The 72,089-nt window shown below is 40.1% G+C and overlaps 1 long non-coding RNA gene across 2 annotated transcripts; it reads left to right on the forward strand.

The window, feature by feature from the left end:
• Positions 1 to 38,774: 38,774 nt before the first annotated feature.
• On the forward strand, positions 38,775 to 40,810 carry LOC122024605. Of its 2 annotated transcripts, XR_006123472.1 has the most exons (4): positions 38,776 to 39,358; positions 39,821 to 40,034; positions 40,130 to 40,203; positions 40,433 to 40,810. It is a non-coding gene; the product is annotated as an uncharacterized LOC122024605 (long non-coding RNA). The 2 variants fall into 2 exon arrangements; XR_006123471.1 differs by having other exon boundaries at positions 38,775 to 40,034.
• The last annotated feature ends 31,279 nt before the right edge of the window (positions 40,811 to 72,089 follow it).

Here is a 72,089-nt window from a genome sequence, read left to right on the forward strand (position 1 = left end):
GGTTTTTAAGGTTTTAAGTTAGTTTTTCAAGTTTGCATTTAGTTGCTCTAACTTAACCACCTAACCCTCCCCCTTTGGCATTCATCCAAAAAAATAAGGGTAAACAATCATAGTGTAGAGTTACTGTAACAAGTAATCAAATTAAAAAACAGCTAATTTTGAAAAATATCTACAATTTTTTAACACAAAGTTAAAAATAGTCAAGTTGACTTGGGGAAGACATGTTGAGTAAATCAAATTTTTAAATCTACTTTTCAAGTTTAAGTAACATTTACATTTTTCAACAACGTAAATTTTCAACTTCAATTTTTCAAAACAAAGCAAAAATTAAACAAGTAAGATTAAATTTTGCCAAAAATTTTTTTAAGGCTAATTTGGTAAAAGCTCAATTTGGGAAGTTTAATTTTCAAGCATATGTTACAAAACTGAATAAATTTAAATTTGCAACAGTCAACTTTTTAAATCAGGTTTAAAAACTAGGTGGGATTAAACTTCCAAGTTTTTCAAACACTTAGTTAACTTTAACTTTTTGAAAATTGGTGTTTTAAAAAAGTTAGTTTTATAATAGATGTACAAAAGCATTTTTCAAACACACAAAATTTTAATTAATTTCTCCCCCTAAACTTGATACTTAAATTTAAACAGCTGTCTAACCAATTAGATACTAACTAGCTATCAGAAGATAGTAGCTTTCACTTGGTTAGTCAGATTAAGGTGATTATAAACAGTCAGTGTTTGACTTGACTGATGATCTTAATCTGATTACTGTCTGATTTGTATTTAACGTCCAGACTTATGCTGATGCACTAAAATAAGCATCTTAAGTCCAGACAGTTGGCCTATGCATCTCACCCCTTTCTATGTTTGTCAAACACAAGCAAGGTAAACCTAAGGTGTTGGTGAGATGCTCAAAAACTAGTCCTATGGGTACATGCTTTCTAAGGATTCAAAACTAGTCTAAGGCCAAAACTGTTTTTGAAAATCTAAAAATGGAAGGTTTTGAAAACACACAATTTTAACTTAGAATTTGAAAGAATTATTTTTGAAAACAATTTTGAAATTTAAAATTCCTAGGCTACCAAGATAGAACATAATCAATGCAGGTCTGAAATATCACTAGATAAATCCAAAATATTTTACAGGTAGGTAGTGTAGCTACAGAAGTGAGTAATAACTAGAGCTACTGAGATGATGAAGGGGGTGGTCCAAATCCCAAGGATTGGAGAAGCGCCATCAGCTTAGTGTGTCGGGTGTCCCCGGCAGCTCGTAACTCGGCAACCTCTCGTCGTATGTCCCGATGAAAATCAGAGTTCTCCTGCTGGAGACTCGCCATAGCTCTCTCTAGTCCGGTCATACGGTTGGCCAGAGTGCGGGGAGCGTGACGTGGTGCTCGAGCTGGGGGCGGTGGTGGAGCCGGTGCGGCTTCCTCTGGAAACAGTGCGAGCATGAACTCGTCCCCCTGTGCGTCTGGATCGGCCTGGTGCTGTGCCCCCCTCCGCCAAGACATAGTCCCGTCATCCCTATCTATCTGGACACCAGCTAGGGAGAAGTTCCGAGCTGCTATAACATCGAACTCGGTCATATGGGCAATGTCTCCTCTGGTGACATCAATGTGCAACGAGGACATATAGGCTGTCAGAATGTGACAAAATGGCATGTGGACTCATCTATCAGTCACGAATCCAGCCGAGTAGATAATGGTGGAGACGATATGTAGGCTGATGTCAATATCTAACCTATGACTAAGGGCATAGAGTAAGAACGAATGGAATGGGCGCATCACAACGATGTCCCGAGTAGTCAGTGGTAAAATGCAAAGGACTAAAACCCTATAAAGAGCGTAGTCCTGGACCCGAAGTTCTACCGACCTAAACTGTGTCACAGTGGGATCTCTCTCTCCCCCAAAAAAATATGAATAAATCGTATCGAGAGTAATATGTGAGTAGGGATCTCCGAATGGTAGATCCCTCGGAGGATAGCACAAAAAGGAACAAGTAGATGGACGCAACTCTAAAAACTCTCGGATAGTCGAAGGGGAAAATGTGATATCAGTGCCCGCTGCCCTAGTGGTATAGGTGAGATCGTCTACTTTCACTAGGTTATTGCAAAATTCGGCACACAGACTTATGTTTATTGGACTGGTACATTCGACAAAGTTCCTTAAGCTATAGTGGTCTATAACCTCTAAAACGGAGGGACATGACCCTAGAAAGAACGATCTATCTATGCAGCTAGTCCTAATGGCCTTATAAATGGTTGACTCAAACTTAATCCTTAGTTCTTCTGTGGGAAACCTAGGGTCAGTGCTAGCATTAGAGGGTCCAGCACCAGTATTTGTTCGTTTCCTACTGTTTTAAAAAAAGATATTCTAAGAAAGGTTTCAAAGATAACTTTAAATAAATTTTCAGATAGGGGAAGAAGATTTACCGAGGAGCCATCGATAAGATATAGATCTGACGACCTCGGTTGAATCGCAACAGCGTCTTCACCGTAAGAAAATTTGATTTAAAATACTCTCGCACTTAGGTTCGGAGTGAACCTTGGCAAAAGTGAAGTTGTTGTGGGGCAAGGATTGGGGGCGCCTGCTGCCCCCTATTTATAGGGAACTCCGGGCGCCCGGAGTTGATTTAGGGCGGGGCGCCCGGATCCCCTTCCGGGAGCCCCGGAGGGGAATACCAGGGGCGCCCGCCCCAGGTTTTTGACCTTTTTTTTTTTTTTTATAGAGATTAGGTTTGAAGTTAAATTTTAAAATTAAATTTTTGAAATTAAAATTTTGAGTTAAATAATTTTTGAAATTAAATTTTGAAAAAAAAAATTTAGGTTTAACATTAGAATTTTGAAATTAATTTTTAAGTTTAAAATTAGAATTTTGAAATTAATTTTAAAATTAAAATTTTGAAATTAGTTTTTAAGTTTACAATTAAAATTTTGAAATTAATTTTTAAGTTTTTAAAATTTTGAAATTAATTTTTAAGTTTAAAGTTCAAATTTTGAAATTAATTTTTAAATTTAAAATTAGAATTTTGAAATTAATTTTTAAGTTTAAAATTAAAATCTTGAAATTAATTTTTAAGTTTAAAAATTCAAATTTTAAAATTAATTTTTAAGTTTAAAATTTTGAAATTAAGTTTAAAATTAAAGTTTTGAAATTAATTTTTAAGTTTTTAAAATTTTGAAATTAAGTTTAAAGTTCAAATTTTGATATTAATTTTTAAGTTTAAAATTTAAATTAATTTTTAAGTTTAAAATTCAAATTTTGAAATTAATTTTTAAGTTTAAAATTAAAATTTTGAAATTAATTTTTAAGTTTAACATTAAATTTTTGAAATTAATTTTTAAGTTTTTAAAATTTTGAAATTAAGTTTAAAGTTCAAATTTTGAAATTAATTTTTAAATTTAAAATTAGAATTTTGAAATTAATTTTTAAGTTTAAAATTAAAATTTTGAAATTAATTTTTAAGTTTAAAATTAAAGTTTTGAAATTAATTTTTAAGTTTAAAATTAAAGTTTTGAAATTAATTTTTAAGTTTAAAGTTCAAATTTTTAAATTAATTTTTAAATTTAAAATTAGAATTTTGAAATTAATTTTTAAGTTTAAAATTGAAATTAATTTTTAAGTTTAAAATTCAAATTTTGAAATTTATTTTTAAGTTTTAAATTTCAAATTTTGAAATTAATTTTTAAGTTTAAAATTAAAGTCTTGAAATTAATTTTTAAGTTTAAAAATTCAAATTTTGAAATTAATTTTTAAGTTTAAAATTAAAATTTTGAAATTAATTTTTAAGTTTAAAATTAAAGTTTTGAAATTAATTTTTAAGTTTAAAATTAAAATTTTGAAATTAATTTTTAAGTTTAAAATTAAAATTGAAATTTAAAAATTGAAATTTGGAAATTAATTTTTAAGTTTAAAAATTTTAGCCTTATTCATCTCACCCGATCTATATTATCAATCAGGGAATCCTATGATTTTGTGAGATGAAATTGGATTGTTAATTGTGGAGTTTTGGTTTAACTTGTGTTAGATTCAGATTTAGCTTTGGTTTCCACAAATAGGCAATCTTCGGATAAACTTCTAAGTTTGGTGAGCCATATGGACGTCATTAGAAGTAACCAATCTTTCGAGATTTTCCGAATAGTCCTATCCACGGAGCTTAGTACTAAATCTTGGTCTAACTGATTAGGATCCATTTAAGGGTAGCTTCGGTCAGTTCCACTTGGCCAAATGCACCAGATCGAAGCCATATCTTTCTAGACATGCGATGCCCAAGCTTCCCTAACGTACTATCATCCAAAAATTTCACCAGTACCATGATTCAAGTTAAACTTGGTCTCTAATCCTAATTACCCTGCCGGGTTAGTTTGTTTTGGGTTACCCTGTCGGGTAAGTTAGTTTTGGAGGTGTCAGCTATTCTGGAGCCTCCCCCTGAATTATTGGCCATTAATTTAAATTTTGGTTTTAGGTTTGTGTCGATTCTTTTTAAAGTTATGGTTAACTTGGTGATAATTTTGTTGATTTTTAAAGTGTTTAGATTTTGAATTTGATTTAGGTTTGTATTTTGGATTTTGGTTTGGTTTATTCGATTTTATATAATGTATTTTTTATTTAGGTATATAATATTGATTAAGTCCTATTTGCGTGGTTAAGCACGCTTTCGGAACCCAAGCTAGATTGGTTGATTTGTGTTGGGTTATTAATGATTTGAAGGTTTTATTTGAATTCGACTTATATCCTAGTCCGATTTTATTATAGCATGCTTTTTGATTATTTAGGATTAAGTCTAGATTTTTTGATCTTGTTGTGAATTTTTCTAACATTTCTTTTAAATTGTTAATCTCATTTTTTAGTGATAAATTCTCCTCCTCAAGTGTTAGATCTTGAGTTGGATTTGAATTTTTGATTTGTTCCTTGAGGTTTTGATTTTCCTCAAGAAGTGATTTGTTTTCATTTTCTATTTTAGTTAATTTACTATTTAAACAGGAAATAATTCTAAAAAAAATTTTGTTTAAATTAAAATATACCTCATTCGGGCCTTCGGAAACGAGTACGGACTCGTGGCTTGTTTCGGGTTCAGACCCGTCTTCATCTTCCGACTCGTCTTCTGTTTCATCTTCGCGGGCCATCAGTGCGAGGTGGCTCTGATGTTTCTGCTCTTCTTCCTCCGATTCGTCCGAGGAGTCGTCCCACGTTGCTTTGAGTGCCTTCTTTTTGGTTGGCTTTGGTTTGTTGAACTTCAGTTTTGGGCATTTGTTCTTGTAGTGTCCCTTTTTATTGCAGGCGTAGCAAGTCACGTTCTTTTGTTCTGAGGGAGAACTGATCTTTTGAAGGTCCTTTTTGCTAAAGCTCCTTTTTCTCCTGGTGAACATTTTTCTTACCAAGTTCACCAGGTGTTCTTCGTCTTCAGAATCTTGGTCGGAATCTTCTTCAAATTCAGGCTTGCTTTTCTTTTCTTTGGTGGAACCTGCAAATAAAGCTATACCTTTCTCGGCTCCAGCATTAGTTTGTTCATGTAATTCTAATTCACAGAAAAGCTCATCTAACTTTAACTTAGAAAGATTTTTAGAAATTTTGTAGGCATCCACTATTGATGCCCACAAACTATTACGTGGAAAAGCATTTAATGCGTACCTTATTAAGTCTCTATTTTCCATCTGGTGGCCTATCGCATGAAGCCCGTTGAGGATGTCCTTGATCCTCGCGTGGAACTGATTCGCCGTTTCACCTTCCTGCATTTTTATATTAAAAATTTTATTTAAGAGCAAGTCTCGTTTGGTTACCTTGGCGTCGCTCGTTCCCTCGTGCAGCTCGATCAATTTGTCCCACAGCTCTTTAGCGTTTTTGTGTGGACCGACTCTGTTTAGTTCTTCTCTTGTTAATCCGCACTGTAGAGTGTTGATTGCTTTATTTTCTGTTGATGCCTTCTTCTTCAAATCAGCTGTCCAGTCTTCAGGATCCAGTATATTCCCGGAAGTGTCTGTTGGAATTTTATAGGGTCTCGTAACGCTCATCCACTGGTCGAAGTCTGTTTTGAGGTAAACCTCCATGCGCTTCTTCCAGTACGGAAAATCGTCCCCGTTGAAGAGTGGAGGTTGTACTGTGCTGAAGCCTTCTTGTTGGGACATCCTGTACACAGGTAAATAACTGAAAAAATATCCCAAGACTTGGTCTTGGATTAGTAGTGCGGGAAGAGAAAATAGTAGAAAAATCTAGATTGGTGTTGCACCAATTTAGATTTAATTGCAAAAAAAATATTAAAAAAAATGATAAACCAGTTTTGAGTTTAAGGGTAAAACTGAAGACCGGAAAAAAAAGAAAAAAAATTTCACCCCCAGTCTGATTGGTGGTTGCATCAAATCAGAGCGGTACCTGCTCTGATACCACTTGTAGGACCGTTAGATTCGATAGAGGGGGGGGTGAATATCGATTCAAAAAAGTCGAGTAAAAATACGCAGCGGAAAAGTAAATGAACACAGTTGTTTTTACTTCGTTCGGAGCCTGTGACGACTCCTACTCGAAGGCCCATGGTCCTTGACCACTTTCGTTGGGCAATCACTAACAATTCGAATATAATTACAAAATGAATACAGGGAATGCTAGTGAAACAAAGTAATACCGACAAGAAAATTAACTAAAAACCGAAGGAGCACTTTGTCGGAGCTTTGTTGGCGTCACAGTAGAGCAGCAGGACCAGCAGTAGAAGAGTTCTCAGATTGATGATTCTGAAGCTCCTACCTGGGGCTTCTTTTATATGTTGCTCCGGGCGCCTGGAATGTGACGTAGCTGCTCAAACCGAGATGCTCCACGTGGCGACGACTTGGCTGGATATAATTTGCCTTCCGGGCGCCCGGATCCCTTCCGGGCGCCCGAATCCCCTCCGGGCGCCCTGTAACGACCCAATTTTCCCTATTTTGAGTTCTGAATATCTTTAAAAATATTTAAAAATGCTTTTGAAATATTCTAGAGATTTTTAGGAATTTTTAGAGTATTTTTATGCAATTTTTGGAGGTCGTTTAGTAGGGTTACAAAAAGAAAGAAGTTTTGATAAAAAACGTTGAAGGTAAGACTCGAACCCGAGACCTTGACCCGAGCCGAATCTCAGCCGAACCCAGCCAACCAACTGAGCTAGCTATTTGTATGGAGTCCAGTGCAGAATCTTCACAGACCATCAGAGTCTTAAGTACTTCTTCACTCAGAAGGACTTAAACATGAGGCAGCATAGGTGGCTAGAGTTGGTCAAAGATTATGACTGTGAAATCCTCTACCACCCAGGTAAAGCTAATAAAGTGGCAGATGCACTAAGCAGAAAATCCAGTGCATCCTTGATGTCCTTATCATCATTAGCCCTGCCACTACAGAAGGAGTTGTCAGATTTCGGACTTGAAATTATTTATAGGCAACTTTCTGCATTGACCCTAGAGTCAACCCTGCTTGAGGATATACAGAAAAAGCAAAGCGAAGATCCAGATATTCAAAAGATCAAGCAAGGGATACAAGAAGAAGGAAGTTCAGAATTTCGAGTATCAGACAGTGGAATTCTTTATCAGGGAAATCGCCTTTGTGTTCCCAATGATGAAGAGCTGAGAAAGAAAATTTTAGAAGAAGCCCATAGTACACCATACTCCATGCATCCTGGTTCTACCAAGATGTACCAAGACGTGAAACAGAAGTTCTGGTGGTCTGGACTCAAAAGAGATGTAGCTAAATATGTCAGTACCTGCCTGACATGTCAGAGGGTCAAAGCAGAACACCAGAGACCAGGAGGAGTTTTACAACCTCTTCCAATACCAGAGTGGAAGTGGGAAGACATATCCATGGATTTCATAACAGGTCTCCCAAGAACCACAAATGGATATGATGCGATATGGGTGATAGTGGACAGATTGACCAAGTCTGCTCATTTTCTAGCCATCAAAGTGTCTCACTCTATAGAGCAGTTAGCACAGCTGTATGTAAAAGAGGTGATCAGACTTCATGGAGTTCCCAAATCTATTGTTTCTGATAGAGATGGGCGCTTCACCTCTCACTTCTGGGAGTGTGTTCAGACTGCACTAGGCACCAAACTCAAGTTCAGCACAGCCTTCCATCCTCAGACCGATAGACAGACAGAGCGAGTAAATCAGATCCTGGAAGATATGCTCAGGGCTTGTGCACTAGATTTTAAAGGCAGTTGGTGCAAGTATCTGTGCTTAGTTGAGTTTGCCTACAACAACAGCTACCAAGCCACCATCAGGATGACACCATATGAGGCGTTGTATGGCAGAAAGTGCAGATCACCTATATGCTGGCAAGAAGCAGGTGAAAGAAAGGAAATGGAAGTAGAGCTGGGCATTCAGACAGAGCTGATAGAAAAAACCACTCAGGCTATTCAGAAAATCAGACAGAGGATTGAGACTGCCCAGAGTAGACAGAAAAGCTATGCTGACACACGCCGTAGGCCACTGGAATTTCAAGTAGGTGATTCAGTTTTTCTCAAAGTTGCTCCTATGAAGGGAGTGATGAGATTTGGCAAGAAGGGTAAATTAAGTCCTCGCTATGTAGGACCTTACCTGGTCACGGACAGGATTGGGAAGGTAGCTTACAAGCTAGAATTATCACAAGACATGTCAGCAATACACAATGTGTTTCATGTCTCCATGTTAAAGAAGTGCCTCCATGACCCTAGCCAAGTAATTGAGCCTCAGTCAGTGCAGATCCAAGCGGATCTTAGTTTTGAGAGTAGACCTACACAGATAGTGGACAGAGCAGTCAAGAGACTAAGAAGCAAAGAAGTACCACTAGTGAAGGTCGTCTGGCAGAACCAGGAACACGAGGAAGTCACTTGGGAGCGGGAGGACAGTATGAGACAGAAATATCCAGAACTATTCTAAGTTCGAGGACGAACTTTTTATAAGGTATGGGGAATTGTAACGACCCAATTTTCCCTATTTTGAGTTCTGAATATCTTTAAAAATATTTAAAAATGCTTTTGAAATATTCTAGAGATTTTTAGGAATTTTTAGAGTATTTTTATGCAATTTTTGGAGGTCGTTTAGTAGGGTTACAAAAAGAAAGAAGTTTTGATAAAAAACGTTGAAGGTAAGACTCGAACCCGAGACCTTGACCCGAGCCGAATCTCAGCCGAACCCAGCCAACCAGCTGAGCTACACGGTGTTATTAACCTAGTATGGAGAGAAATAGATTTAAGCATAGTTGGAATCGAATTAAAACTAAGTTATAAAGGGGTTAAGTGTTTTACCGTGACCTAAACCTAAGTTTTTTTTCCTCTTTTTTTCTCTCCCGACGGCACGATTCTTCTCTCGGGCGAAAATCGCAGCCAAGGTTAGGGTTTCCTTCCTCCGGCGTTGGCGAGGTGTTTTCCGGCCGGTCTCCACTCGTGGGTGACAATTCCGGCAAGGAGAGCTCGGGAAATACAAGGAAAAAGGTGGAATCGAAGCTCCACCGAAACCCTAGGGCGCTTCTCTTCGGTTGTAAGTCCAAGAACCCGAAGTAAGTGCTTCTCACCTGCGGTAGGAGTAGCTCTCGGGGTTTTGTTTTGCGTTTTGGTTGTAAAATGAACAATAGTAGCCTTTTCATTCTAGAATATGGAATTTATTTCAATCTTTGTTTTTAACAATCCGGGTTAAAATTTGGGATAAGTTCTTTTGGTTATTTTGATGCACGGCAGAGCCTTGATGTTTCCCTTGTTTGTCACAGCATGTTGTTGATGTGTTTTTAGTGCACGGACAGAATGTTTAAGGGTTTTCCTTGAGTGTTATAACATGTTAATTTAGATGTGTTTACCTCACAATTCAAGCATGTTTAAATAGATATAAATTACTTCAAGCTACAGCATGACGAAAGATTGTTAGGTTCATGAATAAGTTAGTTGTTACAAGCTTGATGTGTGGAAACTTTTACTGCTGTGAGCCTAACTAAGGTTACCATCTATGACCATGTAGTTTTGTTATTGGTTGTTGAATTCGGTTTGAACATATCATGTTATATTCCAGTGGTATAGTTGTTTTTTTCTTAAATTACTGTGGAATTTAGTTGGAATATGTACTGGTTTATATTTTTATATCAGTGACATATGGTTTAGAATCTTTTGTTTAAAGTATATATGAGAGAAGTACAAGTAAAGCAAGACTAAAGTCACAAGTTGATTCTGAATTCCAGAATTTAGAATCAAAGCACACTAAGTGCTTAAATAAATGCCAAGGCATTTTATTATAAGAAGTATTTTAAAAAAAGAAGTATTTTACTTTTAAAGGGCATGTACCGGACACAAAGTCCAAGGGATGGGCTCCAAGTTGCCCCTAGACATAAGGTCTAGAAGTGTCTTAATGGTTTTGGGATTAGCTACCTCAATTCTCATTAAGAAAGGCGCGCAAAGTGGTACAATGCCGGGCCCAAGTAAAGTTGAATATTATTTTAAAGTATAAAAGTAGTAATTTGGAAACAAACAGAACAAGTTCTTTTATCTAAGTTGCAAATTTTAGCAAATTAAATTGTTGTTTCCTTTAGAGATGCATGATGTAGTTCTATTTGCTATTTTCAGGTTGAGCATGTATTCCCTGCTTTCTTTTTATGTTTATGCATTCCGTATCGGATTTTGTGAGTAGAAAGCACTTACTAAGCTTTTAGCTTATAGATACTACTTTCCTCCTACTGCAGATAAAGGAAAGGAAAAGATATAGTGAAGGAAGACGACAAGGAGATGCAAAAAGGAGTGTGTGATGTCTGAACTATGGAGGCCTCGGGGCTCTGCTGAAAAGTTGTTAAGAGTCATTGTTTAACTTGTTAGGGATTAAAGGATCGATTCTCTTGTTATTGATTGAATTATCTTATTTAGTATTGCTAGAACAATTTCTTATTCCTTGCTGCTGAATCAGTTTTCTTAGCATTTGGTTTATTATGTTTGCCACATAAGCTATTCCGTTGATTGTTGTTGGATGTAAGATTGGTAGAAGTATATGCTAAATGCTAGCCGGTATTTACAGATTTAACATGTTTAAGTTGCTTAAAATTATTAATATGAGTAGGTGATGAAATTTGCTGTTAGCTGGTTTGTAATCTGTTCTCCTACAACCATTGGGATGTTAGCATCGTTACAGAATGTTAGAGTTTAGCCTTGTTGTAGAAAAATGGTATGCTCAGTTGCTTTAGATTCTATTATAGCATGAAATTTCTGCAGTAGGATCAGTTTCTGTGATCAGCAAGTTTTATTGCAGTAAAATGATTGGTTACCTAGTATTGCAGAAACGTTTCTTGGTACTGCTTGATTTAATTCGGACTGGTAATTATTGAAGTTGAGTCTCTTTGAAATTCTATTATAAATGCATGCGAATTTTGGTATAGCAGAAATCTTATGCGTAACCAGTAGTATGCAAGTAGGAAATTTGAAAGTTGCTGGAATTTTCATCCCATTACAATTGCAGCCTGCAATACAGATTTTTTTTTTTCCTTTTTAGGTTGCTGCCTTGAAACTTAAGTACCGTATATTTAAAATCTCAGAATGAATCACTACATTCTTTTAATAGACATAGAGGCATGTTGTACAGGTGATCAGTAGTCAAGTAGCTATGCTTATTTAGGTACAGTAGGCATGTTCTACTCGATTGGGCAGTAGAAGTATATAAGCTACACATGTCCGTATATGTTGTCTCACTTAATTGCATGTTTGACAAAAAAAATAATAATAAAATAAAAAAATAAAAAATAAAAAAATTAGTGGTTAAGTAACGTTCTCCTTAAAGAGTAGTAGTAAAGAAATTGGGTGGTCGTTACACGCCTGGACCACCTTGTTCCAGAAAACTCCCTTTTCCTGCAAAACAAAGTTAGTCCGAGGCAATATATATCCTGCAACATAGATTGTTAGAACATTTTATAATAGTATGAATTAGCACAAATAGTATGACTTAGATTCCGTCTTTCCGAGACCGGAATCTAGTCACGATCTCGACTTAGACATCCGAAATGGATCTAAGCCGGATCGACGCCTAATGTTCCCTTCCCGGGAACGCGTCCTCGCAATCACTCCCCTCCAGTGACTTACCTCACTTACCTGCCAGACGTCCGGTCAGCCCTTCGACCCGTCTGGACTTCTTGCCAGCTATCCGGTCAGCCCGTCGACCTAGCTGGACTTCTTGCCAAGCGTCCGGTCTGCCCGTCGACCCGCTTGGACTTCTCGCCAGCTATCCGGTCAGCCCGTCGACTCCGGGCACCTGGATTCCTTCCGGGCGCCTGGAATGTGACGTAGCTGCTCAAACCGAGATGCTCCACGTGGCGATGACTTGGCTGGATATAATTTGCCTTCTGGGCGCCCGGATCCCCTCCGGGCGCCCGGACCACCTTGTTCCAGAAAACTCCCTTTTCCTGCAAAACAAAGTTAGTCCGAGACAATATATATCCTGCAACATAGATTGTTAGCACATTTTATAATAGTATGAATTAGCACAAATAGTATGACTTAGATTCCGTCTTTTCGAGACCGGAATCTAGTCACGATCTCGACTTAGACATCCGAAATGGATCTAAGCCGGATCGACGCCTAATGTTCCCTTCTCGGGAACGCGTCCTCGCAGTCACTCCCCTCCAGTGACTTACCTCACTTACCTGCCAGACGTCCGGTCAGCCCTTCGACCCGTCTGGACTTCTTGCCAGCTATCCGGTCAGCCCGTCGACCTAGCTGGACTTCTTGCCAAGCGTCCGGTCAGCCCGTCGACCCGCTTGGACTTCTCGCCAGCTATCTGGTCAGCCCGTCGACCTAGCTGGACTTCGTGCCAGACATCCGGTCAGCCCGTCGACCTGTCTGGACTTATCCTGCACACTCGATCAGAGTGTTAGATAACGACGAACCTAACTTAACCTGATTTGTCATTCATCAAAACCTGAGTTAGACCGTTAGTGCTAACCGCACCAACAGTATACACTTAGGCGTATTTAATAGTATCATCCCCATCGGAGTCACTACTATTATTTTGTGTGACCGAAGACAAACCAACTATTAGTTTTATTTGTCATAAAGTTAGGTTGACAAGATAATAAAATTAATGGGTAAAACCTCCTCTTACAAATGTTTGAATTAGTATACGTCCACACTATCGTGGCATACTAAATTCACGGTGTTTTGAGGTGTTGATGAATTTAAATTATATTGTTTGAGGGATAAATATTATTTTAAATTCTAAAGTTTTGACCAAATATCTTATTTTGTGATTCTCAGGATTTCAAAATGATTTTCAATCCTCTCGTTGTTATTTTAAAAGAAAACAAACTTACTGGTCCCAATTATATTGATTGGAAACGAAACTTGGACATTATCTTAACTGCTGAAGAATACAAGTTCGTCCTTCTTAAGGTCTGTCCTAGCATGCTTGATAAGGATTCTAGTGAAGAGGAGATAGAGAGACATAGGAAATGTGTTAAGGCAGATGAGATGGCGCGGTGTTACATTTTGGCTACTATGTCAAATGTGCTGCAACATTAGCATCAAGCCTTACCCACTGCTTATGATATGATACTCAATCTCAAAGAACTCTTCGAACACCAGAATCGGGCTGCCAAGCAGGAGGCCATGAGAAACTTAATGACGACCACTATGACTGAGGGGACACCCGTGAGGGATCATATCCTCAAGATGATGGCTCATTTGATAAACTGTCCTCGCATAAACGAGAACAATAAAGGTATATCTTATTAATTAGTCGTCGAAACATGTTTAGCGGTGTTATCTACCAGTACCTGGTGTGTAGATACAGGAGCCACTGTCATGTCTACAATTTATTGCAGGGGTTCCAGGAAACTCGACGACTACATGAAGGGGAGATCACCGTCTAGATGGGCAATGCTACGAAAGTGGCGGCTGTTGTAGTGGGAGATGTTTATTTATCTTTTGATAGGAATAAAACATTGATTTTGAGAAATTATCTTTACGTACCATGTTTTAGAAAGAACTTGATTTCAGTTTCTAAATTATTTATGGATGAATATTCTGTTTCTTTTGATGACAAAGTAGTTGTCAAGAAAAATAGGGTGGTTATCTGTTCTAGTACGTTGGTTGACAATTTATACACTCTTAATCCAATAACTCCCACGATGCAACAAATGGAAATTAATAACATATTTTCTAATTCTAATAAGAGAAAGCATCCTTCGAAAATGAACCAAACATATCTTTGGCATCTAAGGCTAGGCCATATTAACTTGAGTAGGATTCAAAGGTTAATAGCCGATGGATCTTTGGGTTCATTGGTGGTGGAAAACTTTCCAACTTGCGAATCTTGCTTGGAAGGAAAAATGATCAAGAGCCTTTTAAGGCACAAGGGTATAGAGCCAAAGAAGTGTTGGAATTGGTTCATTCTGATTTGTGTGGACATATGACTATCCAGGCGAGAGGTGGTTTTGAATATTTTATCTCGTTTATAGACGACTATTCGAGATATGGGTGTATTTACTTGATGCACCGCAAGTCTGAGTGCTTTGATAAGTTCAAAGAGTACAAGGTTGATGTGGAGAAACGTCATGGTAAAAGTATCAAGATACTACGGTCTGATCATGGCGGAGAGTACCTCTTAGGAGAGTTTAGGAATTACTTATCAAAGGCCGGGATTCAATCCCAACTATCTGCACCTGGTACACCCCAACAGAATGGTGTGGTGGAACGAAGGAATAGGACTCTTATGGAAATGGTTAATCGATGATGAGTTATTCAGAATTACCAAATTCATTTTGGGGATATGCTCTAAAAACAGCGGCGAACATTCTGAACTTTGTACCTTCTAAGTCAGTACCCTTTACTCTCATAGAATTGTGGAATGAGTGTAAGCCTAGTCTAAAACACATTCAGATTTAGGGTAGTCCAACACATGTGTTGAAGGGAGACGCTGATAAGTTGGAAACACGTACAGAAGTTCGCTTATTTGTGGGTTATCATAGAGGAACGAAAGGTGATTTGTTTTATAGTCCTAAATATCATAATGTCGTTATTAGCACTAATGCAAGATTTTTAGAAGAGGACTATGAAATGAACCACAAGCCATGAGTAAAATTGTTCTTAAGGAAATAAGAGAGAACACGTCTAATTTAGTACAAACGATACAAGATAAGATATCACAAGAAACTGCAACACGTGTCACAAATGATGCACAATTACAGGTAGTGTCTCGTCGTAGTGGGAGGGTTGTTCTGCAACCTGCGAGATTCATGTTTTTGGGAGAGTCTTCAGACTTGATCCCTGGTGAACATGAACCTAATCCCTGGATATATGATGAAGCACTCCAAGATAAAGATGTAGCATCTTGGCAAAGTGCAATGAACTCTAAAATAGAATCCATGTATTCTAATCAAGTCTGGGAGCTTGTAGAACCACCAAATGGTGTAAAAGCCATTGGATGTAAATGGGTCTACAAAAGGAAAAGAGGGATAGACGGGAAAGTGAAAACCATTAAAGCGAGGCTTGTTGCGAAGGGGTATACTCAGAAAGAGGGAATCGATTATGAGGAAACCTTTTAGCCGGTAGCCATGCTTAAGTCTATCTGGATTCTTTTATCTATTGCTGCTCATATGGATTATGAGATTTGGAAAATGGATGTCAAGACATCTTTCCTTAACAGAAGTCTTGAAGAAAACATCTATATGAAGCAACCAGAGGGATTTATTGCAAAGGGCAAAGAGCATCTTGTTTGTAAGCTCAATCGATCCTTTTATGGACTGAAGCAAGCTTCGAGATCTTGGAACATCTTATTTGATGAAGTAATCCAGTCTTATGGATTCATTCAGTTTCCGGATGAGTCTTGTGTATATAAGAAAAGTGGCGGAAATGTGGTGGTATTTCTTGTACTATACTTAGATGACATTTTGCTCATTGACAACAATGTCAAAGTGTTGTCAGACGTAAGAGTATGGTTGTCCAATCAGTTTGATATGAAGGACTTGGGAGAATGTGGACATATTCTTGGGATCAAAGTAATAAGGGATCGTAAGAAAATGATGTTGTGCTTATCCCAAGCTTCATACATCGATACTATCCTAGCTCGTTTTAGCATGCAAAACTCCAAGAAAGGTTTTCTACCTTTTCGGCATGGAATACCTTTATCTAAAGAGATGTGTCCTAAGACATCAAAGGAGATAGAGGAGATGAAGGCAGTTCATTATGCTTCGGCTGTAGGAAGCCTAATGTATGCGATGCTATGTACGAGACCGGATATCTATTTTACCATGGGCATGATTAGCAGATATCAAAGTAACCCAGGACCAGGGCATTGGACTACCGTAAAGCATATATTAAAGTACCTGAAAAGGGCTAGAGATTATATGCTAGTTTATCAGGCAGATGATTTGCTCCCTATGGGTTACACGGATTCGGATTTCCAATCAGATAGGGACAGCAGTAAATCAACCTTGGGGTATGTGTTTACTTTGGGAGGTGGAGCCATAGCATGGAGGAGTGTTAAGCAGAAATGTGTTTCAGACTCCACCATGGAAGCTGAGTATGTGGCAGCCTCTGAGGCAGCCAAAGAAGTTGTATGGTTCAGAAACTTCTTAATGGACTTAGATGTAATTTCTGGTTTGCCCAAAGTTATCATAATTTATTGTGATAACAGTGGTGCAGTAGCAAATTCGAAGGAACCACCACTACAACAAAATCGCTCATAGACATCGGTGGAACAACAACGATTTTAAGCAAAAACCGATGTCTTTGAGTATTTTACACCGATTTTTCTAAAAACTGATGTCTATGAGCACAGATTTTCGCTCATAGACATCGGTTTTTTAGCTGGTGTCTATGAGCGCCCTTTTTTTTGTTAATAGACACCGATTTTAACATCGGTTTTTAAAATCCGATGTTAATGAACCAAAAAAAAATAATTTAATTTTTTTACCGGCCAAAATTTACAACATTTCAGAAAATTCCCTCCAAACCTAAACCAATATCCCTTCTCTCAGCCTAAACCTAAACCTCAGTCTCATCTCCCTCTTCCCCTTCCGCCGCCTCGCCCTCGGAGATCTCGCCGTCGCCGTCCCCTTCGTCTGCAAGTCCTGGTACCGCGCCTCCCTCGACCCTAGCTGCTGGCGCCGCCTCAACTTCCGCTCCCTCGATTTCACGCCCTGGAGCCCTTTCTCCCGCACCTTTGCGCTCCACTACCGCCTCCAGAATGGCAACGCAGCCTGGGTGCTTTTTCTGCCAGAAACTCCTGTTTGCCTTCCCCCACCAAATCTTATGTCTTTTGTGCTGTGGCCCTCTCCTCTTCCTTCCTAACTCCTGTGATCGCCGGAAAACAGACTTACAGCTCCGATGAAGGCCTGGTTTTGGACATAGGGCGTGGTCTCATGGAGCTGCAGTCTCCTGGCTTTGCAACGCCCAGGACTGAGAGCAAACTGAGCGTTTGTTGATGTAGGCGTACAGTGTTTCTCCTTGGCACCGACGATCGCCTATGGAGCAGCGCCGGGGCACCACAGCTCGCCTTTGGGTCTTTGCTCTTTGCTTAGTGTTGCTTCCCAGATGTGGCTCCGGTGGTATGGGCACCACCTCCACTCCCTCCGGCAAGTCTTCGTCCTCCGGTTGGTTGTCCAGCAGCTGCACAGCAGGCTGAGCAGCTCTTGGAGATGGTCTCGTCGTGCATTCGGTGCAACTCCTCCACTCCTTCACTGAGGTCTAGCTCACCTTCTCTGGCCTTGTTATTATGAGTTGTGCAGTAATGAAGGCCATTTGTTATTGTTGTGCAATGTTCTGTTTGGGACAAATTGGAGGCTGGAAGTGCTACATGATTAAGCTGAGATTTTGTGTTAAATGGTTATTAAGCGCAACATGGAATTGGAAATGCATCCACAGAGTCTCTATGCGGAGGATGCTGAAAAAATAGTAACAACAGAAAACCAACACAGCTGAAAAGAAAAGGGAGGAAATGACAAGAAAAAATAACCACTGTGCAGAGTTAAAAGAGAGGATTTGTTGGGTTTCTGCATCTACTTGAATACTTGGGTATGTTAACTGAATATTGAGGGATTAGAGTAAGAATCTTGCCTACTTATTGTTACTGATGTGTTGCCCTTGGTTCTGGTTGGGATAATTTGGAAGTAGGGAAGTTGGATTGGCTGGAAAAAAAATGATAAGTTGGGAATTTCAGAACTGATGTAATGGGGAACTGAATTCCTCACGTTGTTTATGGTTTGGGAAGCCTCTTGTGATGTTTTTACGATGATGTTCTTGATGGATCGCACTCTTGAATGAAACTTAGAGCTTCCACCAAGCACAATACCAGATGCTACTCTGCATATTAACTTTTTTACAACATTTGTTTTTGGATAAACATTCTCATCTCATAATAACAGGCTTACATGGCGAGGCATGCCAAGATGATCCCAAGCACCATTGCCCAGACATGGTGTCTCTTAGAACAAGGGAGTTCTTTCTTTTGCTTCCTTTTGACTTACTGTCCTTTAGAACATGGTGTCTATTAGCATTGGAATACTTCTGTTAACTACTGCTATAATTTACTGTCCTTTTGACTTTATTCCAGTGGTTTCTTGACAAAGCATCAATTTTTAGAAGAGCTGCTGAGGATGACTTTCTCAATATATGGGATTATGAAGGTATTTGTTTATCTATAATGAAGGTTTTGGAAAGTCATTTTCCCATATATTTTTTTGAAGCGAGTCTTTAAAGACAATAGAGGACCACACTCGTCTTCTGTCCATGTGATGATGCCATTCATGCTCAACACTAAAGGCATTTTTTTTGGTGAAATAAGCATCACTGCAATCTTCCATCGCCTCTATTGTCGGGGGTTGTTAATTTTAATATAATTAACGTGATGTGTTTGTCTTAATTATTTGGGCTTAACTATATGGATCTTATCTTTCCATTGAACTATATGCAATATTTTATCACTAGGAATATTGAAATTAATTGATATTAGCTCTGAGTGTACAACCTACATTAACTTTTTTGGATTTTTCAGGTTAAATTATTTATATCCTATCAAAAAAAATTATGAGGAGATAAATAAATAAATTTTACATTCCAACTTTTGCCAAAATCTATACTGACAATTTTATTTCCACAAATGGAATTAGGGCAGTATATTTCACTATATGCCCACATCAGGCTACATCAAAAGTTCATAAGTACTTTTTTGTGTTCTTGATTCAATGGGGGTTTCAATGCATTAGTGAATACAGTTTTTTTCCATTAGATATTGTCCTTTATGATACTTTGGCTTTCATATGCCTTCTCTACACCTGTCAACATCCACACTTCCAATCAAAACTTGACACTCTTAATTTGATAGCATGTAAACGTTTACAAAAAGCATTAGATGTTTTGTTTCACAAGAGTGAAAACTAGTTGCTTCTACTTAATATGTACATGGTTTATGCATATGGCTTAGGTGAAAAGGAGAAAAGAACCCACACAAATTGGGACGAATTTAGCTCTGACATAGCATGTACAGTAGCTTAGGGATGACCTTAAGCAATTCACACAACATAAAACACATGAATTAAACAACCCATATTAATTGACCTACATCCCATTAAAGAAAATTTATATGTTGACTTAAGCAATCCTTATGCAACCATTAATGAGTGTAGCATTCTCTCATTTCATAAGCTTATATGGTTGCTTTATTTGCCTAAAATAAGTTACAAACCGGATGCTATGCTTTTGTTACAAACCAGATACTAGTTGGAGACTAAATGATTGCCTAAGAAGAAAGAAATTAGAGATTAGGAGCTGCAGTGAGTAGAGTGGCTGGATAAGCTATCTTAAATGGTAACCTTAGGATTAAAGTATTGATTACATTTTTTTAACCTGCTCAACTTCCTCTAAATATCTAACACATTGATACTCGAATTTAACCTAACCTATTAAGATAAATGGGTAATCAAACCTAAAGGGTACCCATTACCATATTTAGCTATACCAATAAATTTCAAGTTCAACTAGAAGTAAGAGTGAGTGTCAATATGTCTGTGGGCACCTCAAGAATAGGGAACTCTTTGTTTTTATGATTTAACCTCTCTTCATTATTTTACTCACCTCTTTTGTTTTCACCTATATTCATGTTTTTCATTAATCAGATAGAGACCCCTAACTACATTATTTAGGCTACAAGCTCGACCTCTACCATCAAGTATGACCCTACTTTATTAGATGCTATCATGTTTCTTTATTAGAGAAAGTTTTTTTTGTAAGTGTGATATGTTAGGATCTTTATGTTCTTGAATTTGGGATATGTTCTTTATGTTCCAGTTGATCTAGTTTGTTATCTTTCACCCAACTGTCAAATTCAAGAAATATGATCACTGAAAAAGAAAAAGAGGAGGATTAAACTATCTAGTCATGTAGGTAATAGAACAGTGGAAATACTTGTCAAGTATTTGGAGTTCTTCCTGATATCTACGCTGAGAAGTTTCAAAGGAACCCAATGCCAATTCCACTAGATCCCTATCCTTTATGCTATAACGCCTATTTACAGGTTCAAAAAAATCAGGAGCATAATATGCAGAAAGTTGAAGATATCATTATTGCCACACATTATATTGGAATCTTACTCGTATGAAGTTTTGAGAACTTGCAAGTTGCCAAGAGTGAAGTTCTCAATGGTATTTTTATGCTCTAAACGTTCCACATTGGACCAAATCGGAAAATTTAGAGCATAATCCACCTGAACAAAACTCTAAATTTATGAATGTTCAGACATGATTTTTCTTTGCAAGTAATATCCATTTACCTCTTGTAAACGCATCTGGTACTGTTCGTGATTTCGGTTGGTGGTTAATGCTTCTTTCAAAAACATTCTTGACCAGGAGGCTAATTTGTCTAAACCTTGATCGTAGGGAAATATTTTGATTTGTGATGCCTTGTACAATTCTAATACAGTGTTCACATCCTTCAGATATCCTTGCAATGTATTGTTAAAATAGTGCTCAGACTTGAGTCATGATTTGCTGCAGTTCCACTTAATTAACACTTTCACTGCATATCAACCCACCTTGTGTTTGCCTGCTTCATTGATTGTGTGGTGATGGTGACTTTTATAGCTTTTGCTCCTTATTGTATTATGTCTATTAGCCATGTGTATACAAAGGGCACAGTTGCATTCTTGCTTATGAGATTTGGAAGATGGCATCAGAGGTAGTACAATAAATAGTATATCTCTTCATTTGCTTGTTAACTATGAACATTTTCTTTGTTCTTCTATGCTTCCTTCACTGTTATATTCGTTATCTTCCACAGCAGCTTTTAAAAACTCAGTATTCTATTTTATTTGATACATGCACACATTTGTTTTAGTTATTTGACATATGGTGAATTTATGTGTTTTTACAGTTTACAAATCTCAAGTACTCCAGAGTTGAAATTGATGAAGTGCGGTTCGAGTGGGCTGAATGCATGCTAGATTACATTTGAGACAGTTGTACCTTGATGTGTTAACAGAATATTATACTTTGATTTTGATATCTATTAGCTAGCTTTTGATGTAAAAAGAATGTTTGGGTATTTTATGGATATTGTTGTAAGAAGATTATTTATATAATTTGTGAATATTTGTGTATTTTATGGATATTATTGAATGAAGAATATTTGTACAATTTGTGAATATTTGTGTATTTTTTTTTTGTTATTGTCGGTTTTAAAATCAAATCTGTGCTGTTAAAAAAAATACATATTACATCGGTTTTCCACCGATGTAAAACCGGTGTTATAAAGTAATATTACATCGGTCATTTACCGCTGCCAAAACTGGTGTTATTAACATACAATATTACATCGGTTTTACACCGTGTATGAAACGGTGTCGTTAAGTGATACTACACCGGTTAATAACCGATTCGAAAACCGGTGTCATTAAGTGATACTACACCGGTTTTAACCTGATGTCTAAAATGACAGACTTTTAACATCGGCTTCATAGACATCGGTCGAAAATCAAATAGACACCGGTGGAAAACCGATGTCTATGAGCGATTTTGTTGTAGTGCACAAGCCTATAAGGCAAGTAAACACATTGAGCGCAAGTACCACCTAATACGAGACATTGTGAAACAAGGAGAGGTTGTTGTTGTTAGGATCGATGATCGCGGCTAGAGAGGGGGGGTGTGAATAGCCGCCCCAAATTGTTCGTTTCTTTCTACAAATCAAGGTTAGCGCAGCGGAAATAAACAATAGAAACGACAACGGAGAATAGCAAACCTCAAACTCGAACTCGACGATGTAACGAGGTTCGGAGATGAAACTCCTACTCCTCGGCGTGTCCGTAAGGTGGACGAAGCCTATCAATCCGTCGGTGGATGACTCCCAGGAAAACCGGCTAATAAGAACTCCTTATGGGAGGAGAAACCTCGCCACAAAAACTTACAACAGCAAGAAGGAGTACAAGTACAGCAAGAAGCAAAATACAATACAATTGTAAAACCTTCGCTTACTTGCCTTCTCTTTGACTGGATGAAGCAGCAGCTTCAAGCGACGCCTACAACAGCAGGAACCCAGCCGATGAAGCTCACACGAAGCTTCAAGCAGAAGCGAGCTCACCAAAGCTCAAATCACAGCAGTGAAGAAGAAGAAGAAGAAGCAGAAGCTTTGGACCAGAAGAAGAGTAAGAGAGAGTAACCATCTGTAGAAGCCCTCAGCCTCTTTTATTCCTGCATCCATCTGCGAAGAAGAAGCCAGAAGACAGCAGAAGACAGAAGACCGTTGTGAGCCAACGGATAGTTCTGGACCGATCAGGCTGAAGCATGATCGGTCCAGGGACCGATCAAGTTTATGCTGATCGGTCCCGCATCGATCGAAGCTTTCGCAGAGTTGCCCAACTTGCATGCGGCTGATCGATCCCGGACCGATCGCTTCTGATCGGTCCCCAGATCGATCAGGAAGCCACACTATCGTCGATCGGTCTCCAGACCGATCCAGGTCTTAGTTTTTGCCCAAACCAAGTCCAAACCAATATCCGGTCAACCTTGACCTCTTGGTACATCATGCTTAGCATCCGGTCACTCCCTTGACCTGTTAAGACTCCCCACCAAGTGTCCGGTCAATCCCTTTGACCCACTTGGACTTTTCTCTTCGTGTCAAGTATCCGGTCACTCCCTTGACCTACTTGACCTTCTCAATACCAGATGTCCGATCACCCTTGATCCATCTGGATTTTCCCTTGCCCAGCTTCACTCACCAGGACTTTCACCTAGCTTTACTCACTAGGGTTTTCACCTGGCTTCACTCACCAGGATTTCCAATCTGCCCGGCTTCACTCACCAGGACTTTCCAACTGCCTGGCTTCACTCACCAGGACTTTCCCACTGCTTGGCTTCACTCACCAGGACTTTCACCTACCTTCACTCACTAGGGTTTTCACAACTGCCTGGCTTCACTCACCAGGACTTATCCGTCTGCCTGGCTTCACTCACCAGGACTTTCCACATCCGGTCCAGAGAACGAGCTACCGAGCCCTCTCTGACCACAGTTTGGAGAACGAGCTACCGAGCCCTCTCCGACTTCCATCCGGTCCAGAGAACGAGCTCCCGAGCCCTCTCTGACCACAGTCCGGAGAACGAGCTACCGAGCCCTCTCCGACTTCCCATGTGCCAAGCTTCCATACTTGGACTTCTCCGTGCCAAGTCTCCATACTTGGACTTTCTCCCGTGCCAAGCTCCCTGCTTGGACTTTTCCCGTGCCAAGCTCCCTGCTTGGACTTTTCCGTGCCAAGTCAACTCACCTCGGGTCAACCAGGTCAACCTTGACCACGGGTTGCACCCACAATCTCCCAAGCTTGTATCCTTGTAAAACATCAAGATACAACTTTTCTGTTCACGTCAAACATTGTCAAACATAACTCGTCAAACATCAAAACACAACTCGAGTCAAGTCAACTCGAGTCTGGTCAACCAGGTCAACCTTGACCTAAGGTTGCACCAACAGTTGTCACCAAGATTACATTAGCAGATAACCTGGCAGATCCTTTCACTAAGACTCTTCCGGCGGGAACTTTTGATAGGCATGTTGAAGGGATGAGAATCAGATGTATGGCAGCATTAATGGCAACATAGTCTTTTAGTATAAGTGGGAGATTGTTGGGATGTATACTATAAGCCTTGCTTTGTATGAACATCTGTTTTGAAATATTTTGAAATGAGAATCACTTTGGTCAAATGTCTGCATTTTATATTTCTATATATGTCAATGCAGTTGTCCATTTAATTTATATTGTAGATAACATGGTGTGTGGTGTCACACAGAAGATCATGTTATCAATTTCTTATAAATTATAAATAGTAGCTCACAACCAAGATGGATTGGGAAAAACCATTGGGGAATGGTTGTAGTGTAATTTGGTATTAGTCTGTCTTGATTATAAAATTACACTAGTACACTATGTGTGTATTGAGCAGGACCATTTGAGGTTGTTCGATTTATACTGACTATATAAAAGAACAGAACCTCTGTTATTATGGATGCGCGTCCTCTTAATCCCTATATAATAACAAGCACGTATACTTAGTATTTGTTTCTTTGACTTATCAATGGGTGAAATTTATCCGTTAAATCAATAGGCCCGATGAGTTAGGCGATAGTATTATTTATATGGTGTGTTGTTGATTATAGAAGGAATCTGTGTCTTAATTATTTAGGCTGATGATGTCCCCTTGAGGAGCTCATAAGGATTATCATGTAAACCCTACAGGTGGACTTAGTCCGGCATGATAATAAAGTTGAGTGGTACTACTCTTGGATCAGATGTTAATTAAGTGAGTTATCAGTAACTCATTTAATTAACGGACATACAATATTTTAAACACAGAGAGGTTAACACACTCATGATAAGTAGGAGCCCATATTGTAATATGAGATTGGTGTGGTAGTTCAATAAAAACTCTTTAGTGGTATGAGTTATTATTGATGAACTTGAGTTGGGTGTTCAGGTCGAACACATGAAGCTCCAGTCCATCAGGAGGCGAAAGCCAATTCCTCTTCTTGGTCCCTGTTGTAGCCTCTGCATAGCCTCGCATTCACTCGTTTGATTTTGTTTCCTACCCAAGAAAGGGGTAGACCCAAGCCTTGCTTGGTGCCCAAGCAAGGGGTTGACCAAACCAAAAGAAAAGAAAAGGAAGAGAAAAGAAAAGAAAAAAAAGAAGAGTTTTCTAAAAAGAATTATGTTGATTCTTTCTTAGAAATTTTCTAAAAAGAATTATATTAATTCTTTCTTAAGAAATATTTCTAAAAAGAATTATGTTAATTCTTGCCTAGAGATTTTTTCTAAGCAAAAATTCTGTTAATATTTCTCCTCTTTTATCTGGTGCCGAAGGTTATAAAAAGGGAAGAGGCTATGCAACCAAAACCTAATCTCTCTTGAGTTGTTTTCCATTGCTTGTGGTCGGCACCTCATCTCTTATTTTCTCTCTTTTCTTTTCCCCTAGAGCAAGCACCCACCTCCTCTCTTCCTCCTAGGGTCGGCGCTCCACCTTCTCATCTCTTCCTCCCTTTCCTCCCTCTAAGGCTGGTGCATATCTCCTTTAGTGGTCGGAGCTTAGAGGAGAAGAAGAAGAAGAGAAGAACCACCCTAGGTGGTCGGCGGTTTGGAGGAGAAGAAGAAGAAGGAGGCACCCCTTTTCTTTGCATCTTTTGGTGATAGGCGGCTTGGAAACAAAAGAAGGTTCGGGTGGTTTGTCTTGGTAGATCGTCGCCCACACGACGTCCAAGAAGAGGAGAGAAATACGGCAGAAGATCTTGAGGTCTTTAGCTATGAAGAAAGGTACAACTAGTTCTTTTATTCCACAGTGCAATTAGTTCATTTTTCTTTGCATCGATTTTGCGTATCGATTTTGAATACCAACACAAGAGGCCAGCGATTTTGTGCTTCGATCAAGGTGCATTTTTGTCACGCCCCGGAGGAGTCTCTGTCCGAAGAAATTTCGGCAGCATCTCCCCTGTACGGCGGACAATCTGAAACTTTTCTACAAGCACTATATACCTCAGCCACATGCGGCTGGAATAATAACAATAAAAGAAAACAAACACCACGCAGTTAATATCAAATTCAGCCTCTGGCTGCCACAACCACGCAGTTAAAAATAAAGCAGCCCACCCGGCTGTACCAAAACCAAAACACAACAAAAACTGACAGAAACCAAATACAACCAAACACAAAACTGCTAGCCGGCTAGGCTTACACAACCAATAACAAATACAAAATACCACATAACAACATCAACACTCCAAAAAAAAAACCAGAGTATAGAGCTAAACAAACTGATACATAAAACAAAACAAAACATACGTGAAACCGATAAGTCTTCTGATGTGACGTGGGGACCAGCAGACAGGATGCTCCAAGCGACACCATAAATAACCTGGTACCTGAAAAAGATAATGTCAACGGGGGTGAGTTCAACAACTCAGCGAATACCAATGGACATGAGTAGTAAGATATATCTAACAGCAACAAACATGGAATACAGTTTCCTAATCATATATAGGGAATATGCAAAACTGAAAGGTAACTGAGGAAGCTGTACTCACCAGGAACTCCTATCCAGACAAAAGGGTCGTCAAACCGAAAGTGTCAATAATCCTGTATGCAGGTCAAAGGTATGCATCCAACCAAAATGCAGCAACCAAATGCAGCAAACACAATCACAATAATATAAATACATCAATGCATATGATGCTAATGATGCGTCCTGGTCACCCCTGACGCCAGTCAGTCATCTCACACACAAATGGTGAGACCGAGTGGGTAGGGCTATGACAACCGTGCACTCTGTCGTCACTGCTCCTGATGAGTGACCGAGTGGACGGGATGCTGTCGGAGTACTCCTGTCCTGTGACCCCAAATCATAAATGGGGGAGCTCAATGCTCTCAACTCCCGGTACACGATGACGGGAAGGTATCTCTGCCGGCTACCACGCTGAGTCACCTGACCAACGGAGCCAAACAGAGTCCACCGTCTGCCGGCTACTACGCTGCTACACTAAATGCCAGCGGAGCCAAACAGAGCGGAACTGACTGCCGGCTACCACGCTGGGTCATATGACCAACGGAGCCAAACAGCAGAACCGCCACACACCTGCCTGATATACCACTAAACCATGAGTGGGGGTGTGTGCAGTACATGTAACTGGCGATGGGCTCAACCATAGTGGAGCCGACAATCGCACAGCATGCAATCATGATGCATGTCACTATGCATAACAAAAACTGATCAACATAACCATATCCATATATACAAAATGGGTACTGTAAAAGCGATGGTCACATACCAAAATCTATAGTACACAGGTCATATAGAATATCAAAAATCTATGTCCTGAACATAATAAGTATGAAATATCCTGAACAGCATAGAAAAATCCATATATACATAATATGGGTACCACAGTATCAGTAGGTCAATCCACGGATCTAGGGCATACAGGTCCTCTATGGTATAGCAACCTAGATCCTAAACATATCTCCTTCCATAACATATGTACCAACAATATGCACATATCAAGAATCAAGGTCTAGGTACACGAATCATATATGAATACAAATAGAGGTACACAAGCCAGTCATGGCATAAAACCTAAGTATCAGACAGTCTCGATACACATGACTGAAACCAAAAGTCCATAACCTAGTCCTAACCTCAGTAAAACATGGTATGTCACTTATTCTAGAAACTAAGATACTCATGGTAATACAGTACTCATGGCAATAAATCACATGATATAAGCACGGATACGTCACAGGCGATAAACCTAACATGCTATGGATATCAAACAGTGACATACCAAAGACAAACATGTTCATTGCTTGTAGTTATAAAATACTATGCATATCCAAAGACAATATCATAAAAGATAAGTCAAGAGGTACCCGCCTCAAAATAACAAGATCCAAATCGGTCCCAATTCACCGTCAAGATGCTCGTCTCGCGTCAAAGTCCTGTGGTATCAATGTATATATTATTTCTTTTATTTTGCTACAATCCAAATAAATGGCTAATTAAAATCTTTAAGGCTAAATTAGGGTAAACCCTAATCAACCTAACCATCCAGTATAATTCACCTACAACCAAAATAATCATACCTAAAACAACATGTATCAAGAACGTGCCAAATCAACCACACTCCAAACCCTTACCTTAGGGTTGCTGGACCAAAGATTTTGCTGGAGACAGAGGTTGCTGCTCAAGCAGGAAACTCCACCAACTGTCCAAGCAAGAATCAAGAACTGAGATCAACCACAGGAATCAAACCACAACCCTAATTTCCAACATAACCTGAGCACTTTACCTCTTCCTTTACTGCCTGCAACGACCAAGGACCGGACAAGGCTGCTGCTGGAAACCCTAGTGCCAGACACTCAAGCCGATAACAAGGTGGCTACTGGCACTCGACGGCTAGCCGACCAGCACTAGATCATAAGGGCGGTGGCGAGCGAAGCACACTGCAAGAGGGCAGTGTCGGAGATAACTAGGGCAGAGTGGGTCGGCGGCGCTGCAAATCTAGGGCACAGTGTTGCTCTGGTCCGTCGGCATCGGCTGTGGCGACCGGAAAACGCAATAGGGCAAGGGAGGCAGCGGCACTAGGGCACAACCCAATCAACGCTGGCGTTGTTGAACGGTGTCGGCCGAGAGCAGTGGGGAAGGTCGGCTGCCGGCGCTCGAAAGAGGAGGAGAATCGGGTGGTGGCTCGACCGGCTCGGCAGAGAAGGAGAGAAAGATGAGAAGAGGGAAGAAATGAAGATCGGCTCGGGAGAGGAGAGGGGATGAAGAATCGCCTCGAGCGGTTAGGGCTCGGAGGCGTCGGGCACGCGAAGAGGAAGAAGTCGGCACGCGGGTTCAGCGTCGGAGAAAACCAGAGAAAAAGAAGAAAAAAAAGAAAAAGAAAAGGAAAAGGAAAAATTAAAACTTTTCCTCATTAAAACAGGGTAGCCTAAACAGGCTTTTCCAGACCCCGTTTTCATCCCCGTTAACTCGTCTATACGAACTCCGAAAAATTCCCGAAAAATTTCTAAAAATTTCGGAAAATTCCCTTATTAATATTCGCTTATTTCCGGTATTTTACATTCTCCCCCACTAATAAAAATTTGGTCCCCAAATTTCGTTTCTACCATCAGCAAGTACTAACAACAGATATAAAGTATAAATGCCGAACGGTAAACAAATCACATACCTCAAGTGAAAAGATGGGGATATCGAGCTCGGATAGTAGCCTCGAGCTCCCAAGTAGCCTCCTCGTCCGAATGATGCTGCCATCCGACTTTAACCAGCCGGATAGTCTTGTTCCGCAACTGACGCTCTTTCCGGTCGAGAATCCGTACCGGAACCTCCTCATAAGAAATGTCAGGCAGAAGGGGAATTGGGATATCTGTCAACACATGCGTCGGACCAGGTACGTATCTTCTCAGCATAGATACGTGGAATACATCGTGAACGCCTGCCAAAGACGACGATAGTGCCAACCAGTAAATTACTGCTCCAATCCTTTCCGAGATCTGGAAAGGTCCAATGTATCATGGAGCTGGCTTACCTCTGAGGTCAAATCTCGTCACCCCTTTCGTGGGTGCAACTTGCAGAAATACATGGTCGCCAACAGAGAACTCTAGTGGTCTGCGTCTCCGATCAGCATAACTCTTCTGGCGATACTGTGCCTCTGACATCCTCCGTCTGATAGTACGGACCAACTCTGCATCCTGCTGAACTCTATGAGGTCCTAACAACTGGGCCTCTCCAACCTCATCCCAGAGGACGGGTGTCCGACAAGGTCTACCATACAACGCCTCAAACGGTGTCATCTGGATAGCCGAATGAAAGCTGTTGTTGAAAGCAAACTCTACTAACGGCAGATGGTCCTCCCAACTGCCTCCGAAATCCATAACACATGACCTCAGCAGGTCCTCTAAAGTCTGAATGGTCCGCTCTGACTGTCCATCTGTCTATGGATAGAAGGCTGTACTGAAACAGAGCTGTGTACCCAAGGTCTGCTGCAGACTCTGCCAATCGATCCAGAGGATCAGTCCTCCGGATCGCTAAGAAGTGCGCGGATTTGGTTAATCGATCAATAATTACCCAAATCGCGTCATGTCCTCGTCGTGTCCTCGGCAACCCTACCACAAAGTCCATGGTAATGTGATCCCACTTCCACTCGTGAATAGGAATCCGCTGAATTAATCCTGCAGGTCTCTGATGCTCAGCCTTCACCTGCTGACAGACAAGACATCTAGCTACGAAATTCGCGATGTCTTTCTTCATGCCGTTCCACCAATAGGAACGCCTCAAATCTCGGTACATGTGGTTCCACCTGAATGGATCGCAAATCGAGAGCGATGAGTCTCATGAAGTAGCTCCTGCAAGACCAGATAAGACTGGGGTACGCATAATCTGCCTCGGAAGTATATAATATCCTCCTCGTCTCGTGTGAACTCGGTATACTGCCCGGAAGCTATCTGACTGCAAATAAACTGCAAATACTGATCAACAGCCTAAGGCTCTCGGATCCTCGTCCTGATCGACGACTGAGCAACCATGGTAACCAGAATACCCTGCTTATCCGTCCCCGCTCCTCAAGGCACAATTCGGAGAATCCCTAAATCAAGTCTGCGACCACCACTCGGTGGCAAGCTAAAGTCCCTCTGGACTTCTTGCTAAGTGCATCAGCAACCACATTAGCTCTCCTCGGGTGATAGCTAATGGTACAATCATAATCCTTCAGGAACTCCATCCATCTCCTCTGTCGGAGATTAAGTTCCTTCTATGAAAACAGATATTTGATACTCTTATGGTCAGTGAGAATCTCAAATGTAACGCCATATAAAATAATGTCGCCAAATCTTCATGGCAAAAATAATGGCGACTAGCTCCAGATCATGTACAGGGTAGTTCTTCTCATGCTCCTTCAACCGACGAGAAACATAGGAGACTACTCTATCGTGCTGCATCAGAACAGCGCTCAAACCCTGAATAGATGCGTCGGTGTAGAGGACATATCCGTCCTCTCCAGAAGGTAAAACCAAAATCAGAGCCGACACTAGTCTCCGCTTCAGCTCCTAGAAGCTAGTCTTGCAATCCTCAGTCCAAGTGAACTTTACGCCTTTCCTGTTCAGGCGGTAAGTAGCATAGCAATCCGTTAAAAACCTTCAACGTATTTCCGGAAATATCGAGCCAAGCAAAGGAAGTTGCGAGCCTCTTCTATAGACTCCGTCTACTCCCAACGGTAACAACCTCGATCTCCTATGGAACCACGGTATACTCCTACTGGTCACCATGTGTCCCACAAAATCTCACAGAAGACAATCCCAAAACGCACTACTGAACTTCGCATATAGATGTTCCCATCGAAACATCTCTAGAACTATGTAAAATGGTGTGCGTGACTTACCGCGGATCCGAAATAGATCACAACGTCGTCAACAAAGACAATGGAAACCGATCCAAACATCCTCGAACTACCAGAGTCATCGAGTCCCTGAAAACATCTAAGGCACTGTAAGCCTATATGGCAAAAACCAAGACACATGACATCCGTATCACAGACATCCCTATCCATAAGATCTCTGATAATAAGTCGGAAATCTAATCACCAACAACATAAATCACCAAGGAAAAGATCCTCTAGTGTGAGAGCAACGCTCCATCACACGAAATACCACAAATGTGGAAGCAACGCTCTACCACAAGAAATCCTCCATATGTGGGAGCAACGCTCCACCACAAATAATCCGAAAATGTATCTGCAATAGATATGGGAGCAATGCTCCGCTATAAGCAATCTGCAATAGGTGGGAGTAACTCTCCACCACAGACAATCCATAACATGTATGGAAGCAACGCTCCACCACTAACAATACATAAGTGTCCAAGGCACCTAACTATCTAGTTAGAGACTGCACAAGATCTCTCTACCACAGATCACTGTGGTTAGCCTAGGGTATCACAATCCAGTAATCAAATCAAATCCATAGTCAACTATATCATCATCCTAGTGGGTCGGTCACCCACTAATAGGAGAATTAGTTGACAGGGTAATACAACTAATGTCATAATATAGACATTTAACATTCTACATTCCACATAAGTAGACTCATCATGATGCTACCAACCATACATCTGACACACATGCACACACAACATATGTATGATCGACATAATCCTCCAATTGCTACACACCAAAAATACTCACATCATAGGTACAAATCACCGTGATACCTCCAACAATGTATACCGAACCCGTGTGCATATATCATCGTAGGTAAAATCAACAATACCCCTCAAACAACACTCACATGACAAATATACACATATGCCAAGAGTATAATCAACATATACTTCCAATAAGGCATACTAAAACCCAAGTGCATTCACAAATCACACATAATCAACAAGATGCCTCAGATACCACACCAAACACATATGTACATATCACAACACCGATGTAGTCGACAAGATACTTCCAACATGACATTCACACCCATGTGCACATACCACTATACAGATTTAAATCAATAAGATAGCTCCAATATGTCAATCAGACACGTACAGCTAACTAAAAAGCTATAATCCACAAGGAACATACAATAACCATATCTAGATGTGAATACTCACACTTCCTGCAAATGAACCAACCATCAGAGAACTCCTACAACTCATTACAATCATATGTACACGCCACATAAATATGCATAATCAACATATTTTAAATCCAATCTACCACACAAACCCTACGCCACCTTCTAAGTTATCCTACAAGGTACATACAGTCTAAATTTAAGGTACCCACGGAACAGGATAAATCAATCCTCTAAAGACTGACCAAAATCGACAATGATATACGATCAACTCAGTCTTTTCCACGTTAGTACAAAACATGTACTCAAATGTGCTCTAGATACCAAACTAAGCACAAACAACCCAAAGATCAGCATCTCCATAAAATAGGGTATGATTGTCCTCTACTGATCGGTCCAACAAAACTAAATCGGTCACCTATCAACTGATCAAGATTACATTAATCCTCCATAAGCATTTAAGGTAAATACATTCACGACCACTAAATCAACATGTGTAAATCAGTTTTCTATTGACCGATCTAACCAGAGTACATTAATCATCTACCGACGAAAACTAATTAAAGTATATCTGTATTCTACTGGCTGGGTCATCTAGAATATATAATTACTAGTCACTACCTAGCTAATAATAGCAGAGGCTGGTATGTGCCTCAATCTGCTAACCAACTAGTAATAACAGAAACTAAAACTACTGGTGTATGATATGAAAATCCTCAATCTCTATTAAGGTCAATCAAGATCAGTGGCTAACCCATCACATATAATATATGCTACAACAACCAGACAGGTACTAGTAAAGAGTGCTAATACATGTTATAGACTGTAATAATGAACAGGGCATAAACTAATCAAAAAGGTAGGATAACAGTATACCAACATACCTCCTATAGCTTGGAGATGTCCTGCTGCTGCCAGGTCCCAAAACCCGAAAAGTCACATCGAGAAGACCAAAACAGAAAATCCGAAACACCGGGAAAATAAGACTCGTAAGCCGATCTCTGATACCAAATAAATTGATATCAGATAAATCTCGAAAATCCAAAACACATAGCAAGTATCGTATACCTGCTCTGATACCACTAAATTGTCACGCCCCGGAGGAGTCTCTGTCCGAAGAAATTTCGGCAGCATCTCCCCTGTACGGCGGACAATCTGAAACTTTTCTACAAGCACTATATACCTCAGCCACATGCGGCTGGAATAATAACAATAAAAGAAAACAAACACCACGCAGTTAATATCAAATTCAGCCTCTGGCTGACACAACCACGCAGTTAAAAATAAAGCAGCCCACTCGGCTGTACCAAAACCAAAACACAAAACTGCTAGCCGGCTAGGCATACACAACCAATAACAAATACAAAATACCACATAACAACATCAACACTCCAAAAATAAAACCAGAGTACAGAGCTAAACAAACTGATACATAAAATAAACAAAACATACGTGAAACCGATAAGTCTTCTGATGTGACGTGGGGACCAGCAGACAGGATGCTCCAAGCGACACCATAAGTAACCTGGTACCTGAAAAAGATAGTGTCAACGGGGGTGAGTTCAACAACTCAGCGAATACCAATGGACATGAGTAGTAAGATATATCTAATAAAGAACAAACATGGAATGCGCTTCCTAATCATATATAGGAATATGCAAAACGAAAGGTAATCGAGGAAGTCAGATCACCAGAACTCCTATCCGCATAAAAGGGTCACAAAAAGTGTTAATAATCCCATGCAGTCAAAGGTATGCATCCAAACAAAATGCAGCAACCAAATACAGCAAACACAATCACAATAATATAAATACATCAATGCATATGATGCTAATGATGCGTCCTGGTAACCCCTGACGCAGTCAGTCCTCTCACACACAAATGGCGAGACCGAGTGGGTAGGGCTATGACAACCGTGCACTCTATCGTCACTGCTCCTGATGAGTGACCGAGTGGACGGGATGCTATCGGAGTACTCCTGTCCGGTGACCCCAAATCATAAATGGGGGATGCTCTCAACTCCCGGTACACGATGACGGGGAGGTATCTCTGTCGGCTACCACGGTGAGTCACCTGACCAACGGAGCCAAACAGAGTCCACCGTCTGCCGGCTACTACGCTACTACACTAAATGCCAGCGGAGCCAAACAGAGCGGAACTGACTGCCGGCTACCACGCTGGGTCATATGACCAACGGAGCCAAACAGCAGAACCGCCACACACCTGCCTGATATACCACTAAACCATGAGTGGGGTGTGTGCAGTGGTAATGGGCTCAACCATAGTGGAGCCGATAATCGCAAAGATGCAATCATGATGCATGTCACTATGCATAACAAAATCGATCAACATAACCATATCCATATATACAAAATGGGTCAAAAGCGATGGTCACATACCAAAATCTATAGTACATCAGATAGAATATCAAAAATCTATGTCCCGAACATAATAAGTATGAAATATCCCGAGCATAGAAAATCCATATATACATAATATGGGTACCACAAGATCGTAGGTCAATCCACGGATCTAGGGCATACAGGTCCTCTATGGTATAGCAACCTAGATCCTAAACATATCTCCTTCCATAACATATGTACCAACAATATGCACATATCAAGAATCAAGGTCTAGGTACACGAATCATATATGATATACAAATAGAGGTACACAAGCCAGTCATGGCATAAAACCTAAGTATCAGACAGTCTCGATACACATGACTGAAACCAAAAGTCCATAACCTAGTCCTAACCTCAGTAAAACATGGTATGTCACTTATTCTAGAAACTAAGATACTCATGGTAATACAGTACTCATGGCAATAAATCACATGATATAAGCACGGATACGTCACAGGCGATAAACCTAACATGCTATGGATATCAAACAGTGACATACCAAAGACAAACATGTTCATTGCTTGTAGTTATAAAATACTATGCATATCCAAAGACAATATCATAAAAGATAAGTCAAGAGGTACCCGCCTCAAAATAACAAGATCCAAATCGGTCCCAATTCACCGTCAAGATGCTCGTCTCGCGTCAAAGTCCTGTGGTATCAATGTATATATTATTTCTTTTATTTAGCTACAATCCAAATAAATGGCTAATTAAAATCTTTAAGGCTAAATTAGGGTAAACCCTAATCAACCTAACCATCCAGTATAATTCACCTACAACCAAAATAATCATACCTAAAACAACATGTATCAAGAACGTGCCAAATCAACCACACTCTAAACCCTTACCTTAGGGTTATTGGACTAAAGATTTTGCTGGAGACAGAGGTTGCTGCTCAAGCAGGAAACTCCACCAACTGTCCAAGCAAGAATCAAGAACTGAGATCAACCACAGGAATCAAACCACAACCCTAATTTCCAACATAACCTGAGCACTTTACCTCTTCCTTTACTGCCTGCAACGACCAAGGACCGGACAAGGCTGCTGCTGGAAACCCTAGTGCCAGACACTCAAGCTGATAACAAGGTGGCTACTGGCACTCGACGGCTAGCCGACCATCACTAGATCATAAGGGCGATGGCGAGCGAAGCACACTGCAAGAGGGCAGTGTCGGAGATAACTAGGGCAGAGTGGGTCAGCGGCGCTGCAAATCTAGGGCACAGTGTTGCTCTGGTCCGTCGGCATCAGCTGTGGCGACCTGAAAACGCAATAGGGCAAGGGAGGACGGTGTCGGCCGAGAGCAGTGGGGAAGGTCGGCTGCCGGCGCTCGAAAGAGGAGGAGAATCGGGTGGTGGCTCGACCGGCTCGGCAGAGAAGGAGAGAAAGATGAGAAGAGGGAAGAAATGAAGATCGGCTCGAGAGAGGAGAGGGGATGAAGAATCGCCTCGAGCGGTTAGGGCTCGGAGGCGTCGGGCGCGCGAAGAGGAAGAAGTCGGGTCACGGCTTAAGAACGAGAGAAAGAAGAAAAAAGAAAAGAAAGGAGGTTAAAACTCGAGAAATCGCTTCCGGACCCCGTTTTCATCCCCGTTAACTCGTCCATACGAGCTCCGAAAAATTCCCGAAAAATTTCTAAAAATTTCGGAAAATTCCCTTATTAATATTCGCCTATTTCCGGTATTTTACAATTTTAGTCAATCAAGGACTTGCTTGATTGATCAAACACATGTCTGATCGAGCATGTAGGTTGCTAGGAAAAATTCTGTGCTTGTACAAATTTTTGTACAGGGATTTTACACAGAACGGAATTCCAAGTGCCAACACTTCATCCCTTAAAGCTTGTTTAAATAGAGAGGAAAGAGTTGATCCCGAATCAACTCATTTCTTGCACCAATCGACTGGTCCATGCATTAGTCGACTGGTGCAGCCGTTAGACACAGCCAACGGCACTCTACAGAATTCTACCAACGACTGCCAATGACTTTCTACCAGTCGACTGATCTTCACAACCATCGGGCACAGAATCATTCTGTGCTCTCGTGAATTTGGAACAGTCGACTGGCCTCAATACCAGTCGATTGCTCCCTTGCATTCACTCACACTCATCCTCTCTAGAGTCGCCCTCGAAGCCCTCTTCCTTGGTCTTCGCCCCTTAGTTGCACTTGAGCCTGCGACTCTTTTTCGTGTCATTCTTCACTTTGCCTTGAAGTCCGCTTCCTTTGGCCCACTCCTTTGCTCCTTGTCCGATGGTTCCTTGAATGCACCATCCTTCACCGATCTCAAGGACCCAAGCCATAGGATGATTTTCCCAAACTTGCTCGCACCAAGTTCCTCATGTGTTTCACCAAGTCCTACATGACTCAAACACATATTAAAATAATATGAAAGCCTAACTTAAACTCTTTGACATTCACATCAAAACTATGATCATACTCGATCAAACCTAGGTCGATTGCCCTCACAAAGAATTATTATATTTATTTTTTTACACAAAATACTAATACTAATATATATTTATTTTCACAACAATGAAATATTTATAGTAATATTTGTGAAATTTTAAAATTATTTAACGATGCAGCCGAATACTTTCCGGTATTTATTATCCCATTGCTCATTTAATTTTAAAAATTATTCTAGTATAGTATTAGTTTTAAATGAACATATTAATAATGAATTTTTATCTTCTTGTTTATTAGCTATTAAAATTAAATGAGAAAAATATTGTTATGTTATTCTTAAAATTTATTTAATTACATTTGCTTTAAATCCTAGATTTAAATTAGAAGTTTTACAAGAATTTTTTACTTTATATTATGATGCTTTAATTCCAATTAAAAAATTTTCATCTCCTGATGCAATTAATATTATATATAATATTATAATTTATTTATATAATATTTAAAATCAATATTATGTAAAATATGGAATACAATTTAATATTTCTGAAATACAACAAACTACTAATAGTAATTTAAAATTTACAAAACATAACTTTTATTAAAAGAATGGACAAATATCCATGAGGATCCTCAAGTTCCACATAGAAACTTAAAAATTATTTTACGACTTCTTTTGATTTTAGTGATGTAGATAGTGAAAATTTTGATATCCTAAAGTGGTAGTCACAGAAGACTCAAAACTTTCCCATCCTCTCCGTGATTGCCAAAGAAATTTTAATTTACTCAGTGTTAACTATTGTTGTGGAGCTGACATTCAGTGCCGATAACAAATATTAGATGAACGACAATCGAGTTTATCTCCTAACTCATTGGAAGCTCAAGCATTACTCAACGATTGAAGCAAAGCCAAGAAAAAAAAATCCAAGGAATATAACTTTCTGATAACGAAGTCGAAGATTTTGATACCGAAGGAACGAATATAATGGGAACGGGAGATGGAAGTGAGTTACAATGTCACTTCTTAATATAAAAGGGTAAAAATGTAAAAGGATAAACATGTAAAAGAACTATATGAGCATTTATTCTCCTATACTAGAAGAGGATATGTAGACAACTTAAATACGTATAAATCCTTTTTCAATAAATTTTTAATTTTTAATTTTTAAAATTTTAAAACAATAATTTTGAATCGTGGTAAATCATAAACTATAATCATCTTGAAAAATGATATACTCAAGGAAAAACTCAAGGATAGACACATAAAGTGATGGGGCCCACAAAAAGTGAAATGATGGGCCATGACTTTATGTGTCTATCCTTGAGCTTTTCCTTAAACTTTTTCCTTGAGCATATCATTGCTCAATCATCTTGATAGTTAAAATTAAGGATCAAACTATCAAGACCGTTGAACCGTCGAATTCAAACATGGTGATTTCTAACGTGTCCCCTTCTTCCTCTTCGTCTCACCACAAATGGTCGGTGGCCACCTCATCCTCGCAACAGCCTTCGACCAAAGTCAAGCTCTACCATCCTCTATTCCTCTCTTCGTTGGGAGAGGAACCCTTCTCCTCTTTTTCTCCGATCAACGCACAAGAGGGGTGAGGATGTGAGTCATCTGGATCCAAGACGCCATTCCACTCATTGCCGGAGTAGTCACCTTGTTCTTCTCCCGATTGGGAGAAGTACCAGCCAAACACCCACTTCATCTCCTTCCTCTCTCGATTGGGAGAGGAGGAGGCCGATTTCTCGACACCACAGCCACCTCTGCCAATTGGGAGAGGAGGCGAAGGATCTCGGATCTGAGGTTTCTCCCATCTCCCTTGGAAGCTCATAGTCGATCATCCACTTCAGCCTTCTCCACCTTTCCTCTTCAAATTCGAAGAGGAGAGTTCTACCACCACAATCTTGCCGTATACTCCAGATTGGGAGTCTCTTCATCGTCATCTCCGACTTTTCCGGATAGCAAACCTTCTCCACAAGTTGATCAATCCTGATCGGGGCGGATTCTGTTCTTCCAAAGTTTTGGTAGTTCTTATCTTATGTTGGTTGTTCAAATTGGGTGTTAAGTTTCCTCTGCATTGGATATTCCAATTGCTTGTTGAATTGTATTGGCTTAATCTCCCCTGCTTTAGTTGTGTGCACTTGGTTCAATTTGAATCATGCTTTCAAGTCGTTTGACAAAATGTTTTATCCAATGGTTATAGTTTAAGTTGATGGAAGCTAGGAGAAAGTCAGTAAGATTCTTTTTTTTCAAAGAACATGGAAGCAAGCTACTCTCTCGTAGAAACTCGTTATCAAGGTTCCATTCAAAACAGATCGAATTTTATCTCTGATACTGTGACAATGAATTGAATTTTATCTCTATACGAGAAAGTCAGTGCGAATTTTATCTCGTTATCAAGCCTCCATTCCTGACTTTGGAATTTCAATCTATGAATCGGTTCTTTCTAAATTTTCCTGGGACTAACTGTTTGGTTGTCGAAATAGCTGGAGGAATCTTTGGTTAGCTTGCTGCAGAATCTAGATGACATGGATATCACATTCAAAACTCTCAAAGTGGCGCATTTGTCCCAAAAATATTTCTTTTTGATGAAGTTTACTTCATTCTCCCAAGACAATTCCACACCATCGGAAGGCATGTGAATAATCACTAGAAGCATCCGTCCAATAAAGTCCGACAACTGGTGAAGCAACTTGTTAGGTGATGTTGTAATCAACATTAATAACAGATAAGAAATAGTTTTTTTTTAATTAAAATAGAAGCATTGGATTCTCATCTTTGATTTTAAATTACAGGAAGTGGAAAGATCTTGTGGACGGGTGGGCAAAATCCAATTCCTCAAAGAACACTCCTTCGCCATCAATCATCTGTAAACTTTTAGTCCTATTCAAATCAATCAAGAATAATGGGAAATAAAGTGAAAAAAATTCTCTTTGTTCACATGATTCTCTCATGTATCTAATTACATGGAAGGAACTTTCAAAATGGCAACCAAGTATTAAGCATCCTGTTTCTTCTCACCAATCCCTATTCGTCTGAGTTTCTCTACTTATTTTGTTGGAATTGGTTGGTAAACTTTTGTTATTTATCGATTGCAGATTCCAGAGTTGAAGCTGTTGAGCTCAAACAATTGTGGCAAAAAAAAGCGAATACGCTCGCACCCAGCGCCCCCGCCAATCCGTCCTAAGGTCAACACGGAGGAGATAAATCACGGACGGCTACTTGTAGCACAGAATGGTGCTACTTTTCTTCCTCATTTCTTCTCCTTGTTTTGCTTTGATGTCAAATGTTTTTTGTTGATTAAATTGGTTGGTAGCCAAAAAGCAACAAATGATTCAGGCGATGAGCATCCATGAGATACCGAAGCCCAAGAATTCCTTCGTTCGAAAAGGCGTCTTCCATGAGAAACACCGCGGAGGATCACTGTAACACACTGCAACTTCTAGCCGTGTGGTTGTTGTAGACTTTTTCTTATTTTCTTGAGTCTTCTTATTTTTGAACTGCAAATTGATGGGTATAATTCGTAAGTATCGATCCCATAGGAGCGGTTGATTAAGTACTAGTTGATTTTACACGATGAATTATCTAGACGTTCGAGGGTTGAGTTGGTCACGAATGCAAGATAAAAAGAGGGAGAGAATGAAAAAAATAATAATAATAAATCCTGTTAGACTCATTGACTAGCCATGGGGTGATCGGCCCGACCTCATGAAAATTTTCCATCGGCTACCAGGGTAAATAGGGAAGTGCTCATGCCGGGCAGCCCAGAAGCCCAACATCCTTTGGTTGCACGCCCCATTTGAAGAAAAATTCCTTTAAATATGTCATAATTAGAGATCAAACTACAGGTGCCTCAGAGAGAATGAGAGTGAGAGAGAGAGAGAGAAAAAGAGCAATGAGTAAGGGAGAAGAGTTGGTTAGAGAATGATTTTAAGATTTCAGTTTCACTATGATGTTAATTAATATCCTTATATATTGTTCATCTCCTTACCTCCATATCTATATTTTGTAGGATTTCTAACTAAGATTCGGCACAACTCCATGAAAATTGCATCAAGGAGTTTATCCAAGTTCTAATGTCATTAAATAAAGAAACAATTCTAGAAAGTCTGATTAAATGGTTACCCTAAGACCCCCTGGGAATACAATTCTAGAGTTATCCAATTTACTTCTTAACGATAGATTAATGCAACTAAGTAGAAGAGTTAATGTAGAAAGTTCGATTAAAGAGTTACCTTCTGTTATAAGGCTCCTCAGTTATACAGTTCCAGATTACACAAGTTGCTTCCTAACATTAATTTGGAAAAATCATCTAAACTCTACTTAGATACTCCTTTGTAATGAATCAATCTTCTTACTAAAGGATAGTTCTAAAAAGTCAACTCAAAGGGTTACCCCCTATCACAGAGCTCTACGGTCATACATTCTAGTGTTTCTCCTCTACAAGGTGACTAATCCACCACAATCCACATGCATACACCATACGCACATTTCATCAAACATGTACAAGGCACAATACATATAAAACATAGAATAAACACTTCATTGATAAAGAAAATGACATATACATAGTTCATACATTAACAACATTTCATAATTACTCCCTATATCTTAAGAATTGGACAATTTACTCTATTACAAGAGAATATAACCAAAGGACAAAGAAAGTAGCAAATTATGACTCAATATATGGAAATAAAAAGAAGAGAATGCTTATCCTTGAAGCTCAGTGTCTTTGGAGGTGTTCCCTTACTCTAGAAGTGGACGGATGGTGTGGATCGGCGAAGATGGAGACTTTAAGGAAACCCTTCCTAAAGAAAGGGGGTGTAAAGCAGCCCACTCGGCTGTACCAAAACCAAAACACAACGAAAAATGACAGAAATCAAATACAAACCAAAACACAAAACTGCTAGCCGGCTAGGCTTACACAACCAACAACCAATACAAAATACCACATAACAACATCAACACTCCAGAAACAAAACCGGAGTACAGAGCTAAACACACTGATACATAAAACAAATACAACTTAACGGAAATTATAGTCTTCTGATGTGACGTGGGAACCGGCAGCCAGGATACTCCCAAGCGACCATAACAATCTGGTACCTGAAAAATATAGTGTCAACGGGGGTGAGTTCAACAACTCAGCGAATACTAATGGGCATGCCTAGTAAGATATATCTAACATCAATAAACATGGAATATAGCTTCCTAATTATATATAGGAAAAATGTAAAACTGAAAGGTAACTGAGGAAGCTGTACTCACCAGGAACTCCTATCCAGACAAAAGGGTCGTCAAACCGAGAGTGTCATATATCCTGTATGCATGTCAAACATATGCATCCAACCAAATGCAGCAAGCACAAGCAATAAATGCATCCATGCGTATGATGCCAATGACATGGTCACCCCTGACGCTAGTCAGCCATCTCACACACAATTGTGAGACTGAGTGGGTAGGGCTGTGACAACCGTGCACTCTTACGTCACTACTCCTGATGAGTGACCGAGTGGACAAGATGCTGTCGGAGTACACACATACTCCTACCCCAAATCATAAATGGGGGAGCGTAATGCTCTCATCTCCCGGTACACCATGACGGGGAGGGATCCCTGACGTGCTACCACGCTACGTCACACTACCCATGAGCGGACCAACGGAGCACCGAACAGAGCAAAACTGACGTGCTACCACGCTGCGTCACGCTACCCATGAGCGGACCAACGGAGCACCGAACAGTGATGAAACTGGCGATATGCTCTACAATAATGGAGCAGCCTATCACGCAGCATGCAATCATGCGAATGGTGCATGACACTAAGCATGACAATATCCTTAACCAAATCCATATGTATATAAAAATGTGTATCCTAGTACTAGTAAGTCAAATCCATAGATCTAGGGTATACAGATCCTCTATGGTATAACAACCTAGGTCCTGAACATATCCACCTCCATAAAATATGTACCAACAATATACATGGATCAAAGCAAAAGGGTCTAGGTACACAGATCAGATATGATATAAAAAAATATAGGTACACATGCCAGATAATAAAAATTCAGAATTTAGTCCTAAACTCAGTAAAGCATGGTATGTCACTTACTCTAGGAACTAAGGTACTCATGACAATAATCACGAGGTATAAACATGGATACATAACAAGCGACAAAACAGAATATGCTATGGGTATCAAACCGTGACATACTAAAGGCAAACATGATCATTGCTTGTAGCTATAAAATACTATGCATATCCAATTGACAATATCATAAAAGATAAGTCAAGAGGTACCTGCCTCCAATATAGATCGAATCGAATCAATTCGATGTCGAGACGCCCGTCTCGTGTCAAGGTCCTGTGTCACCTATATACATACATTTTTATTTAGCTACAACTCAAATGCATAGCCAAATAAAATCCTTAAGGCTATATTAGGGTAAAACCCTAATAAATCTAACCATATAGTAATCCTTATTATCTCAAATTCAACACATACCTAATTCATCAACAATACAAATCAATTACCTTACTTCTTACCTTATTCTCAGCTACTGTTGATGCTGGATCAAAACATGTGTTGCTATTGGAACCAAGATCACCTTCACAGATCCTCACTAGATTCACCTCACTGGATCGGATCTAGATTGGAATCAAGCCGGAAGGTTATTGATCAAGTACAAACCTCCTAGGCTCTGCCCGATAGCTCAAGAACACCTCCACAGAACAGTAACCTGTTGAATTCCAGTATACTATTCGGCTCAAGATGGGATCAAAAAGTGGACAACACAATATCAAGCAACAACCTCACTAACATCCTAATCTTACCTCAACCGGGATAGTTGCTGCCGAAACCTATAAAGCCACCAAACAACACCTCCCTATCGGAATCCACCCTATCAGCCGCAAGAAGATGACCAAGATCTGAACAGGGAATACAACAAGCAATTGTATCCGACACCTCCCTCCTAGTCCAAAACCGAAAGAAGATCACCACAAGGTAAACCAATAAATCACCGGATCAACAAAGGTAGCGCACCTACCTTCCAATCGCTGTCCACCGGAGGGAGAGACATGAAATCAGCGACTGTGCTAGGGCACAAGTCGAGAAAAATCCAGAGAAGAGGAGGGTCAGCCACTGCGCTAGGGCACAGCAAGGACAGCAACGCCCCTACTCCGGCGTCGGCCCATAGTAGATGTCGGCGGTGTTTGGGTGTCGGCGAGGAGAAGATGTCGGTGTCGGGGAGCGGCGCACAGTGGCGTCGGCGCGCAACAAATCAGAAGAGGGCGAAGGCTTAACCAACGGTGGCTCGAGCGTCGCCGGCGCTTAGGCTGTGAACCGGCGTCGACTGCAGCACAAAGGAAGAAGGGATTGGGAAGGTGGCTCGACAGGCGGGGGCGCTGGATCGGTGTCGGCGCGCAGAGGAGAAGAGAAGCGGTGTCGGTTGGTGGAGCAGTTAAGGCAGGCTTGGCGTCGGGGATGGCTCAGAGAGGAACTGCTAGGGCACGCGTGAGGGGGGAGAAGGAAACGACGAGGGAGAGGAGAAGAAGAAAATAAAAGAAAAGAAAAAGAAAAAGGAAATGATTTAAATAAAATAAACATTTCGTCGTTAAAACGTAGTAGCCAGTGTTTATCCCCGTAAACTCGTCCATTCGAGTTCTGAAAAATTTTCAGAAAATTTCTAAAAATTTCAAAAAATTTCTTTATTATTATCTGCCATTTTCTGGTATTTTACAATTATACCTATGCCCGAAACCTTAATTTGACATACCATATTGAGAATAATTATTTTTAAAACTAATTAGATTTTTTAATTGGTGTAACAATCAATTCAACATATCATGAATAATAACTTCAATCGATTGCTACACTATAGCAATCAAATAATTTTCTTTTTTATGATTAAAAAAATTTGATTCAGGTTAAAAAAAAATCATTATTCTTAATATAGTGTGTCAAATTGATATTTGATGATATGAATATAATCAAGAGAATTAGATGAATATATTGGACTTGGTTACATATTATTCCGACCTCTCTAAATTCATCAATCGATTTTAGCTGAACTGGTCGATGGACTTAGAGAGCTCAGAATGATATGAAACAAAGTCATATGTACTCATTTAGTTCTCTTGATTATATTCATACCCTCACATATCAATTCGATACATCTTATTGAGAGTAGTAAATTTTTGATCATGGAAGGTTTTTTAATCAATTTTAAAAATAAAAAAATTATGTCCTAATCAGTTGTTATACTGCAGCATTGATTCACAAATGAGCAGAGGACAAAATAGGTATTGAGTACATGATTTAATAATTTTAAAAATAGGATACATAGTTAAGTAATTTGCAATTTTTTTTAAGTCATCCAAGATAGCGAGTAAAGTTAATATAATAGTACAGGTTTACCCTCCAAAACTCGTACATTGCGAACTAAAGCTAGTGTCAAAGATTATGTACCTTACAACCTATAGAATCCAAAGGTAGCATCTTGACTTGCTTTATCGAATGTAGTTATTTTGGTTAAAATTGTTCAATTAAAACTATTAGTTTTGAATATTTATTCTATTGTGTTCAGTGAACCATAGAGTCATAAGATACAATTTTCTTTGACATCGAATTAGTTTTAACTCGTATAGCATTTCAAAATCTATCATTGCTCCTCTCCATTCAGTACCAAAAACAAATATTAACATGGCGATGAATCCTTGATTCATCGCTAAATTTAAAACTTGGCCGAGATCTCACATTTGCAGACGAATCTTAAATTTGTAGACAAATTGACAATGAATACAATATTTATCACGAAATTAACAATGAATTATTAATTGTTCGTTTAATTTAAAATATCTTTTTCAAATTTAAAACTTGCCAATGTTCTCAAATTTGGTGATGAATCTGGGATTCATTGCCAAATTTAAATATCTTCACCAAATTTAAAACTTGGCCTAGATCTCAAATTTAATGATGAATCCAAGATTCATCATCAAATTGGAAACGAACATGGTGATGAATTAAGATTTGTCGCCAAAAATCCTAACTTAACAAGTTAGCGTTCGACCCCAAATCTTCTTGATTGATCCCCCAATCTCTTACCTCCTGATGCGACAACTGTTGGGATGTATACTATAAACCTAGCTTTTGTATGAACATATGTTTTGAAATATTTTGAAATGAGAATCATTTTGGTCAAATGTTTACATTTTATATTTGTATATATGTCAATGCAGTTGTCCATTTAATTTATATTGTAGATAACATGGTGTGTGGTATCACACAGAAGATCATGTTATCGATTCCTTATAAATTATAAATAGTGGCTCACAACCATGATGGATTGGGGCAAACCATTGGAACGGTTGTACTGTAATTTGGTATTAATCTGTCTTGACTATAAAATTACACTAGTACACTATGTGTATATTGAGCAGGACCATTTGAAGTTGTTTGATTTGTACTGACTGCATAAAAGAACAGAGCCTCTGTTATTATGGATGTGCATCCTCTTAATCCCTATATAATAACAAGAACGTATACTTAGTATTTATTTCTTTAACTTATCAATGGGTGAGATTTATTCGTTAAATCAATAGGCCCAATGGGTTGGGAGATAGTATTATTTATATGGTGTGTTGTTGATTATAGAAGGAATCTGTGTCCTAATTATTTAGGTTGATGATGCCCCCTTGAGGAGCTCATAAGGATTATCATGTAAACCCTGCAGGTGGACTTAGTCCGGCATGATGATAAAGTTGAGTGGTACTACTCTTGGAATCAGATGCTAATTAATTGAGTTGTCAGTAACTCATTTAATTAATGGACATACGATATCTTAAACACAGGGAGATTAATGCACTCATGATAAGAAGGAGTCCATATTGTAATATGGGATTGGTGTGGTAGTTCAATAATAACCCTTTAGTGGTATGAGTTATTATTGATGGACTTAGGTTGGGTGTTCGGGCCGAACACAGGAAGCCCAAGCACATCAGGAGGTCTAAACCAATTCCTCCACTAGGTCCTTGTTGTAGCCTCTATATAAAGCCTCGCATCCACCCATCCATAACTTGGTTTGACTTAACTTGGTTTGATTTAACTTGGTTTGGTTTAACTTGGATTGGTTTAACTTGGTTTGGTTTAACTTGGCTTGGTTTAACTTGGTTATAGAAAAGGAGATTTTTTCTTAACAGAATTATGTTATTTTTCTTTCTTTGTAACCGACGGCAAGTCTATAAAAGGAGTAGGTGGTGGCTCCTAAGACCTAATTTTCTAATTTTTCCCTCACCTCTTCTCCTCCTTGTGGCTGGCGCCCTCTTCCCCCTTGCCTAGGGCTGGCACCCCTCATCTCCTCCCTCCTTATGGTCGACGCCCCTTCCCCCTTGCCTAGGGTCGGCACCCCTCATCTCCTCCCTTCTTGCTTAGGGTCGGCGCCCCCTTCCTCCTCCTTGTGGGCGGCGGCTTGAAGAAGAGGAAGAAGAGAAAGGAGAAGAAGAAGAAGAAGAAGAAGAGAAGGAAGAATATTAGAATGTGCCCCATCCTAGAGCCTCCTTTTATAGCCGGTGGTTTGGAAATCGAGAAGAGAAGGAGGGTGGTGTTGTCTTGGTAGATCGTCGCCCACATGACATCCAAGAAGAGGTGAGGAATACGCCAGAAGATCAAGAGGTCTTTAGCTACAAAGAAAAGGTACAACTAGTTCTTTAATTGCGCTGCTAATTAGTTAGTTTTCTTTGTATCATTTTTGGAATACCAACACAAGAGGCCAGCGATCATATACTTCGATCAAGGTGTGCTTAGATCATTCAAGAACTTACTTGATTGATCAAACACATGATTGATCAAACATGCGGGTTGTTAGGAAAAGTTCTATTCTTGTACAATTTTTTGTGCAAGGAAATTGAAACAGAACAGAATTCCAGCGCCCTTCAACAACGATGGCGATGACGATGGTGATGAATGAGAGCTTGGAGAGATGTGCTGGTATGCTTGTTCCCCTCTCCTTTCCCCTCCCTTATACTCCTAACTTAGTGATGACAAGGAGGCTAGCTGGCCACGAGGAGGTCGGCTGGTTGCCAGGCAGTGAAGTTGGCTGGCCGCTGAGGATGGTCGACCACTTAGGATGGTCGACCACTAAGGATGGCTGACCGGTAAGCTTGGCCTGCCGTTGAGCCTGGCTATCCGCTAAGCCTAATTGTCCCCTGAGCCTGGCAGCTTGGCCAACTCCCTTTTTTTTAGATTCAAATTATTTGGATTTCTCATTCTCCTCACCATTTAATTTTCTGTGTTTAAGGGAAGTGATATAAAGAAGGAGATGTTTATCTGGGATCAAATCTGATTTGCATTGGAAATGTGAATGAAATAAAGAGGTGGAGACGAAGAGACTCTATTGTCCATGAGTTTAGTCCCACATTAAAAGTCTCTTTGCTTTATTGTTGGTTTAAGTTATGACACATGCATTGATGTTGTAAACATATGCATGGGGAGAGACTCTCTTACGCGTGAGTGCGCAGGGGTGGGTGCAAATCCAGGACCCAGATTGTACTGAACCAAGGTTGACTCGTGTGTGAGCATGACCTGCGCATGTTGAATGTCGGACCAGTCGAGGCAAAATTTGTCCAAAAGAATAAATCAACATATTACCATTTGAATCTCCTTTTGTTACATGCTCAAGAGTGTAACGAAAGCATTAATGTGAAATTACTGGTGATTCTGTAACGTCTACATTAATGGCCGCAATAAACTCATTAATGGTGATTTCATAATGTCTCAGTATTAATGGTGACATTAAATCCATTAATAATGATTTCACTCAACATTAATGAATACATTAAACCCATTAATGATGACATTAAATCCAGCATTAAATGATCATAATTTGATCATTTATTGTAGGTAAGGTGAGAACTCCAATATATGGAAGCTAGATCTTGAGCAAAGAGAGAAGCGAAAGCAAGAGAATTCCTCCACCACTACAAAAAATTAGTAAAATAGCGACGAATTTTTAACAACAATATTAAATTTTGAAGCAAATCATCGCAATTTGCGACGACATATTAATTTGTCGCAAATATTTTTTTAAAAATATTTTTTTTGATAAAAATATGTGTTAGCGACGAATATGTGGAAAATAAATCATCGCTATTTATTTAACGACGAAATATGGAGTTTGTCATTAATTAATATGATAAAGGTGGGAAAAAAATACCACTAATATTCGTATATTAGCAACGAAATATACTAAAATCATCGCTAACATAACCTTAGCGACGAAATTGAGTAACTCGCCACTAAAATTCACTAAAATCCCTAATTTCCCCGACCCGACTTCTCTTCTTCTCCACGCCGTGGTCTTTCTCCTTGCGTCACAACTTCTCTTCTTCTCCACGCCTACCTCTTCTCCGGTGACTCCAGCGACTCTTACGGAATCCTCCTGCGCCATCCTACACCGCACTTCTCCTCCAGCGACTCGGGCGCCTTCCCCTCGCTTTTTTACTTTCCAGCGGGCCACCATCCACGGTACCTCCTGCCCCTTGTCTGTTTATTGTTTACGGAAGCACCACATCTAGGTTCATCTTCCCTCTTATTTCTGGCGATTTGGCAACCGACTGACTACCCCATCTGGAAATATGCTACTTGTTAGTAAGGTATATTCACTCTCTTTTAACCATATGAAACTACAAAATCTAGTTGTAGATTTGATTTATTGAAAATGTTTATAGTACTCACCGTTCAATGATTAACACTGAAAATAGGTCACATGTAAAAATCTGTAAAGCTCTATTAATCCGTTCAAATAAGGTCACTGAAAATATGTCACATGTAAATAATCCATGTCAAAAAATAGGTCACTGAAAATCTCTAATAATCCATGTCAAAAAATAGGTCACTGAAAATCTCTAATAATCCATGTCAAAAAATAGGTCACTGAAAATAGGTCACATGTAAAAATCTGTTCAAATAAGCTCTGTGCATTCATTATAAAATAAAATCTCTAATATTCATAAAATGAACATACTAACCATCCAAAGCTAATGTACCCATGAGCAAACAATACCAGTGGTTGATAACAACATAAAATCAAAAATTGAAATTATTGAATTTAGACACATTTCCAGACTTAATATCATACAAAAATCAACAAATCCAGTCAAAATAAAAGAAGATAGTTTCACCATCATTTAGAACAAATAACATACAAAACATAAATCTTTTCACCACACAAACATATAGAAACATAGAAAACAAAAATAATCTCTATGTTACCAAATTTTGTCTCAGATAAAACCACTGGTAACCTTGTCTCTAGGTGATTATAGTAGGTATACCTAGTTTAGAATTGTAATATTTTGTGCCTATCCTTTTGTGACGCATTCTGGTCATACTTTAGTTTTTTATTTGTTTAATATGGCATTTCGGACTTCAAGTCTTCATGTTCACTTATGTCAGTTTGGCTTAGGTGGTGATACCTTTTTACTCTTTTTGCCTTCGGAATTCAAATCTTTGAGTCCAATTTATTTTTTTCCTTTGTTAACCTCAACGCTTAGATGATAATTTTAGGGCTATTTTGATGTTATTAATTAATTTTAGAATTATTTTATTGAAAATATGAAATTTTTTATATATTTAATCAGGTTATAAATATGGATAAAAGTTAGATAATGATTGAGAATCAGATTTAGCCTGAATATATAAATGGGATAAATTAGTTTTTAAATGTGGCAGAGAATTATATGATAAGTTTGAATTTATCCAAAATTCGTTGTCCATGTAGAAGGTGTGGCAATTTGTTTGAATATGAGTTGGATTATGTTCGAGGACATCTTTATAGGTGGGGATTTGATAACTTATATAAAGTTTGGAACTTTCACGGAGAAGCTACTACATCATCTATTAATATAAATATTGTCAATGAAGAGGAAGATGATTATGGTTTTGAAGAAGATGATTTTGAAGATATGTTTACTGATTTAAGAAATGCAGAAAATATCAATACCAGTGCACCTCAATTAGATGATATTAATGTAGATGATATTAGAGGAAGTTATACCTCAATGTTTGAAGAAGCACAAAAAGAGTTGTATCACACTTGTACTAATTTTTCTGCATTCAGTTTTTTGGTCCAGTTAATGCATGTGAAAGTGTTAAATGGGTGGAGCAATAAATCTTTTGATATGCTACTTCAGTTATTGCAAGAGGCATTTCCAAAACCAAATGTGATTCCAAACTCTCATTATGAAGCAAAAAAAAAGTTAAGAGAGTTAGGATTGACATATGAGAAGATACATGAATGTAAGAATGATTGTATATTATTTTGGGGTGAGCACGAGAATAAAGATATATGTCCAATGTGCAAGGAGCCCAGATACAAGTATGATGGGATGAATAAGAAAAAGAATGCTCAGAAAATTCTTCGATATTTTCCTTTGAAGGCTAGACTTAAGCGGTTGTTTATTGCCAAACATACATCAAAAGATATGAGATGACATAAAGAAAAGAGGGTTGAAAGAGATGGTGTATTAAGACACCCAGCAGATAGTAAATCATGGAAAGAATTTGACACTTCACATGAAATATTTGCTAGTGATCCATGAAATATTCGCTTAGGGTTGACTATTGTTGGTTTTAATCCATTTGGAAACATGTCAAATGCTTATAGTATATGGTCTGTTATACTTGTGAATTATAATTTACCACCATGGAAAATGATGAAGCCATCATATTTGATAATGTCTCTTTTAATTCTTGGTCCTAAATCACCTGGGAAAGAGATATATGTGTACTTACGACCTTTGATCAACGAACTGAAGGAGCTATGGGATGATGAGGTGGAAGCATATGATGCATCGACTGAACAAGTATTTCAATTACATGCTGATGTGATGTGGGCCATTCATGACTTTCCAGCATATGGAACAGTATTTGGATGGAGCACAAAGGGTTATAAAGCATGTCCAGTATGTCTTGATGAAACTAAATCTCAAAGATTATGGAGTAAAATATGTTATACATGCCACCGTCGATTCTTGAATGTGCAACACCCATGGCGTAGAAATAAGAATTTCAATGGAAAGTTTGAACAGGAAGGACCACCACGAAGACTTAATGGTTATGAGATTTTAGCACAGTTAAATGCATTACCCCAAGTGACATTCAGTAAGGATCCTACATTAAGTAAAAAGCGGCAACGATCTTTGAATGAACAAATTGGGTAAAAAAGTCTATATTTTTTCAGTTAAAGTATTGGTCAGATTTAAAGTTGAGACACAATTTAGATGTGATGCACATCGAAAAAAACATCTGCGACGCTTTGGTTGGCACATTATTTAATATAAATGGAAAGTCAAAGGATACATTTAAAGCAAGTTGGAGACAAGTAGGATATGGGAATTAGAAGTGAATTGCATTTAAAGAAAGTTGGAGACAAATTTAGTAAACCATATGCAAGTTACACATTGACATTAGAAGAAAGACGTGAATTTTGTCAATTTTTAAAATCCGTGAAGTTTCCTGATGGATATGCTGCTAATATATCTAGAAATGTGAATGCAAATGATGGAAAGTTACATGGGCTAAAATCACATGATTGTCATGTCTTGTTGCAAAGAATACTTCCAGTGGCCGTACGAAAAATTCTTTCCTAAAGACATATGCGACACACTAATTGAGTTATGTGTTTTTTTTCAAAAAGATAACTGCAAGATCTTTACACTTAGCGGACTTATGTAAAATGGAGGAGGAAATAATCTTCATATTATGTAAGATGGAACAAATATTTCCTCTAGCATTTTTTGACATTATGGTTCATTTGGCAGTTCATTTACCTCGTGAAGCCATGCTAGCTGGACCTGTTTCTTCACGATGGATGTATCCCTTTGAAAGATATTTGGGCAGACTAAAAAAGTATGTTAGTAATAAAGCAAGGCCTGAAGGATCTATTGCAGAAGGGTATATTGTAAATGAGGTTTTGACTTTCAATTCCTTATATATGAGTCAAATTGAGACAAGATTTAGTAGGCCAGAACGAAACCATGATGTTCAACCAGTAACATGCAATTTAAGTATTTTTGCACAACAAACAAGAGTATTTGGCAATCCACATAATCTGAAATTGCCTTTGACTTTGTATAAGCAAGCACATTGGTATATTCTCAACAATTGTAAGGAAGTTGACCAATATAGGAATTAAGTTTTTACATTATGTAATTTTATTGTTTATATTTCATTATAAAATTGTAACATAATTATTTTTTTCTACAGTGAACATCTACAACTTATGTCACATAAAGTTCATTCATAAATATCTGATTTGGTTGTTATTTACTGTCGTGTTTAACTCTTATCCACATGCTCAATATATCATCATATCATATCATATGTTTTATTATCTTCAAAATTTTGTATTAGGTTCTCGGTACTCGGTCTGGATACATCAGAGGACTTGGAAGTGGGCCGAAGCCAGTTAGGTCTACTTCTTCAGATGCTACATCCTCATCCAGATCAACTAATGCTGCATTGCGTGAAAGACTTGAATCGACCCAAGATGAGTTAGCGAACACCAAAATTCAGCTAGCAAACACCCAAGATGAGTTAGCATCAATTAAATCAAGACAAAATATGTTTGAACAAATACTTAACCGATTGGCACCTCGAGCATTAGATTCCTTGATCCAGGATTCATCTTCAGCTCCACCTCTTCCTCCTCCATCTTAGGCTTGGATGTTGTAGACTTTTGTATAGAAACATGATGTTCTGGAATTGTTTTGAACTTGTTTGGATTTTTGGTTGTGAACTTGGTTGGATTGTTGGTTGTGAATATGATTTGAATTTGGATTGTGAATATGGTTATTATATTTGTGTTGAAGTATGAGTTAAATGTTAGAGTATTTGTGAATTTGTTGTTATAGTTTGTTATAGTTGCGATGATGGGTATGTATATAAATCTGTACAGAGGATATAAATGAAAATATATTTTTTTTAAAACCAGTGGTTAGCGACGAACTATATAAAAATCGCCGCTAATAGCTAGTTTAGCGATGAATTTTTCTTAAATTCGTCGCTAAACTGGCATATTAGCGACGATTTTTACTTAAAATCGTCGCTAAACTAGCTATTAGCGACGATTTTTATATAGTTCGTCGCTAACAACTGGTTTTCTGAAAAATATCAAAACTGGGGGACGTAGTTTTTAGCAACGAATATATATAAATCGTAGGGAATATGTTAGCGATGTAATAAATAATATCGTCGTTAAGACTAACTATAGCAACGATACCAATTAAATCGTTGTTAAATAGTTTATGACGAAGTAATTTACTTTAGCGACAAATATTTTAACGTCGCAAACATTTTAGCGATGAGAATAGAAAATTCGTCGCTAATATAGGTTTACGACAAGCTTATAGTGACGACTCTAGCGACTAATTTTTATCGTCTCGAATATTTTCCAACGATGAAAAAATATTATTAGCGACGATAAAAATCGTCGCAAAATATCTGTTTTCTTGTAGTGCACCTTCATTCCCCGATTCTTCTCTTAGTCGTGCATCCGCTTGGCTGAACTACTCGTGATATCACTCAAGTGCATTCTCAGTTCGCCACGAACAACCAGTGCTTGGTTGCGTTCATGGTTTTGTCGTTGTATCTTGGGAAACAAACGCCCCGAGAGAACCTTGAAGCACAGCCGAAGGTGGGGCGAATCTGTTTCAAGGAAACTATGGTGAGCGCAGGCCTCGACATCTTACTCGGTGAATTCTCTTTTTGACTCGGCGATTGACTCTCAATTTTGCTACGCACCGCATATACTCTGCGACTCAAACCATCGGAAGCTTAGCAGAACCAGCCCCGTTGGCAGCCTGAGATTATCAACTCAGGTCATCTCGATAGATAAGTTAGAATTGATTTTATGTAATTTCAATTCAGTTAATTCCCTAATATCTCCGGCAACAGATTGCCCAACAATCTTAAAACAGACTCGATTCTGTTGAGATGACCATAGAAAAGAATGTTGAGGTGCAATAGACTCAACACGTGTAGACCCCCTCTGCCTCGATTAGAACTGTGCCAATTAGTCATGGGGAAAAACTAGAGAAGTTCAGTGGACTAAACTTCAAGAGGTGGCAGCAGAAGATGCTCTTCTACCTGACCATGCTCAATCTGGCTCGGTTCTTGACCGACGACCCTCTCAAGCGTGCTGAGGATGTTGATGTCCAAACCATCAGTGCAATGAAGGCATGAACTCATTCTGAGTTCCTTTGCCGAAATACATCCTCAACTGCCTTGCCGACTCGCTGTATGTTGTGTATAGCATGAAGAGAACAACTAAGGAGCTGTGGGAGTCCCTGGACAAGAAGTACAAGACAGAGGATGCAAGGGCTAAGAAGTTCATCGTGGGCTGATTCCTGGATTACAAGATGGTTGACTCCAAGATGGTGATCAGCCAAGTCCAGTAGCTTTAGGTGATCTTGTGCGAGATCCACTCAAAAGGGATGGTTCTGAGTGAAACCTTCCAGGTGGCTGCTATTATTGAGAAGCTGCCCCTGGCTAGAAGGACTTCAAGGACTACCTGAAGTATAAGAGGAAGGAGATGAATGTGGAGGAACTCATTGTTCGACTTCGCATCGAAGAAGACAATAAGAATTCATAGAGAAAGCTGTTCTCTCAAGCTACTGTGAAAAGCCAACGTGGTCGAGCATGGTCAAAGCTAGAAATGGAAGAACCTCAAGTCTTCTAAGATGAGACCCAAAGGAGGCATCAGCAAGAAGAAGTTCTCTGGGAAGTGCTTCAATAGTGACAAAGTAGGCAACAAATCTTCAGAGTGCAGGAAGCCGAAGAAGAAGCAGGATGCCAACCTGAACGAAGGACCGAACATGGAAAACCTCTGCGTAGTAGTCTCAAAACTAAACCTGGTCAGTTCAAACCCGTGACAATGGTGGATCGATATTAGAGCCACTAGACATGTGTGCTGCAACAAGGAGTTGCTTCACAACTTCGAAGAAGTCACTGGAGACAAATTGTTCATGGAAAACTCAGCAACCTCAGATATCATGGGCCAATGAAAGGTGGTGCTAAAGATGACCTTGGGCAAGCACCTTACTCTGAACAATGTGTTGTATGTTCCGGAGATTCGGAAGAATCTAGTGTCCAAATCACTTTTAAGCAAGCATAGCTTTCATATTATTTTTGAGTCGGACAAAGTTTTATTGTCCAAGAATGAAATATTTATACGAAGGGGCTATGTATCTGATGGGCTATTTTAGCTTAATGTAATGACTATTAGGCCCAAGATAAATAAAAATGAAAGCTCTTCCATTTATATGCTTGAGTCTTCGTGTTTGTGGTATGGTAGACTAGGACATGTTAACTATAATGTATTGCGTAGATTAATAAATATGTAAAGCATACCTATAATCCACCTTGACCCAAAATACAAGTGTGAGATTTATGTTAAAGTAAAAATGACAAGGTCATCCTTTCAACATATTGAAAGAAGCAACGAACCACTAGGGCTAATTCACACTGACGTGTGCGACCTCAAAGGTACACCAACACGTGGTGGGAATAGGTACTTCATCACTTTTGTAGATGATAACATAAAATACTGTTATGTGTATCTTCTCAAAAGTAAGGATGAAGCTATAGAGAAATTTGCTCTATATAAGAATGAGGTTGAAAACCAGCTTAATAGAAAGATTAAGGTGGTTCGAAGTGATCGAGGAGGTGAATATGTATCACCATTTGTTGAGTTGTGTGCTGAACATGGGAACAGACATAAAACAACAGCTCCTTATACTCCTCAGTAAAATGGAGTTGCTGAATGAAAGAATCGAACTCTAAAGGAGATGATGAATGCTCTTCTATTGAGCTCTAGATTGCCAGAGTTCATATGGGGGGAAGCTGTGTTAACAACTAATTACCTTTTAAATAAGGTGTCCCAGAAGAAAATAGATAAGAGCCCTTACAAGATTGTGGAACAGAAGACAACCGTTTTATAAATATTTACTAATGTGGGGTGTCTTGCCAAAGTTTTGGTGCTTGATCCGAAAAGGATTAAGATAGGACCAAAAACTGTTGATTGTATATTTATTGGATATGCACAGAACAGCAGTGCTTATCAGTTTGTTGTGTAAGAATTATAAATATCGAAGATACACAAGAACTCGATAATAGAATAGAGAAATACCTCGTTCTTCGAGCATGTGTTTCCATATACGACCCGAGAAGATGCTAGTGTTGGACCGCTGGGCCGGTTAAAAGGGAGGGTTGAATAGCCTACAAAAATAAAACTACAACCTTTCTCGAACTCTTAAACTAACACTTGTATAAAAATAATAGCAGAAAGTAAATCAGAAAAGACGAGGGACACGAGGATTTACTTGGTTACAACCGGGGAGGTTGTTAATCCAAGGAAGAAGTCGTACTACTATCTCCTTCAGGCGGAGAAGCCTCTTACAGCAATGAAGCGCACAAAAAGAAGCTAAACTATAGACGAAGTACACAAGTGTTGAAAGAATTGCTTGAGTTCTGATTGATTTTAAAGCTTCTGAACCAAGGTTGTATTTATAGCCTTGGTCGGGGTGCCCCGAAGGGGTTCTGGGTGCCCAGGGGGATAAAACTTTATCCCCAACGTTCAGATCGCGATTGACGCGATCTGGTCAAAAAGTCAACTCCGGGCGCTCCGGAGGGGTCCGGGCGTCCCGGACAGTTTCGGGCGCCCCGGCTGGGAAAGTCAACCCCGTTGATTTTTTTCAGCCCGGGTCTCCTACTCCGGCTCCGTTTGCCTCAGACCGAGTCTTCCGCTCGCTTAGGTGATCTATGCAATCCGAAATAGGGCTCACCCGAACTCAACTTCCGGTCTTCTCGAGCAAGCTTCCGCTCCGGCTTCTCGTCCCTCGGAATCGTCGCGTGCTTCCTTCTCGTCTGCCAGCGTACTCATCCACAGTCTTCGTCCCTCGGTCGCACCTCCTCGAGCAGTCTTCCGCTCCGGCTTCTCGTCCCTCGGAACCACCGGACGCTTCCTTCTGGTCCACCGGTGCACTCTTCCGCAGCGCATCATCCCTCGGACGCACCGCGTGCTGTCCTTCTCGCTAGTTGCATCTTCCGCTCGACTACCTGTGCTCCTAAGCTCCTACACACTTAGACACAAGGTTAAAAACACACAGGACCTAACTTGACTTGCTGATCATACCAAAACAACCTTGGGGTTCCAACAATCTCCCCCTTGATGATGTGAGTAACCCAAGTTAAGCTATGGTAAATAGACATAAAAAAAATAAACTAACTAATTTTTCAAAAAAGTGTAAAAATTAGAAAATTTTAAATTTTGGTCTACCTCCCCCTAGACTTATACTTTTCCTTCTCCCTCTTTGATCACATAAAAAAATGTGTTTCCGAAAAAAAATCTAAGGGTAAAATTTTTTTCTAACTTTCTTAACAAGAATTCTAAGTTAAAACAATTCTAAGATGGAGAATTTGCAATAATTTTCAGCAAAAATTATTCTAAGTTAAACAATTTTTAAGTAAAACTTTAGGTAAGAAAATTTTCTAAGGAAAAACTCTAAGTAAAAAAAAATTTCTAAGTAAAGCTTTAAGTAAAAGAATTTTTAAAAATTCTGACTTAAGAAATTTTGTAAAAAAAATATTTTTGAAAAGAATTTTTCTGAGTAAATATTTTAAGCAGAAATTTCTAATTTCAGAAAAACTTTTAATTTTTAAGTAAAAGTTTTACACACAAAAAAAAATTCTAAGTAAAAAAAAATTTGAAAACTTTTAAAAATGTTTAAAAAACTTTTTAAAACATTATTAAATTTCCACCTTAATGCTTTTATCAAAAAGTTAATTAAACATTTTTATTTCAATATTTTGGCTTCTAGGTCATGGCGAGACCCTAGGCCTTCTTGGTTATTGGAGCAACAACCACTTCCTTACACAAAGCCTCATAAAGGAATTTAAATGTCTAATTTTCTCGCTGAAAGCTCTAAATCTAATTAGTTCAAGTTCAAGTTAGACAGGATTTTGGAACCTAATATAAGTTCCAACCTACTGGATTGACTAAAAATTTCTTAGGGACATATTTCTTTGAAATATTTCTAATCTGTCCCTTATGATATTGAAAATACTAATTTAAATTGTTGTATTTTCTAAAATTTGTATTAGATGAGCATGCACAATTTTTCAAGTTATCTACTTGAATTTTTAGATTTTTCATTTTCTGATTTCAATTTTTCATTTTCTAATTTTGATTTGTCTAAATCTTCTAGAGGGTAAGATTTAGCTAGTATTACTTTTAAACTTTTATTTTCCTTTTCTAATTTACAACAATCTTTTGTTAATAATTTGACAAATTAAAAGAGTTTATCGGGAGGAAGAGATCATACCTGACTTACGTTGCCGATCTCGTTGTCCGTGTCTCCCCCTAAACTGCTGCTATCTTCCGACGTGGCTCCCCCTTCATCAATGCTCTCGATCCTCATTTCGGAAGAGCTTGACTCGCATTCGTCATCTTGATGACTCGCCATTAATGCGAGCTCGGAGAATGCCTCGTCTTCCGATTCAGATGACGTATCATTCCACGTCGCCTTTAGGACCTTGCGCTTTTGGATAGGCTTTTTACCTTTATCCTTCTCCTTGTTCTTTAGCTTGGGGCAGTTGTCCTTGACGTGCCCTTCTTCGTCGCAGTAGTAGCAGCGGATGGTCATTTTCTTTTTCCCTTACGGATGGTTAGATTTCCTAAATTTTCAAAGATTCTTAAACCGTCTTACCATCATTACCATTTCCTCATCGTCGAGAGAAGACTCTGACTCAGGTTCACCTCTCGATGCTTTGAGGGTGACGTTGTGCTTAGGCCCCTTCGTACCTGCACATCTTGACTCATACACTTCAAATGTCGAAAAGAATTCTTCTAATGTAATTTTCTCTAAATCTTTCGAAATGTAAAAGGCATCTACTAGTGACGCCCATTTTGAATTTCTCGGAAAAGAATTTAACACGTACCTGAGTGAATCTCGGTTACTTACCTTTTCTCTGAGATTCAAAAGTCCGATGATGATTTCTTTAATTCTCGAGTGCAGATGTACAACTGTCTCGTCTTCCCCAAGTCGCAGGCTGGTGAGCTGATTGCGAAGTAGATCTCGTCTAGCGAGCTTGGCTTCAGACGTCCCTTTGTGCAGCTCGAGGAACTTCTCCAAAGTTCCTTCGCGGGGTTGTAGTTGCCGATTCGGTTGACTTCTTATGGCGGAAGAACGCTTAGCAGATGGTATTATGCTTTGCCGTTCGCCACGTAGTCGGCCTGCTCCTTTTTCATCCATTGATATTTTTCTTTGCCCTCTGGAGCTACAAAACCAAATTCCATTATTAGAATTAATTCAAAATCTATTGTAAAGAATACCTGCATTCGCTTTTTTCAGGTAGCGAAATCCTCTTCGAATTTCAGCGGGTAGATACTTGGTCCGACTATTATCTTTGCTTCGATTGGCAGTTAGTCCTCCTCAAGCACCTTGGCTCTGATACCACTTGTTGGACCGCTGGGTTGGCTAGAAGGGGGGGTTGAATAGCCTGCAAAAATAAAATTACAACCCTTCTCGAACTCGTAAACTAACACTTGCATAAAAATAATAGCAGAAAGTAAATCAGAAAAGACGAGGGACACGGGGATTTACTTAGTTACAACTGGGGAGGTTGTTAATCTAAGGAAGAAGTCACACTACTATCTCCTTCAGGTGGAGAAGCCTCTTACAGCGATGAAGCCCATAAAAAGAAGCTAAACTACAGACGAAGTACACAAGTGTTGAAAGAATTGCTTGAGTTCTGATTGATTTTAAGTTTCTGGACCAAGGCTGTATTTATAGCCTTGGTCCGGATGCCCCGAAGGGGTTCTGGGCATCCTGGGAGATAAAACTTTATCCCCAACGTTTAAATCGTGATTGACGCAGCTGGTCAAAAAGTCAACTCCGAGCGCCCGGAAGGGTTCCGGGCGCCCTGGCTAGGAAAGTCAACTCCATCGACTTTTTCAGCTCGAGTCTTCTGCTCCGGCTCCGTTTGCCTCAGACCGAGTCTTCCACTCGCTTGGGTGATCTCTGTCATCCGGAATAGGGTTCACCCGAACCCAACTTTCGGTCTTCTCGAGCAGGCTTCCGCTCCGGCTTCTCGTCCCTTGGAATCGCCGCATGCTTCCTTCTCGTCCGCCAGCGTACTCATCCACAGTCTTCATCCCTCGGTCGCACCCCGTGCCGACCTTCTCGCTAGCTGCGTCTCTTGCTCCTCGAACAGTCTTCCGCTCCGGCTTCTCGTCTCTCGGAACCACCGCACGCTTCCTTCTCGTCCGCCAGTGTACTTTTCCACAACGCCTCATCCTTCGGACTCACCGCGTGTCATCCTTCTCGCTAGCTACGTCTTTCGCTCGACTACCTGTGCTCCTAAGCTCCTGCACACTTAGACACAAGGTTAAAAACACATAGGACCTAACTTAACTTGTTGATCACACCAAAATAACCTTGGGGTTCCAACAGCTAGCTCCTCAAAGCGGGCATATGAAACACAAGGTAAAGATGATGATGAAGAACCAGTGGAGGTTGAGCTTAGACAGAGCAACAGAGTTCGGGTAGAAAAATCCTATGGATAAGATTTTACCACTTTCATGTTGGAAAGTGAGCCCCGAAGTTACTCAGAAGCTGTAGGCTCTTCTTATGGACCTTACTAGCGAGAGGCAATTACATCTGAGATAGACTCTATCTTGCAAAATCACACTTGGGAACTTGTAGATCTTCCTCCGGGAAGTAAATCACTAGGTTGCAAGTAGATCTTCAAGAAGAAAATGAAATCAGATGACACAATTGATAATTATAAGGCCAGTTTGGTAATCAAAAGATACCAACAACAAGAAGGCCTTGATTACTTTGATACGTATTCTCCGGTATCGAGAATAACTTCCATTAGAGTATTGTTGGTTATTGCCGCTCTATGGAATCTTGAAATACATCATATGGATGTAAAGACTGTCTTTCTAAATGGGGATTTAGAAGAGGAAATCTATATGGAGCAAACTGAGGAGTTTTCTATACCTAGATAGAAAAACAAGGTATATAAATTAGTGAAGTCATTATATGGCCTAAAACAAACACCAAAGCAGTGACATGAAAAATTTGATAATGCCATGAAAGAATGTGGATTCAAGATGTGTCTATATGAAAGCCACAGAGAGTGGCAATGTCATCTTGTGCCTATATGTAGATGACATACTTATCTTTGGAAGTAATGATAAGATAATCAAATCCACTAAAGATATGTTGAACTCAAGATTTAACATAAAAGACATGGGCCTAGTTGATGTGATTCTAGGAATCAAAATTCTTAGAACAACAGAAGGACTTGTTCTTAGTCTGTCCCATTACGTGGATAAAATTCTTGAGAAATTCACCAAGGATGATACTGTGTTAGCATGAATGCCAATAAATACGAGTCAACATCTATCAAAAAATTGAGGTGAAAGTATCTCTCAGCTATAGTACTCTCGAGTGATTGGAAGTCTGATGTACCTGATGAGTTGTACATGACCAAACTTGGCCTACACAGTAAGTAAACTGAGTAGATACACGAGTAATCCCAATGTTGAGCACTGGAAAGAGATAATAAGAGTACTAAGGTACTTAAGGTATACTCGTGAATATGATTTGCACTATACGAGATATCCTGCTGTGATCGAAGGATATAACGATGCAAGTTGGATATCTGATATAAAAAACTCTAAGCCTACGAGTGGATATGTATTCACTATGGAAGGTGCAGCAATTTCCTGGAAATCTTCTAAGCAAACCATAATAACTAGATCCACGATGGAATATGAGTTTGTAGCTCTTGACAAATGTGGTGAAGAGGTTGAATGACTACGGTAATTCTTAGAAGATATTCTACGATGGCCGAAACCTATGCCGGTAATTTGCATACATTGCGACAGTCAATCAGTAATTGGTCAAGCATAGAACCATCTATATAATGATAAGTCTAGACATATACGTCGTAGACATAATACCATTAGACAACTACTCTCAACTGGAGTTATCACTGTTGACTATGTGAGGTCAAAGGATAACCTAGCGGATCCGCTAACCAAAGGGTTAAATTGAGAGTTAGTTGCAAGCTCATCATGAAGAATGAGCTTGAAGCCGTTGTCATCGATCAGTATAGAGGACACCCAACCTATACTTATTGGAGATCCCAAGAACTAGGTTTAAAGGGGCAACTAATCTGCATTGACTAGACACACTGTGGGGGAACGGCCCAATGAATCAGTGAAGGATAGAAGTTAAGCACACAACTTTTAATGATCAAGAAGAGTAGATGGCTACTCTCGAGAGATCACCTATGTGAGAAAGAAGTGGGGCCCTTCGAAGAGAATTGGAGACACAATTCTTTGATCTTCTCACAGAACTAGGCGTGTTCATGGCCAAGAATGAATACACTCATGAGAACTTAGTTGTATCAGGGAGAATCTTGGGTGAGATATGTCAATGCTTATACAGACGGCAGAACAGTTCAAGGATATCACGTCTACTATCAGCCAGTAAGGAAACAGATCTTCACAAGGGAAGATTCAAAGGGTAAAACCTACCTATCCTATATTTGACTCAACTGTTGAATGCTATCATATATCATGTTTTTCATTCATGTGAGGGATTGTTGGAAATATGAATAGAATAAAGAGGTGGAGATGAAGAGACTTTATTGTGCATGAGCTTAGTCCCACATTAGAAATTTCTTGGCTTTATTGTTGGTTTAAGTTATGACACATGCATTGATGTTGTAAGCATATGCATGGGGAGAGACTCTCTCACGCGTGAGTGCATAGGGGTGGGAGTAAATCTAGGGCCCGGATTGTACTGAACCAAGGTTGGCTCATGTGCGAGCACGACCTGCGTATGCCGAATGTCTGATCGATCGAGGCAAAATTTGTCCAAAAGAATAAACCAACATATTGCCACTTGAATCTCTTTTTGCTACATGATCAAGAGTGTAATGGAAGTATTAATGTTGTAAAATACCAGAAAAATGACGGATAATAATAAGGGAATTTTCTGAAATATTTAGAAATTTTTCGGGAATTTTTCGGAGCTCGTATGGACAAGTTTACGGGAATAAAACTGGGCCCCGGGAAAGGCTGTTTAGGCTACCCATTTAAGCGAGGAAATGTTTATATTTATATTTACTTTTCTTTTATTTACTTTTATTTCTTCGTTTCCTTTCTCTCCAGCTGAAGCTCTCTCGTGCCGAACCTCTTCTGTTCCCAACCCGACGGTTTCTCTCCTCAAAACCGCCGATGCCCACTCCTCCTATTTCTTTCCCACGCCGTGCCTAGCCATCTTCTCTTCCGTGCGCTCAAGGTCTTCTCTCCATCTCCGTGCTCAAGTCGAGATCGCGGCAACGAGACGAGGTCAAGCTTGCCGGCGTTGCCCACCTCCGATCCCCTCGCCTGGAGAGGAAATTTACGTCGATTTCCCCGTGCCCTAATCACTGTCGCCGACGCCTTCCTCCTCTCCTCTGCCCGATGCCGACGCTATGAGAGCCATCGCCGGTCGATTTTCACCTCTCCTTCTTGCTTTGCCCGATTGCCACAGCCGATCACCATCGTTCACCTCCAACTATTGTCGCCGGCCACTAGGTCTGACCCACCACAGACCGCTCCTCCTCAGCCCTAGCCGACGCCACCACTGATCATTGGAGGGGAAGGACTAGCCGGCCATCAGGTTCTACCGAGCCCTAGATTTCCACTGCCGGTTTCTTTCTTCACCCATCGCAGCAACCACTTCAGCTTTGGGTAAGATTGATCTATATAAGAGTTAATTTGAGTATATGGCTTGGAGGTCAATTGTTTCTTACTGCACAACTTCGGCAGTGGGTTTCTCGGATCGCGTGCAACAGTAGAGTGCTGCTGGTCAGATACACGAATCGCCAAAGAGGAAGCGATTGACACCGATTTAGGTAAGACGTGGTTGATATCAGATTTGGTAGGGATTGGAGTTGTGTTTATGTATATGGGTGCATTGATCATTTAGTAGTAAATTTCAAATATGGATTTGTGATTTTGCTGATTCATGTAGGTTGGATAATTGTAGCATGTCAGTGTAGAAGGGATACAAATTGACTAAGTGTGAATTAGGTTTATGTTCATGTGTTAATTAGGATTTTGCCCTAATTCAGGGTTAGAGATTTTTATTTAGCTATTTATTAGAATTGTAGCTAAATAAAAATGTATGTTTGATATCACAGGACTTTGACGCGAGACAAGTATCTCGACGTCAGATTGGACTGTATTGGACCTTTCTTATTGGAGGCGGGTACTTCAGACTTTATGTCGTTTGATATGCATAGTAGTGAATTTAACAAATTACAATAATTATGTTTCTTATCTGTTTCGGTTAGTCACTACCCGATACTTGTTATATGCTTGGTTGATTGATTTGCATCTCATGTTATTCCTTACCTGCTTATACATGCTTATAGGGGGTAGTGATATACCATGCTTCACCATGTTCAGGACCTAGGTTTTATACCTTATCTTATTTGTGTACCTTTGATTTGATTCATTGACCTAAGTTGCACCTTCTATATACATATGGTTTAGCTCAGGATATTTCCATGGTTAGTGCCATGCACCATTCGCATGATTGCATGCTATGCGATAGTCCGCTCCATTATTGTTGAGCACATCGCCAGTTACATGGATCTGCACACACCACCACTCATGGGTTAGTGATCGATTCAGGCAGAGTGGGTTGCAGCAGGGACTTTTCTTTGGCTTCGTTGGTCCGCTCATGGGTAGTGTGACGCAGCGTGGTAGCCGGCAGAGATTCCTCCCCGTCATCGTGTACCGGGAGATGAGAGCATTGCGCTCCCCCATTTATGATTTGGGGTAGGAGGATAGGTGTACTCCGACAGCATCCCGTCCACTCGGTCACTCATCACGAGCAGTGACGACAGAGTGCATGGTTGTCACAGCCCTACCCACTCGGTCTCACCATTGTGTGTGAGATGGTTGATTGGCGTCAGGGGTGACCCGGACGCATCATTGGCATCATACGCATTGATGCATTTATTTCTTGTGATTGTGTTTGCTGCATTTATTTGCTGCATATTGGTTGGATGCCCATGCTTGATATGCATACAGGATTTCTATACCTCTCGGACTGTTTATCCTTGTACCAGGTCCTGGTTAGTACAATTTTCTCCTGTTTACTACAGTTGTATTTTATCCTTCTTATATTAGGAGACTGTACGCATGATTAATGCTAGATGTTATTTCTCTACTATGTATATCAGTTGTTACCCGCTGAGGAGTTGACTCACCCCGTGGATATTTACTATTTTCAGGTTGATGCTGTCATGAGAGAGTTCCAGTTGCTAGTCCCCTGCAGACCACGAGGATATTGTTGGTCTTTTGGTCTTCTTACTTAGTTTATGCTAAACTTGTTCTGTTTGATGGTATGGACATTGTATGGATTTTGAGATGTCGATGGATTTGGTTTGGATTTACTTTTACTACATGCCTGCCTAGATGGCAGAAGAGGTAAGTTGATTTTATCGCCGGTTTTGAGCTTTATGGGTGTAGTTGTGTAGGGTTATTTTTGAGTCATATTATTTCTATTTCAGTTTGTTAAATTATTAACTACGTGGGTGATTGTTTGTTTTTTTATTGTTATTATTCCAGCCACTTGTGGCTGAGGTATATGGTGATGTATTAAAGTTTCAGATTGTCCGCCGTACATGGGAGATGCTGCCGAAATTTCTTCGAACAGGGACTCCTCCGGGGCGTGACAATTTAGTGGTATCAGAGCCAGGTTGGCGATACTTGTTTGATTTCCGTGTGTTGGATTTTTGAGAGTTATCTGATACCAATTTATTGGTATCAGAGCGGGTTATGATACCTATTTTTGGTGTTCTAGATGTTTGGATATCTATCTCAGTTTATATGGATTTTCGTTGGATTTCTCATTCGGAATTTTGAGGTAAAATGGGGACTAGACAGCGACGGAACATCTCCAGACGGCAAATTGGTATGATTGTTATACTAGTAGTGATATCTGTGATATAACTTAACAGATATGAGGAGGTCTACACGTATTGCTGCGAGACGTGGTGCTAGACGACCACGTACGAGGACCGTGGGACCTCTGGACTTGCCAAAGATGCCTACTAGTGCTGAGCCTGTCAGTCAGGGACAGATTCAGGATACTGCGGGCGCGTCGGGCTCTCAGATCCCGATGGCTCCTTTAGAGGTACCTACCTCGGCTGCACCGACTGTATCCACCCCTACCGTATTTACGGTACCACCAGGGGTAATACCGACATACCTGACACCTGCTCCAGCGCAGCCTACGACGTACTTGGCACCACCGCCACCTGGACCTACAGTGTACCCGATACCAGCGGCATCTATGCCCCCAGTACCTACGGTGTACCTAGCAGCACCTGCACCAGCAATGTCGGCTGCTCCACATCCGGTACCATTACCTACTGTACCTCCAGCCACGGCCACCTATATTCACCCTACAGAGCCACCGACGGCTTATGCTCCAGTTTATATAGCAGCACTGGGAGTACCTCCTCCGGTCTATTCAGCGGTACCACCTATAGCACCATCTCCAGTGGTTCCGACAGTTCCTGCAGCCATTCCGACACACCTCACTGACCTTGTCGCGGCACGAGCTAGGATTCCAGTATTAGCAGAGTCGATGAAGAGTCGATTCACACTCTTCCGAGGAGACCTTGACCCGAGTATATATGGCTCTATCATGGATAGAGACTATGGAGCAGACCTTCTTTTATATGGCTTGCTCCGAGTGGGAGAAAGCAGAGCTGGCTGCTTTCCATTTACGGGATGAGGCTAACGCCTGGTGGATTACTCAGCGTTCCATCATCGGCGAGCGGAGCATTACTTGGGCCAGGTTCAGAGAGGTTTTTGAGAGCCGTTTCTTTCCACTAGCATATCAGATGGCTCGCCGGCAGGATTTCATGAGTCTGCGGCAGAACAATCGCTCGGTGACAGAGTATAATACTAAATTCAACCGGTTGGCTAGGTTTTGTCCAGAGTTAGTTGCGGAGGACAGATCCCGCATGATGCAGTTTATACAGGGACTGGATGGTCATCTGCAAGTAAGTCTTGCCGGTTTAGGGATCGCATCTTACTTAGATGCACTGGATCGAGCCTTGATGATAGAGTTAGCTCAGCAGAGAGCATTTCCAGACAGGAAGAGGAAGCATACGGGTCAGACATCTAGACAGATCCAGCAGCCACCGGCTATACAGCAGCAGAACTGGAAACGACCCGACAGCGACATTCGCTGTTTCAGATGTGGATCCAGAGATCACATCACCCCAGCCTGCTCTCTGGGACAGCCAGTTTGCTTTTATTGCAAACTGCCTGGGCACCAGAGCCGAGATTGTCAGCTGAAGACTCAGCACACGGCTTCCAGAGGATCGGGTCAGAGGGGACAGTCTAGTCAGATGGGGGCATATCGAGGAGGGCAGAAAGCCCAATCTTCACATCATCAGTAGGGGATAGCTTCACCCACAGTAGCGGCATTTGGCATGCTTGGACCGGAGTACTCCAGTGCTTCCATAGCACCCCAGAGTTCTGTTCCAGGACCTTATTATCCGACACAGGGGTAGTATCAGATGCAGCCTCAGCCTCTAGGCCTGTACCAAACTCAGGCCCAGCCATCGGCATAGTATCAGTCACCGCCCTCTCAAACTTCTCTGGCGCAGTATCCAGTACCACCTCAGTGGCAGGCTTCTACCCAACCGCAGCAGCCGCTGGCAGCGTTACCACCTCCTCCTCCGCCAGAGTCTGGACGTATTCATGCGATTACCAGAGGGGATGCGCGGCGAGCCGACGAATCCGTTTTCCGCGGTACGATTTCTATTTATGCCTTATCTGCAGATATACTGATAGATACTGGTAACTCGCATTCTTTTATATCTCGTACTTTTATACGAGAGATTGGTAGATTACCCACTCTCAAACCCAGCGAATGATCATCTCTCTACCGTTCGGTGATACATTGGACGTCACTAGGAGGTCAGAGTTGCCGTTAGATTTTGGCAACATGATACTTACGGTAGATCTGTTAGTATTGGAAATGGTCGACCTTGATATTATTCTTGGCATAGATTGTTTGTCCGCATATCATGCCACTGTTGAATTGCTAGACGAGGGTGGTCACATTCCGGCCATTATGAGTGTTTGGTAATGCCATTTGGGCTTACCAATGCTCTAGCGGTATTTATGGATTGTTGTGGTGGAGCATTGCTCTCACATGTTATGGACTGTTATGGTGGAGTGTTGCTCCCACATATTGTAGATTGCTCGTAGAAGAGGGCTGCTCCCATATAGGTTGCATTGATGGTGGTAGAGCGTTGCTCCCACATATGTAGTATTACTTGTGATGGAGCGTTGCTCTCACATTCGATGATCTAATTCTCTAGTGATTTGTAGCTAGTGATCAGATTTCAGACTTGTTGTCGGGGATCTTATAGTTGAGTATGTCTGTTGTACGGGCATTATGAGTTTTAGGTTTTACCATTTAGACTTATAAAGCCCTAGATGTTTTTCATGGACTCGATGATTTCGGTATTCCTAGGTTGTTTGGATCGGTTTCCATTGCCCTTATTGACAATGTTGTAATCTATTTTTGGTTCCGAGCTTGATACCCCCATCTTTTCACTTGAGGTATGTGATTTAATTTACCGTTCAGCATTTTGTACTTTATATCTGTTGTTAGTACTTGTTGATGGTAGATAACGAAATTTAGAGACCAAATTTTTATTAGTGGGGGAGAATGTAAAATACCGAAAAAATGACGGATAATAAAAAGAGAATTTTTCGGAATTTTAGAAATTTTTCGGAGCTCGTATGGACGAGTTTACGGGGATAAAACTGGGCCTCGGGAAAGCCTGTTTAGGCTACCCATTTAAGCGAGGAAATGTTTATATTTATATTTCCTTTTCTTTTATTTACTTTTATTTCTTCGTTTCCTTTCTCCCCAGCTGAAGCTCTCTCGCGCCGAACCTCTTCTGTTCCCAACCCGATGGTTTCTCTCCTCAAAACCGCCGACGCCCACTCCTCCTATTTCTTTCCCCCGCCGTGCCTAGCCATCTTCTCTTCCGTGCGCTCAAGGTCTTCTCTCCATCTCCCTGCTCAAGTTGAGATCGCGGCAACGAGACGAGGTCAAGCATGCCGGCGTTGCCCACCTCCGATCCCCTCGCCTGGAGAGGAAATTTACGTCGATTTCCCCGTGCCCTAATCACTGTCGCCGACGCCTTCCTCCTCTCCTCTGCCCGATGCCGACGCTATGAGAGCCATCGCCGGTCGATTTTCACCTCTCCTTCTTGCTTTGCCCGGTTGCCACAGCCGATCGCCATCGTGCGCCTCCGACTATTGTCGCCGGCCACTAGTTCTGACCCACCACAGACCGCTCCTCCTCAGCCCTAGCCGATGCCACCACTGATCATTGGAGGGGAAGGACTAGCCGACCATCAGGTTCTACCAAGCCCTAGATTTCTACTGCCGAGTTCTTTCTTCACCCATCGCAGCAACCACTTCAGCTTTGGGTAAGATTGATCTATATAACAGTTAATTTGAGTATATGGCTTGGAGGTCAATTGTTTCTTACTGCACAACTTCGGTAGTGGGTTTCCCGGATCGCGTGCAACAGTAGAGTGTTGCTGGTCAGATACACGAATCGCCAAAGAGGAAGCGATTGACACCGATTTAGGTAAGACGTGGTTGATATCAGATTTGGTAGGGATTGGAGTTGTGTTTATGTATATGGGTGCATTGATAATTTAGTAGTAAATTTCAAATATGGATTTGTGATTTTGCTGATTCATGTAGGTTGGATAATTGTAGCATGCCAGTGTAGAAGGGATACAAATTGACTAAGTGTGAATTAGGTTTATGTTCATGTGTTAATTAGGATTTTGCCCTAATTCAGGGTTAGAGATTTTTATTTAGCTATTTATTAGAATTGTAGCTAAATAAAAACGTATGTTGGATATCACAGGACTTTGACGCGAGACAAGTATCTCGACGTCAGATTGGACTGTATTGGACCTTTCTTATTGGAGGCGGGTACTTCAGACTTTATGTCGTTTGATATGCATAGTAGTGAATTTAACAAATTACAATAATTATGTTTCTTATCTGTTTCGGTTAGTCACTACCCGATACTTGTTATATGCTTGGTTGATTGATTTGCATCTCATGTTATTCCTTACCTGCTTATACATGCTTATAGGGGGTAGTGATATACCATGCTTCACCATGTTCAGGACCTAGGTTTTATACCTTATCTTATTTGTGTACCTTTGATTTGATTCATTGACCTAAGTTGCACCTTCTATATACATATGGTTTAGCTCAGGATATTTCCATGGTTAGTGCCATGCACCATTCGCATGATTGCATGCTATGCGATAGTCCGCTCCATTATTGTTGAGCACATCGCCAGTTACATGGATCTGCACACACCACCACTCATGGGTTAGTGATCGATTCAGGCAGAGTGGGTTGCAGCAGGGACTTTCTTTGGCTTCGTTGGTCCGCTCATGGGTAGTGTGACGCAGCGTGGTAGCCGGCAGAGATTCCTCCCGTCATCGTGTACCGGGAGATGCGCGCCCCCATTTATGATTTGGGGTAGGAGGATAGGTGTACTCCGACAGCATCCCGTCCACTCGGTCACTCATCACGAGCAGTGACGAC

This window comes from Zingiber officinale, chromosome 9B, assembly GCF_018446385.1.
Source record: "Zingiber officinale cultivar Zhangliang chromosome 9B, Zo_v1.1, whole genome shotgun sequence".
NCBI classification, from domain to species: Eukaryota; Viridiplantae; Streptophyta; class Magnoliopsida; order Zingiberales; family Zingiberaceae; genus Zingiber; species Zingiber officinale.